The 60,948-nt window shown below is 35.0% G+C and overlaps 5 protein-coding genes across 6 annotated transcripts; 4 read left to right on the top strand and 1 right to left on the bottom strand.

Annotated features, from left to right (window-relative positions):
• Nucleotides 1-10,797: 10,797 nt before the first annotated feature.
• On the top strand, nt 10,798-11,965 carry LOC136820091 (leucine carboxyl methyltransferase 1-like). Its single transcript, XM_067076330.1, has one exon. It carries the CDS (start codon nt 10,848-10,850, stop codon nt 11,766-11,768), a length of 921 nt encoding a protein of 306 aa, XP_066932431.1. The 5' UTR covers nt 10,798-10,847; the 3' UTR covers nt 11,769-11,965.
• A 516-nt stretch (nt 11,966-12,481) lies between these two features.
• On the top strand, nt 12,482-36,796 carry LOC136820090 (apoptosis-resistant E3 ubiquitin protein ligase 1-like). The gene is made up of 18 exons (XM_067076329.1): nt 12,482-12,747; nt 13,388-13,747; nt 14,790-14,963; nt 15,279-15,526; nt 15,658-15,889; nt 16,320-16,483; nt 16,928-17,111; nt 18,431-18,636; nt 19,203-19,280; nt 20,117-20,377; nt 20,623-20,698; nt 21,317-21,429; nt 24,557-24,739; nt 26,905-27,030; nt 27,371-27,559; nt 34,351-34,422; nt 34,692-34,867; nt 36,199-36,796. The coding sequence occupies exons 1-18, from the start codon at nt 12,540-12,542 to the stop codon at nt 36,299-36,301; spliced, it is 3,153 nt and encodes a 1,050-aa protein (XP_066932430.1). The 5' UTR covers nt 12,482-12,539; the 3' UTR covers nt 36,302-36,796.
• On the bottom strand, nt 30,374-32,193 carry LOC136820059 (uncharacterized). The gene is made up of 3 exons (XM_067076292.1): nt 32,103-32,193; nt 31,012-31,419; nt 30,374-30,574 (listed from the first exon to the last, which is right to left on the bottom strand). The coding sequence occupies exons 1-3, from the start codon at nt 32,137-32,139 to the stop codon at nt 30,537-30,539; spliced, it is 483 nt and encodes a 160-aa protein (XP_066932393.1). The 5' UTR covers nt 32,140-32,193; the 3' UTR covers nt 30,374-30,536.
• A 2,353-nt stretch (nt 36,797-39,149) lies between the features above and the next one.
• On the top strand, nt 39,150-43,067 carry LOC136820032 (uncharacterized). The gene is made up of 5 exons (XM_067076269.1): nt 39,150-39,271; nt 39,900-40,184; nt 40,956-41,305; nt 41,893-42,154; nt 42,745-43,067. Exons 1-5 carry the CDS (start codon nt 39,223-39,225, stop codon nt 43,047-43,049), a joined length of 1,251 nt encoding a protein of 416 aa, XP_066932370.1. The 5' UTR covers nt 39,150-39,222; the 3' UTR covers nt 43,050-43,067.
• Nucleotides 43,068-48,526: 5,459 nt separating this feature from the next.
• Nucleotides 48,527-58,645, top strand: LOC136820089 (elongation factor 1-gamma-like). Of its 2 annotated transcripts, none has more exons than XM_067076328.1 (7): nt 48,527-48,630; nt 48,726-48,872; nt 50,822-51,172; nt 51,408-51,567; nt 51,825-51,957; nt 54,731-55,058; nt 58,357-58,645. In XM_067076328.1, exons 1-7 carry the CDS (start codon nt 48,619-48,621, stop codon nt 58,498-58,500), a joined length of 1,275 nt encoding a protein of 424 aa, XP_066932429.1. In that variant the 5' UTR covers nt 48,527-48,618; the 3' UTR covers nt 58,501-58,645. The 2 variants fall into 2 exon arrangements, with proteins under 2 accessions (XP_066932429.1, XP_066932428.1); XM_067076327.1 differs by having other exon boundaries at nt 51,822-51,957.
• The last annotated feature ends 2,303 nt before the right edge of the window (nt 58,646-60,948 follow it).

Here is a 60,948-nt window from a genome sequence, read left to right as displayed (position 1 = left end):
ATTGATAAAGTGTGACGTCATAATTACTGCTTTCAGTTTGCGTGTTTTGAAAGTTTGATGTGTGTACTCCGTCTTCGTGGAATTTCTTAATGGCATGAAAACAGAATATGCAATGTCTTTAAGAACAAATTCCTAAAAGGCTTTTGTTGTTCTGTAAATATTTCCTTTTGGATTAAGAAATTCCATCTTTTATTGTTCTAATGATTATAATATTTATTTATAAGATGCTTTGTTGTCTTTTTAATCTTTGTGTAAACTTGCATATGTTTTGCATACTTTCTAAGGGAATTTCACCACGGCAATTTGGCCACCTAAATTTTTGCATACAATTCAATATGGCGGACGCAAAGGCGAAAAGGTCTTATGGGTTGGACATATTGTCTGATCAGAATCTATTTTGGTCGGACATTTCATCGATTGGGTTGGACAATGTCTGATGTCCAGTGATGTCCGGGTGAAAACCTTTAATCTCTTTTAAATCATTTTCTCAAGCAAAGTACGTGAAGCAATTCTAGCTTTACGATAGTGCCGCAGATCATCAGTGGATAGTATTCAATTATCATTATCCCTTTATTTTCATTCCTATAACTTTTGCAAGAAAAAGGAAAAGTAAAAGAGTTGTATTTTTTACTGCTCTATTCACATACTGATTTTGAAAGATCTTCTATGTGGCGTTGTTTATGTTTTGCAAACTTCAAAATTTTTTGATTTTTGTCCTGCTTTTGTGGGACTTTAACTTAAGTGCTTGCTTGCAGCATAGGGTGCTCCAAATATGCATTTCCCGTAATTTTTGTATGAAGAGTTAGGTATATACTGTTAGTTCCACAAGTTCTTGCTGCTCCACAGATACCACCTTCTGTTCTCAACTTCAATTGAGCTACAATCTGACATTGTGTGTGTCTGTCTGTCTGTCTGTCTGTCACAAAGACTTTAGGGCAGCCTGGAGACTTCAAAATTGCTTGGATTTGGCTGAAATTTGTCGCATTTGTTCCTTGGGTGAATATCTGGGGGTCTACAATTTGGCCTATGAATAATTTGAAGCCACTGAAGTTGAGCCCAGTGCGTTGCGCACGTTCGACTATTTTCAAAGCCAAACTCAGAATTTAAATCATAATATTACTTAGGATAACAGATTACAGAGTTTCCCTGTATCCTTTCATTTCAATGCGATAACCAGGGGTAGGGTAGATTGTCAAATGGCAAAGTCAAAAAATTCAAAGTGTAATATTTTTTTGTGAAAATTTAATCTATTGTAAGACATTTTGCACAATTTTTAACCTCCTAGGTAAAAAATCCAGCATTCCCCAGGGGGGTCTTTGACTCGCACTATAGCGAAAAATGAATAAAAATGACATTGTTTGCCCATTTTAAGACTATAAAAGGCCAGGAAAGGGCCAAAATGGTTTCTAAATGGTGTCTTGTACTAATATTCAACACAAAAAGACAAAATAACCCCATTTCAAGGTACACACTTGAAATTTTCAGTAATGAAACACTTCAGAGAAAGATCCAGGAAAAATCAATCTTAAGTTTTCAAAAATTTCCTATAAAATCAATAATGGCGCCCTAGAAATTGAGTTTTCATGCTAAATGCCAATATTTCACGGTTTGTGTAAACGCAGGTTACAGGTCACAGGTTTCAGGTTACAGGTTACAGGTCAACAAAGTGCAGACCGGAAAAAAGATAATAAGATCTTAACATATGTGTCCCTGCAGGCGATTCAGAGTACATTCAAGATCGGCCAGGATCGGCCAAGTAATTCTACGGCCCAAATCGGCCTAGATCGGCCAGGTCCGGTTCGGATTGGCCAAGTCCGGTCTGGATCGGCCAATAACGGCCAGGTCCGGTTTTGTCAAGTTACAAACCTGATAAAACAAAACAATGATGTTCGGCCAATGTAAGACCGATCTAGGCTGATATGGACCGGTCCAGGCCGATACGAATCGGTCCAGAACGTTTTACGGAAGCCGAAATACTAATTATAAGCAAAATTGTTTTCAAACAGTCGTCGTTTTCGTCGTAAATGACATATTCCCCTGTATTTCATAACCTTGACTCACTCGCTCTTATAAATCCATTTTGAAAAGATTGTTAGAAATCCTCCTTAGAATAGAATTGCACTGTGTCCCTTCGTTAGTTTATTTATAGACATCCCTGTATCCTTTACATATCTCCCCTGTTAAAACTTGCCAGTCAATATTTTTCTTCGTATTTCATACACAGCTAGTAAAGTAACACCAAAACCAAAAGGAATACCAATTGTTTCGACCTTTTTACTAACGACAGCACAATCTCTGAAAAAGAAACTGTTACTTGCCTTTTCCTTTGCTGATATTCCAATAATACAGTAATCTTGATACTTTATAATCTTATCTATTATAGCTCATAAAAAATTATTCTTGTGATGGTTTTCACTCTAGTGAAAACATAAAAATGAAAATACTGCCTCCTTCCTTCTTCTGTTGTGAGTTTTTTCTTTTGCTTATGTTTTGATTTTTTAGAGTTAGAGACTTTTCAAAACATTCGGAAAACTTTCTTTATAATTTGATCGAACTATTTTCAAAACATTCGAACGTTCTGTGGAGTTCATTCGAACATTTACAAAAAGATTCGAAAGTTTTTAGGCACTCAAGATTGTAAACAAAAAAATACCGTCATACGAAGAAGAGTTGCTTGTTTGTTTTCAGACCGGACTTGGCCGAATTTGGCCGATTTGGACCGGTCTAGATCGGCCTTTGTTTAGAGAAAAGGTTTAAAAGCATGGCTCAGCTAAGATCGGCCTAGATTAGCCAAGATCGGTCAACATCGGCCAAATTCGGCCAGGAACGGTCCAGACCGGTCCATATCGGCCAAAAGTTCGGCTTTTTAAGGATCGGCCCATTTTCAATGTGCTCCAAATCGCTTGCAGGGACACATATTATACATAACATAACATCAATACATAACGCATTAAATTACAAAAAAGTAATACATGTTATTTAGATATTATAAAATGACAATTGAATAGAATAACAACGAGTGACACTTACTTACAACAATAATGACAAAATCATAAAATATGATGCCTAACAAGACAAAAGCATGAAAAATATTTATCATGCAAAATGTGATGTGGATGGTGTGAATGGATAAAAAATGGCACCAAACAGAAGCTTGCAAGGTCCCTAAGAGAGTGGTTTTAGAAGGATGGAACTAATTAATTATTCAGTTATTATTTTAATGTCTTAGTGACAATTTTTGACAAAAATATTAACAGAATCATAAAATCTAATGCAAGAAAAGACAAAAACACGAAAAATATCTATAACACAGAATGTGATGTTGATAGTGTGAATGGATATAAAACGGCACCAATCAGAAGCTTGTGAGGTCCCTAAGAGAGTGGTTTTAGAAGGATGAAACTAATTAATCATTCAATTGTTATTTTAATGACTTAATGACAATTTTTGACAAAAAATATTGACAGAATCACAAAATATCATGTCTTACAACAGAAAAACACCAAAAATATTTAGCATACCGAATGTGATGATAACAATATGGCTGGATATAAAATTACACCAATCAGAAGCTTGTGAGTTCTCTGAGAAGGTAGTTTTAGAGCGATGTGTTTTATTATATGTAACCATCATATAACATTACAAACATCAGGGGGGGGGTCTTGCAGTTACTCCTTGACACTATGTGGAGTAACTGCAATTTAGGACATTTTCGTCAGACACCACCACCCTTGCAGTTATTCCATAGTGTACTAACTGATTTTACCCTCAAAATTGGTGTATACCACCCCAAAAATGCCAAATTTGGCAATTTTTTCACTGAATTCCTCATTTTTGATACCATTTTACTGGGTACGTCTTATTAACGACCGTTCAAAAGTTAAATATCTCAACCATTTTCCAAGTTTGTTAAAATATCTTTCATGCCTTGATTGAAGAAAAAATTTTGTGATTTTTTTTGACTTTTGAAAAAAATGATTTGAATTTTTTTGCTTCCGGAATTTTTAAAAACCTAAAATTTTAAGTGAAAAATTGAAAAATGTGCTCACTTAGTACACCTCGAGTGACTTAGGGCAAGTCTCAAAAACCTAACAGTTTACCCTAAGTTTTCGCTACCAATAGCAGCCAGATTCAGAGATCCACTTAGGGCTCTAAAGTACCTCTATACCTTAAGGTTTCGGGGCCCGGTTGTTACGTAATTAAATATTAACCTGAAAATTAATTATTAAAGAAATTGTTATCATGACGTCATAATTTGATCGAATTTGGTGACGTCATGAATAGTATAATCGCTATAATATATTAAAGTACATGTCAAATCTTTCCCAAATTTGAACCAAAGATGCACCTAACTGAAATGTAACTTTTTGAAAAAAAACTTTTGGAAAAAATTGATGACGTCAGCAAAAAAATGCATTTTGCGATATTTTGCATTTTTTGCTGACGTCATCAAAATCTTCAAAAAAATTTTCATTGAAAAGTTCAGCACAATTAAGATGCGTCTTTGGTCCAAATTTGACAAAGATTTGACATGTACTTATAGAGTTAGAGCTAATTTACGATTTATGACGTCATAATTTGATGACGTCACAATTCACACTTTCTTTAATTATTAATTTTTAGGTTAATATTTAATTACGTAACACCGGGTCCTGAAACTTTAAGGAATAGGTCATCTAAAAATCCATAAGTGAATCCCTGAGAATGGGTGCTATTGGTCGTGGATTCGGGATTTGTGATTTTTAAAAATCTAGACACGCCCTAACTCACCCGAGACCATATCCTACTAAAATCAACAATTTTGGGCTTAGGCACAACCCATGTTGCAGTTAGTCCACTGGTGGAGTAACTGTTTTCCCAAATTTTGGTTTATATACCACCACGGTAATAATTGTCATAGTGTTTATATAATAACTGCATGACCCCCCCCTGCAAATTTTACAATATGTAATATATTTGTTATACGTATAATATGGTTTCAAATATTTTCTGGTCTGCGTTATACACGGCGCAAACTGCGAAAGATCGATAAAAGCACATGGTTAAATTTTTATGTTTGAAATGGTTTTATATGGATGAAATTGCTTGAGAATTATGTTTTTGATAATTCTTTGTGTTTTCCAAACATTTTCCTCTGCAATGACATTGATTAGAGTCAACCTGTCATCACTGACCTGTAACCTGTGACATGTAACCTGCGGCTAAAATCTCAAAAATGATGTCCTGTTATCTTTGGATCTTGGAAGTATTCTGAAAATACTCTAGGAGAATCAAAATGGTTTGGGTCAGAAATTTGCCCAAGTCTGCCATTATAGTATTGCATTTCCCACTAAAACGCAATATTTAGAGTTAAAGTCTAATTTTCTCAGGCAAAAATTTCAAAACTGATTTTTAATACTGTCCTGAAATTTTTTGGTGTTGAAAGTATTCTGAAAATACTCTGGGATAATCTAAATGGTTTGGGTCAGAAATTTGCCCTAGTCTGCCATTATGGCATTGCATTTCCAACAAAAACATGATATTTAGAGTTAAAGTCTAATTTTCTCAGGCTAAAATCTCAAAAATGGTTACAAATGGTGTCCTGAAATCTTTTGGTGTTGAAAGTATTCTGGATATACTCTGGGAGAACCAAAATGGTTTGGGTTAAAAATTTGAGTCCGCCATTATTGACTTGCATTTCATTCTAAAACACAATATTTTGAGTAAGCTTGAGTGTTCTTCCTAATGAAATAAAATTCATAATGGCAGACTTTGGCATATATATGTTGTGAACCACTGTGATTTTCTTTGATATTCCCAGAATACTTTCAAAAGACTTCAGGACCAAAAGATTTCAGGACACTATTTGAAACCATTTTTGAGATTTTAGCTTGAGAAAATTATCGACTTTCTAAATATTACGTTTTAGTTGGAAATGCAGTACCATATTGGCAGACTTAGGCAAATTTCTAACCCAAACCATTTTGGTTCTCCCAGAGTATATCCAGAATACTTTCAACACCAAAAAATTTCAGGACCCTATTTGAAACTATTTTTGAGATTTTAGCCTGAGAAAATCAGACTTTAACTCTAAATATTGCGTTTTAGTGGAAAATGCAATACCATAATGGCAGACTTGGGCAAATTTCAGACCCAAACCATTTTGATTTTCCCAGAGTATTTTCAGAATACTTTCAACACCAAAAGATTTCAGGACACCATTTGCAACCATTTTTGAGATTTTAATCTGAGAAAATTAGACTTTAACTCTAGATATCGAGTTTTAAGTGGAAATGCAATTCCATAATGGCGGACTTTGGCAAATTTCTAACCCAAAACATTTTGATTCTCCCAGAGTTTTTCCAGAATACTTTCAACACCCAAAGATTTCAGGACACCATTTGAAAGCATTTTTGAGATTTTAGCCTGAGAAAATCAGACTTTAACACTAAATATTGCGTTTTAGTGGGAAATACAATACCATATTGGCAGACTTTGGCAAATTTCTAACCCAAACCATTTTGGTTCTCTAAGAGTATTTCCAGAATACTTTCAACACCAAAAAATTTACAGGACACCATTTGAAACCATTTTTCAGATTTTAGCCTGAGAAAACCAAGTTTTAGCTTGAAATATTGGCATTTAGCGTGAAAACTCAATTTCTATGGCGCCATTATGGATTTATAGGAAATTTTTGAAAACTCAAGTTTGATTTTTCCTGGAGCTTTCTCTGAAGTGTTTCATTACTGAAAATTTCAAGTGTGTACCTTAATTAGTTTAAAAGTTGTGGGTCCTCAAAAATGCTGCTTTCATGCATTTTGCTACCCAGAATCGTAGAAAATCAGCCTTTTTAGCTTGAAATTGAAACATTGAGCGATTTCGCTGTGGTTATTTTGTCTTTTTATGTTGAATATTAGTACAAGACACCATTTAGAAACCATTTTTACCCTTTACTGGACTTTCATAGTCTTAAAATGGGCAAAAAATGCCATTTGCTTTAGTGCGAATCAAAGACCCCCTGGGGAATGCTGGATTTTTGACCTAGGAGGTTAAAAATTGGGCAAAATGTTATAATAGATTAAATTTTCACAAAAATGTACTACACTTTGAATTTTTTGACATCATGCTAAAAATGGTAGTTGACGATCTACCCTACCAGGGGGTTACATTGGGACATAATTTTCCACAGGTTGTGGGTGACAAATTGCAACAGATGGGCTACAGGCTTTATTCTGGAAAGATAAATATTCGGGTAAACCTTAAAGCTGGGGAGCACACTTGAAATAGTTAAGGAAGATGAGGGGATAGCTGTTTAGCCTTTAGGAGAACGTGACAGTCTATTGAATAACAAATTACTGAATGATAAATTTTGGTCCAAGAACCAACCCTCGGGGCAATGAAGAAGAATCAAACCTTACACCATAAGATATACATTGATCAAACAAAAATGGAACTATCTTGATAAAAGTCTAACGGACATACATTTCTCCTTTTGGAATGAATGAGCTTTTTCCCAATACTTTAAAAGGACCTTAAACTTTTATCAGGCTGGGAGACCTTGTTTTCAGGGGGAGGGGGGCCTAAATAGTTGTTTTGGAGAATGCGACAGCCTATTGAATAATTACTCTGCAACAGTTACCTAGAGACAAGATAATTAAATATCACATTCAGGGTCGGTCTTAGGGGTAGGCTAGGTAGGCTGAAGCCTTCTTGAAATTTCCACTAAAATAGTAAATCTCCATATGAGATGGCTTTTCTAAAATGAAAATTCCAATTTTCATTATTTCATTCAACTAAGTTTACTGGCTGAAAATCCCTTTTAAAGAAACTATGTACAGCTGACGATAGCGTTACTGCCCTTTAAACCGATTTCCTCCCGATTTCCACCCGATTTTCCCGCGATTTTTCTTGTGAACTCGCCTGCGAGTTGCTTGGGGAGGCTGGCGAGTAAAATTTCTAGGCAAATTCGAGTTGAGCCTCTCTGTCATGGTCAAAGTAGTTATTTTCGATAAAGAAAATAACACTTCTCTAGTTGCAGTTAGCGGTAAAAAAATCGCCTTTGCCCATAGAAGGAGGCTCATTGAAAATGAAAGTGAAATAAAAACAAATCCAATTTTATGAGCGTATAAGGGGGTAGAAGGGGCACGTGAATGATGTTCACTTTTTATGATAAGACAGAATTTTTATTGATGTTGGATTGAGATGGAAATGTTAGACTAGACAGTGTAAGAAATAATCAACTTGAACCTGCTTAGATTTTATATGGAATTTCATTTAGTGGATAGATGGATGCATGGGTGAGAATTATTTCACCAGCCAAACAAAATATTATAGTTACAGAGTAATTTGCCGATAGGGATGATTATGGATTTAATGGATAAGAATCTTCGTGGGTTCTATTTTACAGATGGATAAACTAGTCAGAGATTCTCACAGTTAAATGTGTTTTTCAGATTGGGAACTCAGACTTCGGTAGTTTTCAACTTAGGATGAAATCAGGGGATAGGAATAGACTTAGAATAGGCTTAGAATCACGGTCTGAACCATGTAATTAAATAAACCAGTAATGAAATATACTTTGCATAATATCTGTTCCATATTATCTCAAATGTTTTGTATTTCAAATTATTTTTTGAAGTGTAAATGGAAAAAACATGCACACATTACAAGCGTCGCTGTCTCCTTGTAACACCATGTTGTAACAAGGTGTATCCTTGTAGGTTTTGTCACAATGACTCTGAACAACATGAACTGGACCGCTCAAAGATTGATGAGCTAGTTTGTTCTCAATGCTCAACTAGACAACCTTTAGGTACGCATTGTAAAGAGTGTAATATACTTTTTGGCATGTATTCATGCTTAGAATGCCGTCTTTTTGATGACACTGATAAAAAACAATTTCATTGTGACCAATGTGGGTTTTGTCGTGTTGGTGGTAGAGAAAATTTTATTCATTGCAATAATTGTGGAATATGTATGGACAAAGCAGTTATTGGAACGCATAGTTGTCGATCAGAAAGTGGAAAAGATGTATGCCCTGTTTGTTTTGAAAGTGTTCATACATCACCTGGCTCTGTATTTGTCCCTAAATGTGGGCATCTCATACATTTTGATTGTGTTGCAATGATTAACAAATATCAGTATTATTCCAATGCCCGTTGTCCACTTTGTAGACTAGTCTATATAAATGCGATGAATGATAGTAACAATAATGTCAATAGTGTTGCTGGTGAGGGTAACGAGTCATAGATGACTTTTTTGTGGATTTTATTTATATTTTTATTTTGTTGCATGTTTTAAAAAATGTATATTGAAAAAATATTTAAAAAATATTTAAAACATATTTATATCACTTATCAGTTTGGTTACATTTTTATAATCTTTGTTATCTATTTTTGGATTTTATCTTTTTACTTTTTCCACAAAGTTATCAGTTCCTCACTGAATTTGTATTAACTTCATTGTCTCCTTTTGCTTTATTATTTATCAAATTGGTTTTCAGTGTTTAAAATCCTTTTTCATTTTAAATATGCCCTGCAACAATCCTTCAAGAAATATTTGAGACAAATGGGAAATTCCCCAGGAAGTTTTGAAACCACAATCGATTTGTAAGTGCTCTAAAGTAGGTTCGAAGGGTAGAGTTTTAACTCTGAGTTTTAACGCTAGATTTAAGACTTAGGATCTGTGGATCCAAAAGTTCAAAAATGGTCCAGTAAGGCTCCGAACATAGCCTGGAAGTCTGCCTACCTGTCTCAAATTGAAATATTCAATTAAATTAAAGAGATAGCCCAAAATCGGCTTTTTCGCCCGAACTTTAAATCTCGAAAAACGTCAAAATAACCGGAATTCTCAATATATTTCTTGAAAGATTGAAGGTCATATTATCAGTTTGGTTACATTTTTATAATCTTTGTTATCTATTTTTGGATTTTATCTTTTTACTTTTTCCACAAAGTTATCAGTTCCTCACTGAATTTGTATTAACTTCATTGTCTCCTTTTGCTTTATTATTTATCAAATTGATTTTCAGTGTTTAAAATCCTTTTTCATTTTAAATATGCCAACTTTTGAGCACTTTTAAAAGTTTCTTTTTTAAATTGGTTTTTATTATATTTGATTTTTAATGCTGATTTGTAAATTGTCTTCATAATGATTATTAAGTGTGAATATGTTCATTCATGTAAAAAAATTTTTAAGTTGTTACAAAGGGGAATATAAATGTAGTACAATGTGAGAGTTGTTATGATTTTTTTTCTATAAAATAAAGCATTAATGTGTTGGCTTGCCCTCAAACTGGGGAGGCAGATTGAAAGATTGGGCTTTTGTTGTTCCTAACAAGGAGAAAAAACAACTTGACCACTTTTCTTTTTCAAAGTAAGCCAATTACTTGTTTATATTTTCTGGTTTATGAAAAAATGTTTTCGGTCCACCAGTCAGGTGGAAAAATGTTTTCGTCGACATTCCGCCGCATTATTTTTGTCAAACTTTTTCAACTTTTCCAGTTTGCCCATTCAACAAATTCTAAACTTGAGTGAACTTAAAAATTCTTGTGCTGTGCGCACTGCTTCAATCCTAAATCTACCAATTAGGTTTCCAAACTTTTTAAATCAGAATTCATAAACATCAAAAATGGTAAACTTTCACTTTTCGAATTCAAAACAGAATTTGTACACCGGAAACAAAAGATATTTTAGGTCAGCCTTAGTCTGATATTTTCTTTATGTACCCCATGTGAAATACTCTTACTATGTTACTTTTTTAATCAACATTTTTCTAATTTTAAATGCAAATAAATTAGTTTAATGTCTAATGTCTAATTTTTGGTTTATATTTTGACAGATAATGATAAAATAAGTACACTGTGAACCATGGCAAGTGAAGGGGTAATGGCAACAAACGACGATGCGTCACTCTGTAAAAGATATGCCACCCATATGAAGTACTGGAAGGATGATTTCATTCAATATTTTGTACGGAATGTACCACCACGCAAAGCTCCTGAAATCAACCGGGGTTATTATGTTCGACATTACAGTATCACATCAGTTGTTGAACAATTTTTCTCTATGGTCAGCAAAAACTGTCAAATTGTGAACTTGGGATGTGGTTTCGATACTTTGTATTGGAACCTCCACCAAAAGGATATGTTGCCAACCAAAGGATTTTATGAAATTGATATGACACAAATAGTACAGAAGAAAATGCAATACATCAAAATGAGGCCACAACTACACCAATTATTTAAAGGTGAAATGAAGATCACTTCTGATCAACTTCATACTCAAGACTATCATTTAATGTCGTGTGATTTGAAAAACATAGAAGAGTTAAAGAGCAAGCTATATGGAAATGGTCTTGATAAAAATATTCCAACGCTATTCATAGCAGAATGTGTTTTTGTATACATTGAGAAGGATTGGGTCAGAGAGCTATCAACTTTTATCTATCAAGATTTTAAAGTATGCGTGCTTTATGATTACGATCCTGTTAATCTAAATGATCGGTTTGGTGAAGTCATGAAAGAGAATCTTAAAGGCAGAGACTGTTTGTTGCTTGGAGCACATGATGATATGAAATCAAAAATGAGAAGTTATCGTGGATTTCAAGATGTTACTACTCGACTTCTGCTCGGTATTTATAGAAATGTACCCAAGGCTGAGAGAGGCAGAATTGAGAAAATCGAGTTTCTTGATGAGGTAGACTTACTTGAGGATTTACTCAAACATTATTCTGTGGTTTTATGTAGCAATGACCCTGATAATATTGGATTGAATGGAATTATTCTATGATTTGATTCTTTGAGAATTAATGTAGTGCTTTCAAAAAATTATTTTGGTCTTGTAAATTGCTTTTTTTTCATAGAAAAGTTATAATCCAAACAGTGTTGATCTGTTGTAAAATGTTAAACATTTTTTAGTATCTTTGCTCAGGTTAAATTTACCTGAAAGTTTTTAACGATATTCAGAATATTTATGGTCGTGATTAATTGTGTCTCTTTTTTACATTTTGGAAGCAAACAGTGTTTACTTATTATGGATTTCAACATCAAACATTTCATGCTTTAACTTTAAGAATTCTACTTCCCAGAGCTTAACCTGAAGAAACAATTTTCTTACCCTTTATTACAGATACATAGGTAATTTCGATTATACTTTTTTCACATGCACGTAAAATTTTACTTTAGTCCTTACGGTAAATTGTTCATTAAACTGTCTTTTGGGAATTTCCCTGACATTATGTAGAGTTTTTGTTGATTAAGAGGGTCTTACGTGACTTTTCCTTCCGTTCAAAACTTTTTGAACGTTAGCAAACTCTACATAAGGCTTTAAAACACTACGTAAGCTTAGGGAAATTCCCCACCCTTCAAGGTCTTAAGTAAAATTTTACGTACATGCGAAAAAGCTTTAAGCTGTAAGTGTTCCTACATTGTTTTTGACTTCCTCAAAAGAATTAGTTATTAAAAAACTGATCTTACTTTACTTGTTTTTATTTATTTTATTCCAGAGAAAAATTAATTAAGAAAAAATTATCATAACCAACAAAAATGACAATCAGACCAAATGGATAGGTTGCAATTCAACAGAGAACACGTTGCACAGAACAGGAACCTTGCTGTCATTTTGCGAAATTTTTGTGTTATTGTTTGTGTGGCAGCCTTTACAATAAATTATCACACACAAAAGAAGTTGTTCAACGAGGAGCAACAAGTCAGACAATGGCTCAAACAAAATGGCCTTAAAGAACTGACTGATTCTTTCCTGGAAAATGGTATGGATATTATGTTATGAAAAACAACTACTGTTTTTGAGATTTTAGAGCATTCATTTTTATCTAGGGTTGATTGCCCGCAGGGATGTTTTTTGGGAAATAGCGCTTGAGAAGCGTTTTCCAGCAAGAGAGCAAAGTCCTGTCACAAACATGGGCAAGTACCCCGGGGGTTGGGGGTACTAGGGTTGCGAGCTGACAGGGGGGTGCTGCTCGACTTTCGAACTTTGGACCCTTACCGGGCCTAAAAAGGAAAAAAACAAAGGAACATTTTGGGAATTTTACGACCCTTAGCGGGACAATTTTGACCAATTTTGGCCAAATTTTGATCCTCCGGGGAGTAAAAAGTTGAAATTTTGCTATTTTTCCGATCTTTAGTGGGACTGAAATTTGATTTTCTGATTTTTCCAACCCTTAGCGCGACTTTGGAAGTCCAAAAAAGGTACCCTTAAGGGTGGCACATACCGTACCCTCCATTTGCCTTAGTACCCTCCCCCCGGGGCAAGTACAGAGATATACTTTAATAGCTCTACAATGTAAAAGTCATAACCATTCTGTTTAGATTTTTTTTGAACTGGGAGAATTTCAATTTTTGCCATCATGCTTTTATACTGTATTTCTCATTTTATTTGTGAATTTTCAGATATCACTTCGCTAAGGAAAGTTTCCGAGCTTTCTGAGGAGATGATCAACAAACTTGCCTATGGATCTGGTGCCATTTATGAGATTCGAGAAGCGAAGCATCAAATGGTGGAAAGCCAACGTTACAAAACATGGATTATGAATAATAATCTGGCTCACTTTGAGCATGAGTTCAGACAGATGAATATTTATACACTATCTGACGTCATTGATAACATGGCAAATTTGAAACGTATTCATTATATGGATGCGTACAGAGCTTTGTTTCAATTGGAAGCTGATCAGAATAATTTAGGACGATATGAGATTTTCTATAATCCGTATTCCATAACTCTTGCTCTATCATGGCTGTGGTCACTATGTAAGAAATTGTTTTGTTCGAGTATTTTCTTACAGTATGGTTTAAGATTATTTCAAAATATGATAGGCATACGCTTTTTGATAAGAACGATTTTATATGGACACGAGACTGAAAATAAGCCAAAACCTAAGAACAAACGAACAATCCTAAGCGGCAGATTTCAGAAATTGCTAAGAAAACCCATTTTAAGTTTTTGTTTAGTATAGAAAATAAGCGTACTAAGAACATCCTAAGAATCAGGGCCGGCGAAACCGGGGGGGCTAGGGGGGCTATAGCCCCCCCCCCCCCCACTTTTTTTCAAAAAAAAAAAAGAGTTAGAGAGAGAAAGAGAGGGTGAGTGAAAAAAAAGACTTGGCTACGTTCAACAATGAAGCCAAAACGGTTTAACAATCTTTCTTTGCTCCATATCCATAAAAATATAACGGATAAACTTGATTTAGATGAAGTTGGTAGAGAGTTTGTGTCGACTCGAGAGCATTGCTTTAATCAATTTGGACAATTTTAATTTTGATTACTGTATGCTTACTGTCTGTTAAAAGCATACTCTCAATCTACTTTAACTTGTGAATTTTGAACATGTAAAAGTCCGGTTTATTTATTATAGGTTTCATTTTGTTATTATATAGTAGTATATTCTTTGGTGATTATCAGTATAAAAAACGCCTAACTTCTTTAATTTTTTCATTCCAATAACTTCAAAAAAATTGAATTTAGACCACTTCTAAGCCAATGTAGAGTACCATAATTTCAAAAATTTCTCAGCCCGTCCGCCCCAACCATGGTGGGGCCTCCTTAGTCACTATATCATTTAGCCCCCTCACTTTTAAAACCGATTCGCCGGCCCTGAGAATATGTAAGCCTAAAAGTTTCAAATAATTAAGAACAGCCCAGCCTGAGCCAAATTTTACTGGTTCTTATAAATACGTGTAATACGTTTGCAAATAGACTTAATTTTTTTCTCTGTTTGTTATCATTTAGGGGAACTAATGTTATATTTAATTTGATTTGTTGCAACTAATTCATATTTTTCTTCTTTTTCCAGTCAAATGGGCTGCACTATTACTACTTGTTATAGTGGTAATATTTGGTTTTATTTCTCGATACTTCATGGACGTCTTTGCACAGTTTATTATTGGGGTGTTTGTAAAAGTTATTGTTGCTATTTTCACGCCAAGAAATTGGAGGCGGGGTGGAGGCGGTGGTGTCCAATTCGCAGGTTTGTTTTCAAAACATTACTTTTATTTTATAAGAAAAATGTCCTAAATTACTGAACTTTTAGCAAATTATGGGTGTACATAATCAGCAAGTTTATCAGGGTTTAATGTAATGGTTGATTATATTTAGCTTGAAAATGTAAGGTGCAACTTGAAGTTAAAATGTTTCAGCTGGTATAGGCTGGTACAGGATTTCGAAATGCCAATTTTGTGAAAAGATATCCATCAATGTCAATTTTTGCAATTTCAGTTCCTGGTAAACAATTGATGAATGAATGAATGAATAAATGAATGAACATCTCTCTTTTTTCCAATAGCACCAACGTTTCAATTGCCAAGACCTCATCGTCCTCAACAACCACCTAACCCACTCGGCAACTTAGTACGATGGTTATTCAACAATAGTCGCAGTGCCGGTCAAAGACCACCCAACAATGTACAGCCTAACACCAATACAAGTTTCTTTGACACGATGCTTCTAAGAGGATTGAACGCTAGTTCCTCAACTGTCAAGTGGGAAACTGATTCGTTTGTCGCTGGAAAAGAAATGATATTGAATGTTAAGGTATGTTTTGATATTTGTGCACCATATAAGTGTCATCATAGTTCGGACCCCATTCTGGGGGGGGGGTGACACGTGACCTCCTATAATTTAGATGTCTACTTGAAATGAACATCTATAATCCTTCACCTTAGTTTTACGCACAAAATGGCACCTCGTATCTGACGTCGAAACTAGCAAGTTTAAAGTGTGAAATCCTTTGTAATGGGTTAATGATCGAATCGGCTATCGTTCATTCAGAAACCAATAAAAATGAGGTTCATGTACATTTTACACCGATCGTTGCTAAGGAAACATATCAGATATCAATCTTAGCTGATGGACAACACGTTGGAGATTCACCCATTTCGAAAGAATTTTCACCAGGTATATTACTAAAGCTTAGTACTTCTCGCAAGGACCTTTCATTAGAGGTTGGTTTAAGCACTCTATTGGTGAATAAAAGCATCACATCAACAAAATAATTAGACTTACCTGTATTTGATCAAGTCACTTTACGGATCTGATAGCGCTCGTGAAAAGCTCCATACGAAGTGAAGTTAGAAGTGTTCACTTCTAACTTCATCCCTTGTTTGAGTGCAATCTCGTATCTATCTATTAACATCTCACGCCAATTACTTGTATTTGATAATTAAAGTGATGGAGCTTTTCACTAGCGCTATCAGATCCGTAATTCTATAATATTATGAGATGTGTTTACTAGAAGAGAAAACTTTGTCTGCTATTAACGTTTTTCGGCTGTTTGATTATAACAATGCCATAACTTGTATCAATTTCTATATCTTTTGATCAAAAGGTCCAGTTGATCCACAAAAAAGTAGTCTCGTTGTCCCATCTTCAATGTTAGTGGTTGAGCAAGGCAAACAGACTAAGCTGACGTTTGATGAACGAGACAAATATGGAAACGTGGTCATTTCAAATGACGAAGACTTGCTGAAATATAGCTTCGTGTTTCATGAGGTAAATTAATAAGAATGTCATTATTTTCTGCTTTTTTTCACCGATTTTGCCGATGTCAATTTTGAGTAATAAATGTGGTTTGTAGGCTTCTGCTCATTCTCAGACGAGTTTCTGAACTTTTATCCGACTCAAATTACTTTAATTTGACCCTTTTTACCGTGGCCCTTATTGGTAATATTCTTTCGTCGCTGGCGTAATAAGGGCAAGCGTAAGAAGATGGGAATTTGATATAAATGGTGATTGAGCTTTGGTGTAATAATAAGGGCCGGCGTAAAAAGGGTTGATAAGGTACCCGCCTTTGCGTTATTTCTTTATCGTTCGTTATCGGTTTAAAAACTGTGTTTTCCTTCCTCAACTTTTCTATTTAAAGATATTCCTTCTTCCATTCATTCATTCTTCCATTCATTCATTCATTCATTCATTCATTCATTCATTCATTCATAGTTTCGTGAAGGAGGTCAGCAATTGTTTCCAACCTTGACATTTGCACCACGTGACAATTTCATGATGACTAGTACTTCACCGAACGAAGCATGGTTGACCCTGGATTCATCCGGCGTTTATACTGTCGATGTGTTTTATGAAAATGAAGCGTTGAGTCAAGGTGTCACTCTTCTTGTGTTAACAGGTACTGAAATTTTGATGTTTCCAACAGTTTTAGTAATCGGAACTTTGATTTAAGGGCTCTGACCAGAGTCGAGAAATTGATTTTAGTATTTAAACATAAAAGTTATGTTTTAGGTTCTTTACCACTTTTAACAATTTTAACAATAATTTAACACTTTTAACAGAATTGCCTTTATAAATTGCTTTTTAATCAAATCCCTTAAGAGTTATTAAAGGAAATTAAATACAATTTGACACTATGGACCTTAAAAAGACGTTAATAATATGTTGCATTACCTTCTTTTACAAAAAGTGCTAAGTTTTAATGGGTAATTAACCTTTTTGTTTTGAAGTTTTTTGGAACTGTCCGCAAAGAATTTGACTCTTTTAAACTTTTCGGAAAAATTTTCTAAATTAATGCATCAAAAGTTCTGGCTGTTTTTCTATGAAAAATTGGGATGAAAAATTGGTCAAAAAGCACTATTTTCAAGATTTCGAGACAAAATATAAGCTTTTAAAAAGATTTTCCGAAAATCTATTTTTAATTCGGTAAAAAATACACCATCTACCGCAAAATAATTTTCAAAATGTTTTTTCTTCGCCGAAAAGAAACTCTTCAAAGTTGAAATACGTTTCTTCGCAAAAGTCTTCATTTTCTTCTTCATCAAATTTTTTCATTGCGATTCTTAAACTTTCAGACTCACCTGCCACAGTTTTGTGTGGCAATGTATTGTTTTAGCTTTTTGTTCAATTTTCTTTTGTTACAAACAAAAGACAAGTTCCGTTTTGCATATTTTTTATCACGTTACCAAAATCTCCCCTTGGGATTAGTCTATTTTCTAATCACATGATCAAAAAGTTTGCAAAGTAAATCGATTTTGGTACGTAAGATCCATCTTTTAACAATAAAAAGAGATAAAAGCCTTCCAGACCAGTGTTTTTATAATGACTATGGCTGTACCAGCGCGGATGCGGTTTTTCTCGACACTGTTCCGATTTTAACTTTCTACAAATATTCCACTAAGGAAGATTGACGTCATATCAGTGTAAAGTACATAAAACATAGTAGCCCAGAGTAGTCACAAATAAAATGTTAAAAATCGGAATGTAGGAATAGGCTTAGTCAACGTGAGTATTTTTTATGGGTTACTAGTCTAGGTATAAACACTTTCTTTCTTTTTGAAATTCAAAATTAATTTGTTGGCGGAAGAGTTTTCGCCAACAAAATTAAAAAAAAAAGTGTTTATATTATAATTGTCGGACAGACAGTTTACAAAACTGTATGTTATCTTCTGAGCTTTCGTGAAACCTTTCAAAGGAATTTTCTCTATACTATCATAGAACAGGAGATGAATGAAGTCAACAAAAACATTACGTCATCTCTTTACAACTTATACTACGAAGCCTACACTTTCTCTTCCAACCTCACTGAGAACGTATCTATACAAGACGAATCCTTCCCTGGTGAATATCAACGCTTCATAACATCCATCAAACCTGAAGATGGTACCAAGAAGAAAAAAGTTTATTGTTATATCAGCTCAAAGGTATACATAACTCATAGAATGCACCCCCCCTGGGCTCAGGGGGGCTGTATTTTTTAAAATAAAAATGATAAAACTGGGGGGCAGAGCTTATAGGTTGCAAATATTTCAAATTATGTTAAAATCTATGCTGTGGGAAAGGTTTTGACCCCTCATAAAACATTTTGAAGGTGGGGGCTAGTTTTTTTAAATTTAGCCGGGGGCTATTTTCCTTAGCCCCCCTCCCCTGAAAAATGCTGGCGGCTGGACCCCTCTACTTATAATTTTTGCCGTTCTTTTCTTTGTTTGTTGTTGGAACCAAAGTTTCTATACAGCTTTTCCCACTGGGTGTCCAATGAAAAGAAGTCCGTCGCAAAATTACCTGTTGACAAAAAATAAGAAGACGTTTTCATGTTTCATAGCTTAATTTTCACCCTACTGCAAATAAAAGAACAGATTTTTAATTGTCTGGATTTATTTTTTGCAACAGAGAAATTCGCAAAAAAACTAATTTATTCTTTCTAATGGACACCCAGCTTTCCACAATCAAAATTACCTTAGGTACTTGAAATTTCACTGTTTTGCTTTAGTTTTTCACTGTGAAAGAATTTTACATGAAGATCTTCGAAAAACGAAAACAAGTTGTTCGCATAAAACCATCAGTCAAGGTTTGTAATGTAATTTCACGAAATTAATTATTAGATGTGAATCTTATAAAATCCATAATTAATTACGAATTTTCACCCATTCTTGTGCTTCTTATTTTACGTCGATAATGTTCTCTTTATTTTCCTCGCTGATCTCTAACTACTTGACTGGATCGGGCTTCTTGTATGGCAGAAAGCGTGTCAAGTTTTAGACCTGACTAGTCCGCCATCGTGTATTCAATTCCGATCGTCAACAGTGCCAGTCGAATGTTTTGATATTCGAACGTTCGAAAATCTAAGGTAAATTAGAAAACAACATGACGGACTAGTCAACTTAAAAACTGGACATACTTCCACTGGAAATCGAGCAGTTAGCCTTTTTAGTTTGTGAAAGAATACGATACACGATATCTGTGAATTTCCCTTACTGTTTTCAAACAAACGAAGTGACGTAACTCAACGTCTTCAAATTATTCCAAAAAAAAAATTCTTTTTCAACGAAATCACCGTTACTATAATAGGGTCCTTGCGAGTCCTGTTTTAAATAAAAACGTCATTATACGCCAATCTCAAAACGTCTGGTCTGTGTCATGTCAGTCGACGTCAGTTAGCTCTTGTTTAGATGGCTTACTGTGAATTACTTGTGAATCAAAGTGAGCAGAAAGTTGGCTAAAGTCATTGTGTTGCCTTCTTTTGATGTTAAGACAAAAACTTCTTTCAATCTTTATTAAGCAAAGATTTCAACTGCCAACTTTCTGCCAACTTTCTGCCAACTTTTAGCTAACTCTAACAATTATAATAGGCAGGGCAGAAAATCGGCCATATAAACTAGAGCTTAGAAGACGATTTTCTTTTAGATTGTGCTACATTGCAATGACCCAGAGAATGGTGTTGGGCCTGGTTTCACAGTCCACGCCCCTTTCGAGACTCCAATAACAGTATACTGTGCTCGGCGTAACGTTCTTGTCGGGACGTTCATCAAACTTCTACTAAGGAACGTCGGTGGATCAGAGAAATTTGAAGATAAAAAACGTCATTTCCAATCTGTTCTGGAAAGTAACGCCCCTTCACATTCTACTATCACGCTGAAAGTCAAACGAGACCAACTCTTAAAAGATGTACGTATTTTATGTTCTCCTTTTCATGAAATTACTCTATCTTTATCAAGTAATATTAAAATGATTATCTAAAATCTTTTTTGATTTTCATAATGGGATAAAAATTTTGCGGTGGGAATAAGATTTGGTCGATCTTGTCGGGGTTGAGTTTCAACTGTGAAATTTAGTCACCCAAAAACATGATCCTTTTAGACTAGATTTGAATGGGTTGTTGACGAACTTTTAAAATATTATTCTCCTTATAGTCGATGCAAGCAACGAAGAATTTCAATAAAAACGATTGGTCCAAGAAATTCCTCATCAAGTTTGACGGAGAAGAAGGTAAATAAAAAATGTTTTCTTCTCAGATTGTTTTTATTTTAGTCTGCAGAGTAGAATTTCTAGTTTTTAACTTCTAGGATTATTTGCCAGACTATTAATCCATATTTCTCTCATAGTCCGTTCGAGCTTGATGAAAACGATGAATAGTACTTTATTCGGATTCATTTTTTGCGATGTTTTATTTGTTCGAAAATAATGAAAATTCGTGAAAGGGTTAGTCTTAATCGTAAACTATTCTAGGTACCTAGTACCCACAACGCCACTGCTAGGTACTATATGAGGAGCACGAATCCGTTAGAGCATACCAATACCAGCAGCCTACGAAAGCTCGAAATTGAATTTCCAAAATTTATCCTGTTAAAGGAATCGATAATGCTTCCTGCATAAAAGATCGATTCTATTAAATGCAGCGGAGTCTATCTCTTTAAACTTTAATATGAACCTTTATAATTTGAATGTATCCTTTTAACCCTTTAACGTCCGAGTCTTTTTATTTGAGATACCTCGTCATCGGTCGTTAAAGGGTTAGGTTGAAACAAATTTTATGATACCTATGGTTCGAGTTATAAAGACTCCACCGTACTCTAGTGATGTTCCCAACATGTTTCTGGTTGACAGGATTGGATTACGGTGGTTTGTCACGTGAATGGTTCACCCTGGTGCTTGACCAGTTATTCAACAATAGAGGTGGATTATTCCAACGTTTCAACAAAGAAAACCCTCAAGCTCTGGTAAGTAAGAGAGATGACAAGGCTCATTCAATCTACCTTATTACACGAAAATAAGTAGACACATAATTAACGGCCTTGAAATTAACACGCAAAAAATCAACACGAATTTTATTTGCTTTTGCAAGGACACCACGGCTGGTTTTAATTAAAAAGGTTTTAATGAACACGAAATTTCTTAATTTGTGTTGATTATATGTCTACTTATTTTCGTGTAATTCTCTATTTGATGCTCAAAAACTAAAGAGGAGAGCAAGGGTACATACAGAAAAAGAGAGGTGGTCCCACGCTGCTTGGTCATCTAACCCCTGAAAAATTACAACTAAAATCAAACTCTTGAAAATACAAAAGTTATTAAACATGTAATTTCTTCTTTGGCGACCCCCTTCCTGGAAACGTTCGTCCCTCCTCGTGTATGGATATAAAATGGAATGGCCCATAAACCTTTTCGACCGTAGTCGCGTGGGCAATATTTTTTCTGCTTTATCCCATTAAAACCGTCCCAATCCTTTTTTGACGCATTTTTCTATTGTCTTTTGGTGCGAAAAAAGGACTGGGACAGTTTTAGTGGGATAAAACGGACAAAAAAATGTCTGCATGGCAAATGGTGACTACGGTCGAAAAGGTGTATTAGACTCTTCACATTTACATTATTGAAATCTTTGAACTTGACTTGGTCCCTTTTTTATGTTAGACCATAAACTTATTTACATTTTTGTGTAAATGAAATTATATACTATATTATACATTCACTCGCCATCTGGATAAGTCTATCACTGTATCTCGCTAACATTCTGCCGATTGGTAGTGCGAACAAGGTTTCGATCGCAGACTTTAACTGCAATAAACCAGCCGAGGCTGGAAGGTCAGCCAATAGAGCTTAGCTAGATAGCTTTAATAAGTGGGTTAACAGATGTAAGAGATGTACTGAAACAGAGTAGACTAATAATGTTGAATAATGTACAAAATGTGAAACATTTGATAACTTGATTTAAAATTATTTAAAACAAGCCTGAGAGCTCCTCCAACCCCCCCCCCCCCATCCGCCACGAGAAGCTCAAAGTATACTTCTCTTTATAGCATTGTAGCACTGTTTCTATGACATCAAACAATTAAGCTATATAGTTCATTACTGTAAAATAAAAGAGAAACATAGTGTTATTTTGAACTTTTTGTTAATTTCATTCTAGTCAGTTATGATACATTTTTTCTGTTGGATGTAGACTATATCCATATCTGACCAAAGTGTTATGCTAGAAATAAATAAGAAAATTGCCAAAACGTCAGAACCAAATAAAGATATCTACTTTGCCCTTGAAGCAAAATCACAAAATCTTGAAAAACACAATTTGCATCCAGTCTGCGTAAATAAATTTTGTAGTTTAGTACCGTCAAGTTACACAACATGCACACAACCATCTTGAAGACTTTGCTGGTCGCAAATGATAATGGAAAGCAAAACTTAAAATTCATAACTTTGCGGGGAAGCTTATTTTCCCCCGTTTTGCTTTAAACTCGCTTTTAATTGGTCTATGAATTTGGGCGATCGCTTTACTGCCTTGGCGGAATAAACACACAAGCATAATAAATAAATTCAACAGGGCAGCAGAGTAGCAATTAATTTCAACTAGGAGTCCTCTCTTCTGTGCCAAGCACTGCCAGTGTTTTTTAAACTTTAAAACAATGTTAAATGAAGACCAGATGGATCTGTTGTTGTGTAACTTGGCGATATAATTCATTAAATTCTAGAAACCATTTTTCATAACTTTCTGCAGTCCGCTTTCTGCAAGTCTGATAAGAGATATGTATAAACTGTTATCGCCATTCATTCCATTCCATTATTCGGTCAAAACGTGCGCCAAGGTTAGGAAAGGTTAGAAAAACACAATCTGCGTCCGGAACTGCGTGAAAAATGGTTTGATCAATTTCAACAAGAACTGCATATATTAATATTAATATAATTGATCAAATTCCAAAGACCATTTGTCATAATTTTGCAAGTCCAATAATAGGAGATGTGATGTCATCATTTGGTTCCCGTCATCTGACCGACCCTGATTTACGGTCAGCAGGTAGAGTTGGAGAGTCCGAAAGCTTTTCCGCTGCTTTGCTGGATTTCCACTGTCGACCTCTGCACGCTCTGTGTTTACAAGTTTTCAAATCGAAGTAGCGAGCCACATGCTAATGGAGAGTAAACCGAAAACCAGTTTATCCACGGTTTCTCAATTTCTTAATTCGGATCAGTCACCACAACGGATTCCCTTTCAACAAGATGTAGCTGCTTCTTAAAAGAAAAATATTTTCAACCGAATGAACGAACGACCCCCACTTTTTAAAGTAGAAATGACGGGAACCAAACAATTTTTTGCGATTCGCTTTAGTCCAAAAAAGCACAATTGCATCCAGTCTTTATCAAATTTAGACAGTAGCTGTACTTTTGTAAACTTTATCAAATTCCAATAACATTATAACACCACCAATCCCACCTAGAGGCAAACAAGAAAAATATGTTTTTATTGCAAAAACTAATAAAAAGCAGCATAAAAAGTATCAGAAAATTTCAACATAAACAAAAACTTGAGCAAACGGCTTTAAACCTTCAAAAGATGTAGAAAAAGAATCCCCTTGATGAAAAATCATGTGTTTGATTTGCCGAGTTAAAAAAATAAATGACAGAAATTGAAACTTGCAACAGATTTACACTGGAAATACTTTGGTACAACACTGACTTATCACATCTGACTTATCGCTTGAGCCGCCATCTTGAAACACCACATTATGATCTGTAAAAACAACGCACGCTAAAAGTACCCAAAAAGTTAACCCGATCGGAAGAAAGTTTAGAAATCAAAGTAACACCACATTATGATCTGTAAAAACAACGCACGCTAAAAGTACCCAAAAAGTTAACCCGATCGGAAGAAAGTTTAGAAATCAAAGTGAGATCGGGAAATCGGATTTTTTTTTTGCCGTCTTATGGAAGAAGAAGAAATGAATTTTACCTATTTGAATGCTCAGCTTAGGCTGACCAATAAACTGTATTCGAATCCCAAGCTCTTCCAGGCAGGGTGTTAGGGAAATATGGAGATAGACTCACTACCTTCACTCACATACATTTTTATCTGTTTAGATACACCCCAACCCACAGCGGACAGAGAACTATCAAAAGTTGAAACTATACGAGTTTGCTGGACAAATGGTTGGCAAATGTCTCGTAGAATGTGCTTGCGGTCGCTCAAGACAACAATATGTTAAGGCTCGTTTTACACGGTCTTTCCTGGCTCAAATTCTTGGATTAAGAGTATCTTGGAAGGTAAATAGCTTGCGTTCGTTTTCTTATAAATCGAGACTAAATAAGCCTTTTGAGTACAACGACTGTCTCGTTTTCAAACTATTACCAATATTATTACATCTTATTAAAAAGATTGAACTTCTTACGATATCCTCTGAGAATCAGTTACCATGTAAATATTTTGAAAATGAGGTAATCGTTGTCTTTGCATTTATATTAAGTCGAATTTGATAGAAAATTGTATCCTATTACAGAGCAGATTAGAGTCTACTTCTGGTAACGTAATTTTCTTACGCGCACGGTAAATCTCTGAAGGCGCTTGAAAATTAAACATCTGAGGAAAATAGTCCTCATGCGGAAAATTCTACAAGTTGTTGCGCGCCCGAAAGTCAAAAACTAAATTTTCCTGATACGGCGCCCTATTCACAAACACATTCACGCACCTTTGTTGTCATACCCAGTCCCTTTAGACGAACGCGGTCCTTGCGATTTTGAGATAGCATATTCGTCAGACTGTTATGTTTTCACCCATCCCTTTAGAGCTTCAGCGTGGTGGGCAGAAAACAATGATCCTGATCTCAGGTTAACTTCTGGCTGAACCTTGCTTTTTGGTAATTTCCAATGACGCTATAGTCCAGTGAGTAGACTTGGAGTGCTTTGAGCTCACCATTTTGGAAGAAAAGCAAATAGCAAATCCAAATCCAAATCCAATTCCAAATAACAGAAAAACTACTTAGAGTTAAAAATTTAAACTTTTGAGGACGGTAAAGTGGCTAAAGCAATTAAAAATAACCCGCAGTTCTGACCCGCAAAATCGAGGACGGCAAAAGTGCTGATTTACCGTCGTCCTTAGTTGGTCAGGATCTATCCAAATTAAAACATTACCGTCTCCGTCGCCGAAAAACACACACATACTTAAACTCAGCATTATCGCTTTGCACGTGTGAGTTGATACCTCAGTCCTGTCGAACACACACGCAAATCATATTATTCTGCGTATGTTTTTCTCCTTCCCAAATCTCTACAGTCTGGCAATCAGGGGTGTCTTTTCAATGATCACCACCATCCGTGTACATCTGCTCAATCATTTTTACAGAGATTTTAGCGTATATATACGCATATAATTGAGATATATCTCAAACCAATGTATTTCTGTATTGAAGGCTTTAGAGTACCGCTCAAATGCTTATCTTTTTTTTCTCCACGACGATATTCAGCCAGGCTGGCTGTTAATGTAGTTAAAGACTAGCCAAATAGAGAAATGTGTGTATTCACAGAATATCAACAAAGAAGTTTTTAGTCTTTTTGTATCATAAACAGAAAGTTTTTCTCTAGCAAGAATATTGCGCGAAAGGAAGGCAAATTTAGGTCGTGCGGCCATGATGATGCGTATTCACGGAATATCAACAAAGAAGCTTCTAGTCTTTTTGTATCATAAACGGAAAGTTCTTTTCTAGGAAGAGCATTGTGCGAAAGGAAAGCAAATTTAGGTCGTGCGGCCATGATGACTTGGCTGCTTCTTCCTGACATTTATCCACTTCTGCTTTTGTGACTTCCTTTATGCAGTTTCCCCAAAACCTGAACAAAGACTGATACTCGCGATTGATCAAATCTGTTTCCAAATTAATTGTCCTTTGATCGACATTTCATTTCATCTCATCCAACCGGTTGTTCATTTCATCTGTTAATTTAGCAATAGCCTCATTGACAATAATCTTTCAATCTCCCAAGTTTTGACCGGGGTAGAGTATATCAATTGATTTTTACCGGGTTCAGTTAAAATCTGCCCATTTTTAGTAACTTTTCGACAGGGTAGCGACCGTAGTGCAGTGGTAGAGTATCCGGCTACGGTGCACAAGGTTGTGGGTTCAACCCCCAGCCGGGTCATACCGAAGATTCCCAAAATGGTGCACAATGCCTCTCTGCTTGATGCTCAGCAATTAAGAGAAGGATCAAGGGTAAATGGAGCAATGGAGAAAGAGTGGCGCCCTCCCCTATCTTTGGGTAGATAGCTATCGAAAGAGGAGTCTTCGGGTCGCCTCCGACTGCGGTCGCAGACTTACTTACTTGCTTCAACAGGGTTACTCAACGGAGATTATCTGATCCCGACCGGGCTGCTGATAAGGGGTGTTTTCAATATTAAAAGAGTATGATTCCTCTTTAATAATTTCGTGTCTTTTTTTCAGCATTTTGAGACAGATGACAAACCCTTGTACATTGGGAAGATCAAATATATTCTGGAGAACGATCCAGAAGGGCTGGACATCTTCTTTTCAGAGGACGTTTATGACAGCGAAGACAGACTGATTAAGGTATTCATTTGTACATAATACTTCAACTTAGGTAGCTGCAAATGGAATATCCTATCAAGTTGAAAGATCTTTAAAATCTGCTTTTTATTTTGGTTTCGAACTCAGGTTGTTATACGAAATAACTTTTACCATATAAAATCTTCTTCATCGTGACTTTAAGAAGTAAAAGGCGAAGTTGAACTAGCCACACATTCTCTTGCTTTCTCTTGTTTTGTCCGGGAAAAAGACAAGAACTTCATAGTTGATACTGAAACTACAAACATTTTCTCGTCACTAAAGGAGAGTTTGATACAGGCTACCGCAGCTGGAACTATAGACATTTTCGTGTCACTTTTTATAGACGGTCGATTTGAAATCAAATGGGTCACAAATGGAAGTCAGTGAATCTAACAAAATGGAGTATATTCAACTGGTGGCTGAATATCGTCTACAAGAAAGTGTGAAGCAAGAAATAACTGGCTTCATCAAAGGACTACACTCTATCATTGATGACGGACTCCTCTCCATATTCGACGAAAATGAACTCGAGGTTTGATTTTTTTGGACCTACCTCCGGGTGCCCCGGTGGAGGTCCTATGAATTAACCTATGTTTGTTCGTCCGTTCGTCCGTTCGTCCGTCCGTTTGTCTGTTACCAACTTTTCTCAGGATTGAATCATAGGAATCTTTTGATTTTTGGTATAAAGGTGCAAAATGGTGGTGGCCAAAATGTGACGGAGCCCGATTTTCGAAAAACAATTTTTTGGGGCAAATTTGATCCAAAAAACGGCTAAAAAACGGGTTTTTTGGACTTTGTGAAAAATTGGATCATTAATTTTTTCTAATTTTTTGCTTGAAAGTAGGGTACCATCATAGGTAAAAGATGGCTCAAACAGATTTTTGCAAAAAAAATTTGTTGGCTCAAAAAACGCATGTTTATCTATAAGAATCACTATTAATAAGCATACATCAATGTTTTCTTATTCAAATTACTCAATTTTTTTATGAGATAGATGTTTTTTTTGCTCACGAGGGCTTACTTTTGAAAAATATGTGTGTTTAAACATGCAATTTTGGCTGCTTGGCGTGTTTTTATAGAAAAACCGGCCAAATTCGATATTTTTTATAAGCACATTATCAATTACTTAGGTATTAGCTTTTCTCGAGATTAGCTCTTTCATTCTTTATGATTTTTTGCACAAAGATGCATAACTATAAACCCTTGAATGTGTCGAAGCCCGATTTTCGGAGAAAAAAAATTTTGGTAAAATTTGAGCCAAAAAACGGCTAAAAAACGTGTTTTTTGGACTTTGTGAAATATTGGTTCATTGTTTTTTTCTGAATTTTTGCATGAAAGTAGGTAAAAGATGGCTCAAGCAGATTTTGTAAAAAAAGAATTTTTAGCTCAAAAACGCAGTTATCTATAAGAATTCGCTATTTATAAGGATACATCAATGTTCTTAGCCAAAGCAATTACCAATTTTTTTTGATGAATAGATCACGAAGTCTTGAATATGAAAGAATATTTCAAGGGCATGAAATTTTGGTTTCTAAACGTTTTTTTATAAGAAACAAACGACTAATTTTAATAGATCGTCACTATTTGTGTTCTGAATGATTGTTTAACGGTCATGCTCACGTAGATATCAATTATATGTGTTAAATGCATAACCAGGTAGGTCCATAAAAGTATCACTTGTTGTGTTTTAAAATTACATTCATGATCATTACCACCAATCGCAAACAGTTTTCAGTTTTATATGCACTATAATTAAAGTCCAGATCCCAATAAACTTTCTTTTAGGTTTTCTGGGAGTACAAATACTAACCCTACAATTAGCTCCCTATTAAGATTTCAACCTCCCTCCCCGTTTAGAGTAGGTGATTTTCTTGTGCCATCAGCTTTATTGTAAAAACCTTTTAGTTTATATGCATTATCCACCGCAATTTAGACTCAAAAGTTGATTCGTTGGAGGCTTGTAGAGTGATGTGAAATTAAAAACTATCGTCGAAAAATTTTCAAAAATAGTCTTAATAGTCTTAAAATACAAAAAGTAGAAAAGCAACTCCAAAAATATGCATCTTGTTATGCTTGAAATTCAAAACATGAACAAGAATGACACAAGCGATGTAAAAACGTCAATTTTTCGATTCTTTGCTAAATCATCATCAGGACAAATGAAAAAGAATTTTCCAATCTAAAAACAAGCATTTATAAGATAAAATTGGAGCTATTCCCCAAGGGTTTAAAAATTGCGAAACAATTGGATAAAACAATAAAATTGATTATAATTAAAACAGTTTGAAATCTCTTGAGTCTTTTATACCGTTGTTTAGAGAAGGATTTTTCTCTTTGATGTGAAAAGCTTCTTTGATAGAAGCACCTTCCAATTATTGCTTTGGTCTGTTATCGAAGTATTGTCACGAACAAGGTTCAATTTAAAGTCGTCAATATCAACATCGTTTTCAAATGTGTTGAATAAGTTAAAAATGTGAAATAAAATACACTTAAATACACTCTTTTTTATTAGCCCAAGTAAATTTTTCTTGAGGTTCGGTAGACTAAAATTGTTCTTATCCTGCTCTTATTCATACGAAAAAATTTAGGCATTATAAGGCCCTTTTTTCACTACTTCGAATTTCAATTTGCCTAAAATTCAGTCATTCTAGTATCAGTATTAATCTTAAGTTCTTCTTGTATTTTTAAACCTCATTGTTCTTATGAAATACACGTTTTTTTTTATAAGGAACCTTAACTTTGCTCTGAGCCTGGAGTTCCTTATTTTTACAGAGAATTTCAGCCTCAAAGTTCCTTATCGAGTTCCTTATTTACATAGCTGCTAAGTTTGGATTCGCAAAAATTGGATTCCTTAAAACTTGCTTTCTTATTCTCAGCCTGAGCAGTTCCTTAACAATTCCTTATTTTTTGGACCATTTTCAGCCTCGAGTTCCTTATAAACGTGTTCCTTATTAAAAAAAACGTGTAGTTTTCATTAAAAAAGAGTGTAGATAAGGATTGGGAAATAGAACGATATTTTTTCGACCAATAAAAATCTTTGTGTGGATCAGGGTGATTACAAAAATCAGGGTGATTATGTAATATTAGGGTGATAATGTAATGTAAAAATATTTTGACTTTTGGAGCATCTACCTTTTTTTAAATGTGTTTTATCAATTCGTTTAAAATAACAAACATTTGACAATAATTATCCATGGAAGGACACTAAAACAAATGAGGAATCAATTTCGTGTTTCCTCGAGGCCCGGAAAACCCGAGTTAGAAAAACTCGAGTTACGAAAACCCGAGTTACGACAAATGTGACGACATAAGTCTTAAATTATGACGTCATAAGTAGACTTCGTAACTTATTTACTGTTCGATATATAACTCGAATTATTTTTTTTTGATTTTGTTTTCGAGTTACGTAAATTTTCCGGGTCTCTCTTTCCTCACTCAATAAAGCACAAGTTAAGAGGGTAAAAGATATTTACATAAAAAAAACCTTTACATATCTTCTCAAAATATTTTTATGCTTGTTTGACTTCTGGTTCCTCCTTCGGACATTCTAGAAGAAAAAAAAGTGAATTATTAAAAATTCTTAAAGTTGACATGGTAGATATACATTTTATTCAGGATTCAGGGACACGTGCCTCTAACTGAGTTGACGATAATACCTAAATTCTAGAGTTTAAGAAAAGAGTTTTTATAAAAGTCCGCCTGTCACTGTCTGCTATTTCAAAATAGGATAAAATGTCAGCCCTTTAATTAGTACCATGAGTATTGATAGCAAATCCCGGTTATATTTATGAAAGTAGCAAAAATATCCATGAAAAATGAAAAACGTCAAAAGAATAAAAAAGTAAAAACATATCCTTGATATTTAGGTTCGGTTTTAACACTTTCTTGAAGACTAAAGTAAAAGTTTTACCTAATAAAGCATATATTTATGTTAATTAAAATCAAGACAAGTTGAGTGACAGAAAGAAAAAAGAGGATGCTTACTTAGATGTCTTGGAAGATCAGCAAAGGGGATGTTTTCGGCGACACCTTGACATCTTGCTATATAGACATCGCAACGTCTTTCGTATGTTTTACCAGTTTGATCACAAACTTGTTTCGTTCCTCTTCTTGCTTTCTTCTTTTTACAAAGTATTATCTCTTCATCGCATTGGCCACACCGTCTAGGGTGGACTAGCTTTAGATCTTTGTTGCAAAACAAGACGTCTTTCTTAAGACATTCTTTAGTGTTCTCCACATCTACATATCTTGCTCCGTCGAATGCGCAGAGCACTAACTTGTCCTCCCCTTCTTTTAAAGATGTCGCACACCTTTTGGTCGCAAACTCGCATCTTTGCCGTAACAGACTCTTCCTTTTCCCCTGACCTTTGTGAGATTCAGATAATGCCAATCCTAGAAATCAAGACAGAGATTAATCAACAGAAGATTAAACGAATTCACATTGCAACACATCCTTGTAATACATCCCTAGGTCTACACGCTTTTTTTTTAAAGAGCGGTGTTTTTTTATTTCATCACCGATATTCTTAACTTTTTTGGGAAAATCATCCTAAAATATTCTTAGGATATTTTCTTAGGTTAGGGTTGAAATTCAACCAAAATTTAACAAAAAATACACACCTAAAGCAAAAAATGGCATTTTTGTGAGAACTTCGAGCCTTACTGAAGGAAAACTGGTAATTTACAGTTAAAATTGCTCTGTAAATGACATTATTAGATTTTGTTGCCTAATTCCATGATGGTGATATTTTAACGATAATCTTAATTTTTTGGCTATTTTCATCATGATGGACATTCTTATAAAGTGTATTCTTGTAAAGAAAAAGCGTGTATTTGGTTACGCAAAAACACTGAAACGTAAAGACAGACGCGTGTTGTATAGCCCTAAAATGCACGCTTTTCATAAGAAAAAACGATATAAGAACATAAGGGTTCGATGGTCAAAATGTTACAAACAAGTTATGAATATTTTAAGGCTTTTCGAACCCTAAACATCCATTTTCTCAAGAAAATAGACAAAATACCCTCAAATCTGAAAAGGCTCCCAATCTGAAAGGAAGTCTAAATTTGCTTACCAACTAAAACGAGGAAGAAAGCGAATTGAACCTTCATCTTTTTTACTGATGGTAAACTGTTCACCTTTTAATTAGACTCTTTCTCTATACCAAATTGTACTCGTGTGCTAGACTGTTTTGGATTCGAGCTTTATACGATCAAATCTTGTCGATAACCCTTAAAATCTGATGGTTCTTTTGTTTATTGTGATTGTATGGTAATGAATTGTTTATTTTGGAGTGTGTCGAATAACATTATCTATGTTATGTCTGTCGACATCAATGAAATTGGTCAGCTAGCATCTCCAAAGGAGCTGATTGGCTGATTCAATTCAGCTAAATTGGCCTAAAGTTATCAGACGTTGAACGTCCAAAGAATGTCCGGGTGACGCTCTTTTATTTTTAATGAAGTGTGAGTTTGCGACCGCCGTTGGGGATGTCCCTCTTTCGATAGCTATCTTTATCTGGATTGCTCCACTTTCCCTTTATCCTTCTCTGTAATTGCTGGAATCATTCAGTCATACAAAAGAAATTACTTCACCAAACCTTAAGTTTGACGAAATAAGTTTTTACTTTTGTATTTTACTGTGGCAAGAGTTGTGGAACATCAACAGGTCACTTTCTCGGTCTTTCGTCTACTTTTTTATGTTTTTTTTTTGTGATTGGCTTTGATTTCTTGCTTATTCTTCTTCACGCTCACATAAGTTTGACCCCCGTATGCAGAATTATTCAAAAGGCTTAAGTTTGGTCAAGTCGCCCCATAACCTGGGCGATCTTTCCTCCAGATTTTGCAATTATTAGGAGATTATTTCCAAGGAAAAAAAAGAAAACGTTCTCCTGTATGTCACTGTTAGCATCATTGTACTTTTTCAAATCCGGACATAAAAATTACTTACTTCAGACCATTTTTGTTTGATGAAGGAAGTATTTTTTCAAAGAATAAGAAATTTGTTTGGTTCCAAATTACAGGATATTGTTGGCGGTTATTTCTGTCAGAAAAGGACCAAAAAAATCTGGCTTCTTTTGACAAGATGTCACATGAACGTGATGAAAGATGAACTGAAAATGACGTCATCATCGATGCCGAGATTTTCACAAAAGATGGCAAATCTTACTTAGTTCGCACTCGGAAAATTTCACTCTAGGGCGGGGAGGGGGGAAGATGCATAAAGGGTTAATTTAATATTAAATATCCAATTCATGATATGCACCATTGCAATGTCTTCTGACATTACATCACAGACCCAACAGTTAATTGGTTGTAAGTGACTTAAAATCAGTCAATACGTCACATTCAACCAAGGATTTATTATACACTGGATATACAAGTAACAGATTTTTGCCGATTTCTCGTGTACTAGCTATGTCCGCAGTAATGATATTATTGTTCGCTCTCCTTCCCTCATTAAATGATTTTTCGAAGCATTTTTATTGCATTTCTTATCGAAAATCACTCATCCAATTCCCAAAGGAGACTTCAAACTTTCTTATGAGAGTCAGATTCTTCCACTTAATTGCTAATTATAAGTCGTTATGACGTTTCAAGCTGTGAGAAAGATACAAAAGACGTGTTGTGTATAAGAATTTTAATGTTGACACCGGAAATTTTCAAATTTCAACCTCAAAAAAACCACCTTGCCACCACGTGCCTCCAAAGGATTTTCATACCACAGTGGAGCCAAGACACTCAAGTCTTATGTATGTTAATTTCAGCTCTTCTGGGGACAGTCTTGGAAAGATATTTCCAATTGAAAATTCCGTGTCACTATAAGCATTTTGTCTGAATTTCTTGTCTAATGATGTTTTTCTCAAATTAGATTTCACAAATGTATCCAGCTTGGAATGCTAGCCTTACTTTCAAACTTTTTTTTCTGCAAATGTACAAAAAGAAAGAGCTAGAGAACTTTTTAAAAATAAGTCTGATAAACATTTTAAAAAATCAGACATCTTCGAGCTGCCATGACAGTTGTCCTTTGCGGACAAAGCTAGAACATCAATTGTTTTCAGAAACAATGAAAATACAATGATCGCTCTCCATCGTTTTATGAGTCGTTTATCCAGTGTATAATAAATCTTTGATTCAACCAATCAGCTGTTGGGTCCGTTGAAGACATTGAAATGGTGTATATCATGAATATCCTATCCCAAATTACCCTACAAACCATCTTACTATTAGTGTAATAATTACTGTTAACATGGACTTTGGGCAACTTGAGGGTGATCCAAACTAAGACCTCTGGTTATGTGTTTTCTGTCCTTTACTTTGTAGTTATTGATGTGCGGAATGGATAATATTAGCGTGTCCGATATGAAACAACACTGTGATGCACCCAATAATAACGTAAGAGTGTTTTTACATGTCTGACCAGCCTCGCTACTCTCAACTATAGTTGAAAAGCTAGAATCTGACATGTCTGTATCCCTGTCGTAAAACTTTAAGACTTTTGAAACTTCATACTGGGATATTCTTTTTACATTTTTGGTGAATTTTCATCTAAACTAGACTCGTTGGCTATTTATACCATTTTACCGTATGAATTCTTGACTTCTTTTGTGATTAACGGTTCGTGACTGTGAAGATGAACATCTATGTTGTTATTCTCTTACCAGTTAATGAATCAATTTTGGAGCATTTTATCGGGGTTCAGCCAAGAAGAATTATCACGACTTTTGCAATTCATTACTGGCAGTGCTCAACTTCCACCAGAAGGTTTTGCAGGTCTTCTTCCGAAGTTGCGCATCACATTTACGTACACGAGAGATCAATTACCTTCCTCGCACACTTGGTATGACATACTGATCTGCATTTATTTGACTAGATTAGACCTCGCTCATCAATCCTTTTTTCAGCTCAAATGAACATTCTAATTCATGATATTCATTACGTAATGTTTTCTACGGAAATACCCCGGTTTTAGCCAGTAGTGGCAATTTTAAACTAGACAAAGTTGTATAAAATTTACCACTACTGGCAAAAACCGGGGTCTTTCCGTAGAAAACATTACGTCATGAATATCATGAATACTTGAAGTTGCTCTTAGCTCTGATATTTTGCACATTATTATCATTTGAAATTTAGAAACTTGTGGTCGAGAGAGGCAAAATTAGCCCCTGATTATCCCTAACAACGGAAATAACGGTATTTTGAGTTTCCATAGCAACGCATTTTTTTTCTTCAAAAAAATGAAATTTGTTCATGCCAATTGAAAGAAACTTTTGATCATTTTTGGTATATTAAACATTATTCAGTCACTTTTCTATCAGAAGTTATTATGACTATTTGTCATTGAGGTGATCGTCAGTAGTTCACTGTATTTCCAAGCATGCTTTAAAATGCCATAGCTTTTGAATTTTTCAATTAAAAGTTCTCAAAGTTTGCAAAAGTGCTTGCTTATTGACGAATTTAAAAACCTTTGGCCAAAAGAGGCAACATTTTAAACCCTTGGTTACCAATAGCAACGGTATTGGTACAGGTAATTTTCTAACAATTCGACAACGATGGTTGCCATAGTAACTTGGATTTTTTTTTGAGAACGAAAATGTTGATACTAGTGATAAAGAGCTCGAAATTTTGATGAATTTTTGTATATTAAATATATCTTGATAATGATCGTCAAGCCCTTCCAAGGTAAAGCTAAGAAATGGTATAACTGTTGATTGGTATTTTAAGGATGATGTGATTTATCTAATATGTTTGAATTTTGGTAATGATTTACGTCAAAACCTTTAAAAGCATGGGGACACGGGAAGTTTTTTTCGCGTTGGTGCAATGCAACATGCTCTATCCAACCAATACAAGAAGAAAGTGCGTGTCTCATGGTTTCTGTTTTTGTTTCATGGGACAAAAAGTGATGGAAATACCCAAAAGACACGGTAATTTCGTCCCTGGGACAAAAGTGCGAGAAGCACAAATGTTATTAAATGAAAAATGGGGTGAAGACACGAGAAAGTGTTTCAGGTTGGTGGGGTGGAGCATGTTGCATTGCACCAACGCGAAAAAGAAACTTCTCGTGCCCCCAAACCTTAAGAGCACAATTGTTTAATTTTGCGCTATAATTCGTAGTTGTTTGTAAGGGTTTTGGTTTTTTGGACTCATATTTGACATTTTCCTTTTCAGCTCCAATCACTTGGTTCTCTCATCATATAACAACATGGATGAATTTCGACGTAAATTGGTGTATGCGATTACTGAAGGTTGTGAAGGCTTTGGTATGATCTAAAAAAATTTGTGGGGTATTGTGGGTAATTTCATGATAGGTTAAAGAATGCATCATAAATTTCACTGAAAAGGCAAGGTTTAATTTAAGACGATGGTTGTCTTTCTAATACCAAACCGTTTACTTCTTCAGTAAGAATTTCCGTGGGAACTCGAAATACAATCTTGAACAATGTTTGAAATCAAATTGAAAGCTTTTTACTCAACTACTTTAAGCAAGATTAAGTTTGACACATTTCTTCTGTTAATTTCAGCACATTTGACTATTTTTGGAAAATTTTAAAGATTTTTATTATGTAATTGAAAACCAGAGGTATATATTTTCATATTGACTGTTGTTTTAGGCTTTAGTCATTATAAATATTGTAAAAAAAATTGGAGGAGTATATTTAAAAATTGCAATTTTATAAATCGAAAACCTTAATATTTTTTATAAATTGATACAATAGCTTTTTGAATAAAATAAGAAATAAGACATACAACAAGAGGGTTTATGTATAAAATATTGTAGTTTTTCAGTCCCTTTCTGTTTTGTGAGACTGATGGTATGGGCGGGCAAAAAATTGGCTTTTAAAATTGCACCCTTGCAGTACAGCAAAAATCAGTGAAAATCATACCCTTAGAGTGCATTTTCCCCCAAATTTTCGATCCCTTTTGTGCAAAAAATGGTCAAAATTCTAGCATTTTTGGTCACAATATCTAGATTTTTCAAGAATTTTCTGAACTTAGCCTCCGTCTCAGAACGCGGTCAGAAAATTTTGCGGATAATTTCACAGCGAAAATGCATCCAGTGAAATGTGAGTAATGTATCATGATTCAAGTAGACTGACATAATTATACACATAATACATGTTACAAGTTCTGCCTACAGATTCTCAAGCTCGGCTATAATAAAACTATTACATGCTAGTAGCAGACCCGACTGACCAATGTTATGTAGCAGGTTGAAACATGAGGTTCTGCTGGAAAGATGCAGTTTGTTTTCAAGTTAAATCTTCAAAATAAAACAACTGTGGGGTTCTTTACTTCCAAACAACCTACCAATAGTTTTGGAACACTCCATAATAAAGGAAGATGGCTCTTCTTGTGGATTGGCTTTCTGATACCCCATATAAACACGATGTGACATGAAAGTGAAGAGACATGATTTGTTGGTTTTTGTTTGATTTGTTGACTCATATATCTCATGGCAAATGGGATAGCAAATGACTTTTCATGTATTGCTTGGCTCTACATATGATACCTCTTACTTTGAACACCTCCAGAATGTTGAAAAAAGCATTTTACGAGATAAGTTTCAATTATAATTTTCATGGAAATTTTTAATCGACAGATTTGGCTTGGCGTCAGTTTTGTTTGGTTGATGTTTGGTATCGTGATCATTAAAAGCAATGAAATGCCACACAGTCACTCTACACATGATGCCTCCAGCCATGATTGGTATCAGAATGTTGGAAAAAAAACATTTTACGAGAAATTGTTGATAGAAATTATATTGACTTATTTTTACAATTTTGGCGTTGTGGGTTTAGTTGGTTGATAATGTTTACACTGTGGGATGGTTTTCAAAAAACTGTTACATTGATTGTTGTTTGTTGGAATTGATTACCAAAAAAAGAGAGAACTTTTTGTGATTAATACTTTATTTTTTTCATGAATCGAAAAAACCGTGTGGATAGTATGTCTTGTAGTAACCAATGCAGTGTCTGTTTTCAAATTTTGAAAGCTCTATACCTACTGAAATGAAGCTCTGACTAGCTCTGTTTTTTAAACTTTGAACCATGTTTTTTTCTTTGTTGCTATTAAAGATAGATTTTTAAGTAAATTTATGGTAAAGTTTTAGTTTTTGAGTTTAGTTCGGTGTACATACAGTAGTATTTTTTCAGTAATCCTTCCTTGTAAATATAGTTCCATTTAACCAGACTCATTGCCCTCATTATATTCGAATTTGTATTTTTTTAGGACTGATAAGTACATATTTTTAAACACCAAAACAAACAACATGCCAGTTCTTTCTGGACAAATATATGTATACTTTATTGTTGTGTGCTTTGAGTTCTATTTTAATTAACCCTCTCAACTGCTGATCTTTCAACTATCATTTAGGAGTATAGAATGGGCTTCCATAGTACCATTTTCTCTAAGTATTTTGTGCAAATTTTCAACAAAGTAGACTTCTTGACTGTCCTTGTCCCTTATGTTAAAGTTGTTCTGATGGAGGACATTACTATTTTTGGTAGCCTTCACATATCAATAAGGAGCTTTGGTGTAAATGTTTTTTCTGATGAAATCATACTAATCTGAAACTATTAGGCCTATATGAACTTTCTAGAACAATAATCTTGCTCCAATCTTGAGAAACACTGGAAAAATAGGTTAGCATTCCCTGCCATAATTTCACAGATTTCCTCTGCTTTCTGCTTGAAAACGCTGTCGTATAGCCGAAAACGAAAGTGAAACTGTGAAAACGTCCGCAAATTCGAGCCCAGTCCTCTTCCGAGACGGAGGCTAAAGATTGGTCAGAAAAAGGAAAATAAAAATATTTTTTGCTTATATCAGCATAATATAACAATAGGCAGACACTGTCCTGATATGAAATATGTGTCTGATACGAAACGGGAACACTTATATAAAAATAAAACCTTTAACCAAGGAACTTCTATAAAAATAGATGTTCCTTGCTTTAACTGGTTGAAGTTTGCTCTGATATTATTATAACGGATTGGGACACGAGGATGAACTCAGTTAAAGACCGGATCTTGTGTAACAGTGATTCATGTTTTCCTTTGAATGTTTTGATATCAATCAACAGTCTAGAATAACTTTATTAAAATTAACAATTTTCAAAGTTATCTTGTTTTAGGTAAACAGATTCAAAAGATTTCATAGATTTTCATTGGTTGGATATACAAGTTTCTTGAAGAAATGTGGTGTTGTGCTATCTTGGCATTGGTGTCTACTGTTTTGATAAAAGGTGAGATAATACTGTAATCATTGACCTTTATAGGTCAGAGGACTGGATTGGGCAAAGTTTCTCGATCCCGGCTAAGAAAAATCTTTGATCGGAGTTTTTTTGAAAGAAGTATCCTTTAGGTATACTACCCATAATGGGTGAAATAATTTATGAACGGAAAATTTGATTGAATTATGAATTGACCCACGTCGAATAGTTCTACCAATAGGGTACCAATTAAAAAAAACTATGATCAAGGATATAGCTTGGTCTAAGGTAGTGAATAATAATGTCACACGGTAAGGTTTGTTTCATTCTTAATATCAAACTATGAGCTATTCTATTGGTTCAGACTGACGTTTGTATAAAAATGAGTCAAAACTTGTGCTCGTTAAATGTGAAAATGTGCTCAAAGTGTTCTTCCAAATCAATGGAGTTTTGACATTCTCAGATTCTGTTGCCAGATTCCACGATGGTGATATTCTGAGCATAGTCTTAATTTTTTAGACAGATTCATCATGAATGTTCTTTTAGAGTGTATTATTGTAATAAAAAGGCGTGTATCGAATTATCTGCAAAAAAGGCTTGAATGACATTAGGGAAAGAACTAACGAGGAAAAAATATAAAGATAACACCACCTTTTTCCAGGTAATGATGGAATTCAACCTACTTATCTATCGCTATCTATCAACAATCATCTCGATCGAAGTATCACCATCAAAGCCAAATATGGTGAAATAAAACCAAAAACTATCCAGCCTTCTGACAAACAGACTCTTGTTGATTATAAAGACATCAAAATACGCGAAATCGCCTTCGAAGCTTTTGATATGATGACTGGAGTTCCATTAGCCTTGAATGGGGACCGCATACTGAAATTGAAAACAAGCTTTGAACGTTACAAGGTGCATATCGTCGATGTCAAACCTTTAGGTAAACTACGCAACCTCTTTTACGCTCCTATCAAAACACTGGAGCTTCGGATTTTTCTATTTTTCCCTAAACAGAAACAAGGTTCAATTGAAACTTTCCAACTTGAAAACATTGGAAGCATGGATTGGTATCATTTAAATTGTTGTTAAAAGAAACAACTGATCTTCTTCTCGTCATACATATTAGTTAGGAAACAAAGAGAATCTGATCAAAATGTTAGAACATTGAATATAATGAATCAACGGATCCTGCACTAATGTACTTCCCAGTTTTCTCACCGGCAAGCGAGAGGTCGTGGGTTCAATTCCCACTCGATTCTTTGAGAAAACTGTGAAGTACATTAGTGCAGGATCCGTTGATTCATTACCTATAAGTAATACGCACTTGATTTCACATATTGAATATAATATTGTGTTAAACCTTTTTAAAGGTTTTATTTTTACATAAGTGTTTCCGTTTCATATCAGACACATATTTTCATATCAGGACAGTGTCTACCTATTGTTATATGATGCTGATATATAAGCAAAAAATTGTTTTCTGTTTCCTCTTTCTGACCAGTCTTGCTCCATATATGTGTCGATCCAATGCGAAAAAGCTTGTGAATTTAAATTGATGAGCAAGGAAACGATATCACTCTTATTTAAAAACAAAACCTTTAAATCCTGTACTTGTTTAATTTTACAAGTGATAAATTAATGCGTTATCTGTTCAACACTTTGGCCAAACAAAAATATCCTCTAGATTTCACCAATATGTTTTCTTTTTCAGCCTTGGATTACATGCCATCCTATCTATACACCTTCAAAAACAATGAATTGACTGGTTACCCGTTTTTAAATCCGGTCGGGAACACCACTCCCACAATCGGTAATTTAGGAATCGATTTATCAAAAACGGAATTAGTTGGTGAAATAAGAGGTTGTTTTTTGAAGCCAGACGATTGTACAAATGGAACGACCATTGGTGTCAAACTGAAATTCGAAAACATATCAACTGATAACTCACAGAGACCAAAAATTCAATATATTTTACGTTCTCATGGGATTGAACTTATCAAAGATCAGTATAAAAGGCTTTGTGGGTTGGTTCGATCACATTATCCGAGCAGGGAATGGAAGGTAAGCTTTAAAGAGAGAGGGCACCAATCAACACTACCGTAAGTTGGTCTAATGTCGACACCCCTCTTCTAATTTCGACACCTTTCTTTGGAAATAGGAATAATGGGAAGGTCGGAATAACTGATTGAAACTATTTTTCTTTGGTTAGCGATTAGAAGAGAGGAACAAATCTTTAGTCTATCAGTAGTTGTGACCTTCCTATCTTTAAAGAAGGGTGTCGAAATTAGAAAAAGGGTGTCAATATTAGACCAACTTACGATATATGCCTAAAAGTGATTAGGTCTAGTTTTCCAGAGTGGAATGACGTCCAGAAATAGATAAACCTAAAAAGGATTAATCCCAGGAAGGAACGAAGTCAAAACAAAGTTTTGTAAAGACATTGTATGGGCTAGTTCGATCACATGATCAAGTTCTCCATCAAAAGCCAAAGTGTTTTCTGTAACTTTTTTGTAAGAGAATGGATGGGTAGTGACTACTTTAAACTTTTTGTACATTATTCTTTCACATTCTGTCCAACCACTTTTTCATAGAGTTCATCCAATATCGTTTTTCCCACAAGCCTAAAATTATACATTCTTTCCTTCAAGGTTTGTTTCAGAGGCGTCCCTACGTCCATTTGGATTTATCTTACACTAGCCTGGCACCCTAGACGTGGCATCAAAATGTACATCAATTCGAGGCTTGTCAAAACTAATAGATATGGTCGAACAATCAATCAAAGATTATCCATTCAAAAAACATTAAGACTAGGTGATGGTCATCCTGATTGCAGATTAGCCTCACTGTCACTGGTAAACAAACAGTTAGATGAATCACAGGCTGGTCTTTTGATGTTATTCTTCTGGAAAGGTAAATTCCCTTTAGCAATTTAGTCTCGCGGGTTACATTTATTCGACCACCCACACAATTCAAAATTGATTAGTTTCGTTATTTCGTTTAAATTTAAAGTGACTTTGCTTTATGTTCTCTCGTACCCTTTCTCTTAGTCTGCTTTTTTATGATTTTCATTGCTTACGAAAGGCATTATCATGTTCATTATCAAAATCAAAAAGTGTGTCAGCTGCTATGGGTACAATGGGCTTTTCCAGAAAAAATTTTACCCCCACTGTTGAGGATATTGATTTTTGGAAGTATCGAACTCCCTAGATATCCTACTTCCTGGATATGAGTTATAAAGATGCTTACCCCTGGATATCATATTTTTTACTTGAAAAGACACTTTACCCCCTGGATATCCACTCCCTTGTAGCTATTTAACCCCCTGGTTATTCACTTTTGAACAAAAATCGTTAATCCCCTGGATATCCGATATCCTCAACAGGGGGGCACTGACTATTTCTGGAAAAGCCCAATATTACTACTTCTTTCTTCATACAAAGGTTACAAAAACGATGCCTCGTATTTTTACTGATTTTTTGTGCTTTATTTCATTATTTCAGGTGATCATCAACTCTTTTGGACACATGTTGAATTTTACAACTTTGCTTTACTCAATGCTGATGTCAGTATGAATGGAAAACATAAATATCGAATGCGACCGAACACTTTCGTAACCATTACCTCAAAAAACCTGATCGAAGATGGACACTCGACTGCTATTGTTGTCCGCGCGATTGTAGCAAATGGAAAACAACTCTATGTAAACAGGAGATTGAATTCATTGAAATTTATAATGAAAGACTCAGTGTTAAATCATCATCAAATACTGATAACTCATAAACTTTATAAAGTAATCAACCTATGAAAGATCGTTACTAAAAGGAATATTTCACTCTTTTATCGCATGAGTCAGTTCGGCGAAATCTTACCTATTTTGAATCTTTGCCAAGACTTTTGGTTATAAGTCTTTGATCTTTGGAAGTCCTAAAATCATAAGAGAACCACTAGCCTACCAAAAGGTGCCTCCTAAAGAATATTCGTTTGTGTTGATTTGTTGAATGTTGGAATTTCCCAACAGTCGACTCTTGTTTATACTAACTTCTATTATTCGAATCATTCTATAATTCGAACTTATTCTGAGTTCTGGTCATAGGGAAATCCTCTTACAGTGCTCTATATAGTTCGAATGAATCTCTCTGTTATTCGAACAAATAAGATTCCCTGTCCGAGTTCGAATTAGCGAGAGTTAACTGTATGCCTGTTTTCGAAGGAATGGTAGAAGAACTCTGTAAACACAGACTCTATCCGCCGCGCAACATATTACGTTAGCAGTTTTCATCCAGTAAAAAGGAGAAATAGCCAGATTTTTCGTGCCTGCTTCGTTAACGTAGTAGCTGTAAACTTATTCTTTTTAAAGCATGTGAAAAACGCTCAAGATTTCGCTTCACTTTAAGCTGTACGCATTTGATAAATTTTGATAATGACTGATGTGATATGATTTCTCCTTCGTTTTTCAAGTAAAGACGCGCAGAAAACATAAACCGTTCACTCAGCCTGTTCGATAACAACCCGGGGGGGGTTACTCATATGATCTGGCCTACGTCATGTGCCGCGCTTAAGGATGGGTTTTTTTCTGCATCCCAAAATGCACTGTAAGAGTGTGATTCTGTGAGATTGCACTGCAAGGGTCGAATTTTAAAACAAATTCAAAATATTTGTTAAAAAGAAAGGTTTTTACTTCTCGTTTGTTTGGAAAAGTTTCTATTGTCTGATAATTACAGCTGACAAGAATAATTTTCTCAGTTTTTATTTGAAACAGAAAATTTCCCAAGCTTCTTCTCTTCACGCAGATTTATAGCTGAGAAATATAGTGCACTATAATAAGGGTTGGGTAAATCAAGAGAAAATGCACTGAAAGGGTACCTTTTCAGCCATATTCATTGGGTACGATTTTGAAAAGCATATTTTGCGCGGCACATACCGTCGTTTCAAAATCGAGTGCCCCCCCCCCCCGGATAACAAAGACGCGGGGTAACTCTGACGGGAACTTTATACACGATACGCATAAATAGGGAATGCGCACAGCCTACAATCAAGGTCATAATATTTGAGAGAAAAGGGAAATTCCCAAGCAAGTTTTGTAAGCACGATCGATTTGTAAGTGCTCTAAAGTAGGTAGTCTACACAATAGACAGCTCCAGGCTTTTAGGCCTTACCCTTACGAAGAGGAGGAGTTTTACGCTCGGAGCGAAGGCAGATATGACGTAGCCTATAAAGTAGGTAACACTCTGCTATGAGTTCTAACTCTTGAGTTTTAACGCCAGACGACTTAAGACTAGTCCTATAAGGCTCAGAATATAGCCTGGAAGTCTACCAACCCATCCCAAATTGAAATGAAATATTCGACTAACTAAACAAGAAGCCGAAGCGGCATGAAGGCCCAGCTGACGTGGCAATAACCAAATGTCGTTTGTATTGCGTATATACCTTAAGAGAACCAATGTTTGCGGAATCGTATTTTTGCAATTTTAGGAAAGAAAACATCGAATCTTAGAATCCTAATGCACACATTTTCGGCAGAGATTGAAATACAGATCATTCAAAAAGTTAAAAAGGTTCGAAAATTGGCTGAATGAAAAAAAAAAAAAAACAGCTGCCCTGGAAGGTCAGTAATGATGATAAATGATACGCAATATATGTATATAATAGATTTACTTTATGTTTTTGTTACTAGTATGAAAGAAAAAATCGGTTTAAATAAATTCACAAACTTCAAATGTCAAATGTTGACCGCCAAAGTTCAGAAATATCAGTTTTACGCGTAGCATCATGAAAAACATTCCAAACTTATTCAAATTTACACTCACATGAGCTGCATTTTAGTATCCTTTAATGAGTTACAGCATAATTAAGTTTACTTGGGAAAATTCTCTGTCAGGTTTGAAAAATCCAACCAGCGTCCGTTTAGAGCGATAAATCCAAAATTAACCATTTTCACGGCGTAGCATCATGAAAAACATTCCAAACTTATTCAAATTTACACATGAGCTGCATTTTAGTATCCTTTAATGAGTTACAGCATAAGTTTACTTGAAAAAATTCTCTGTCAGGTTTGAAAAATCCAACCACCGACCGTTGCGTTTAGAGCGATAGATCCAAAATTGACCATTTTCACGGGTTGCATCATGAAAAACATTCTAAACTTATTCAAATTTACACATGAACTGCATTTTAGTATCCTTTAATAACTTACAACATAAGTTTACGTGGAAAAATTTTCTGTCAGGTTTGAAAAATCCAGCCACCAACCGTTTTTAGAGCGATAAATCCAAAATTGACCATCTTCACGGGTAGCATCATGAAAAACATTCCAAACTTATTCAAATTTACACATGAGCTGCATTTTAGTATCCTTTAATAACTTACAACATAAGTTTACGTGGAAAAATTCTCTGTCAGGTTTGAAAAATCCAGCCACCGACCGTTTAGAGCGATAAATCCAAAATTGACCATCTTCACGGGTAGCATCATGTCATGAAAAACATTCCAAACTTATTCAAATTTACACATGAGCTGCATTTTAGTATCCTTAAATGACTTACAACATAAGTTTACTTGAAAAAATTCTCTGTCAGGTTTGAAAAATCCAACCACCGACCGTTGCGTTTAGAGCGATAGATCCAAAATTGACCATTTTCACGGGTTGCATCATGAAAAACATTCTAAACTTATTCAAATTTACACATGAGCTGCATTTTCTGTCAGGTTTGAAAAATCCAGCCACCAACCGTTTTTAGAGCGATAAATCCAAAATTGACCATCTTCACGGGTAGCATCATGAAAAACATTCCAAACTTATTCAAATTTACACATGAGCTGCATTTTAGTATCCTTTAATAACTTACAACATAAGTTTACGTGGAAAAATTCTCTGTCAGGTTTGAAAAATCCAGCCACCGACCGTTTAGAGCGATAAATCCAAAATTGACCATCTTCACGGGTAGCATCATGTCATGAAAAACATTCCAAACTTATTCAAATTTACACATGAGCTGCATTTTAGTATCCTTAAATGACTTACAACATAAGTTTACTTGAAAAAATTCTCTGTCAGGTTTGAAAAATCCAACCACCGACCGTTGCGTTTAGAGCGATAGATCCAAAATTGACCATTTTCACGGGTTGCATCATGAAAAACATTCCAAACTTATTCAAATTTACACATGAGCTGCATTTTAGTATCCTTTAATAACTTACAACATAAGTTTACGTGGAAAAATTCTCTGTCAGGTTTGAAAAATCCAGCCACCGACCGTTTAGAGCGATAAATCCAAAATTGACCATCTTCACGGGTAGCATCATGTCATGAAAAACATTCCAAACTTATTCAAATTTACACATGAGCTGCATTTTAGTATCCTTAAATGACTTACAACATAAGTTTACTTGAAAAAAGTCTCTGTCAAGCTGGAAATATAAAACTCCAATATCCAAATGCTCCCCCTGCCTGACCTGACTGCCTGACCTGACTCCATCCATCTTGAAAACATTAAAAAATACTTTGCTATAAAGAGAATGAAATTTGACTTTACTACCAATTCAATCCAATATAAGAGTAGGTCAAACATCGTGCGGGTAGGCGAGGCAAAAATTCTAAATCGGTCGCTGGTTTAGCCTGGACTACTGGACTTGTTAATTTATTGCGCGCACAGGCTCCGACAAAGCCAAAATCTTTTCGGTCAGTTGCTTTTTAAAGGCCCACTTGCGCTGCGCGGCTGGGCCAATTAAAAAAGATAGCCCAAAATCGACTTTCTCGCCGAAAATTTAAATCTTGAAAAACGTTAAAATGGGACTTTGAAAGTCCAAAAAGGTACCTGTGTAACCACCCCTACACCTTCACCATTTGCTTAAGTAAGTCCCATGAAAGCGGGCGGGGTGCGTGTTAAAAACGCGAAAAATTGGGTTTTTCCCTATTACCACCCTGTTGCCGGAACCGATTTTTCTCACACCGGGTGAAAACCATTGAGTTTCAAGCCGAAGGCTAGAGGTCAATCTCTAACCTTTCTCAGGCAAGAAAAATTGAAGCCTTAAAATATGCGCCGTATTTTTGATGACGGATTGAATCTAGCAATTCCTTTGTTTTCGAGTGATATATTTTTCAAAATGAAGCGGTAAATTTTAGTTTCAATCTGTCATTTGTGTAAAAACCAGGCGGGTCGCTCAAGGCCGCGCAACTTTGGTAGGATTTGTTGGCTTCAAATCCTACCAAGGAGATTGACCTCTAGCCTTCGGCTTGAAACTCAATGGTGAAAACCACAGATATCTAAGCCCGAAGGGCTAGATTTGCAACTTTAAGCTTTCTCCAGCAAAAAAAAGTGAAGCAAAAATTTGACTTTTTAAATTTCGTGCCGATGGATAGGATCTAGCATTTTAATTGTTTTCGGAGCGCGAGATCAAAAAACGTAGGCGACAAACGCTATTTCACATCTCTCAAACCGGTGAAATTGCATATTTTAGTCACGTGACTCTGGTAGGAAATCCTTCCAAAGATGAGCTTCACTTTTTGATAAAAGCCGCAAATCTAGCCCTTCGGGCTTTACCAGGGGGGGGGGCAAGCAGTTAGTACAGAACACTATGCCACTATGTGTACTAACTGATTTTTGGAAAAATCTGTACCCCACCACCACCCCCTGTCACTTAGTACACCGTGTACTAACTGTCTTTGACCTTGCTTAATATATATACCACCCCCCAAAATAAGGATCCGTCTCTCTACGGTGCATTCCAGGTGAATTTCACACCCCAGGGAGGTTTTATGAGGTGTATTTTTACGTTTTTACCTGTCTTTACCAGGTTTTTACCACTAACTACTTTCAAACAAATAAAAATAAAACAAATTATGTAGTAGGTCAACCGCAGTGGGGGGAAAAATTCTCGTTTTGAAAACAGTTAATTCCTCTGAGTTAATACACCTTCTTCTTCCAAAATTCTGTATACACCACCCCTTTCGGCAGTTAGTACACAGGTGTACTAACTGTATTTTGCAAATTTGAAAATATACACCACCCCTTTTAACAAATTATGGAGTAGGTCAACCGCAGTGGGGGGAAATGTTCTCGTTTTGAAAACAGTTAATACACCTTTTTTCTTCCAAAATTCTATATACACCACCCCTTTTGGCAGTTAGTACACTGGTGTACTAACTGCATTTTGAAAACTTGAAAAATTGACCCACCACGGTACTAAGTGTCATGGGTGTCGTGTACTAACTGCTTGCCCCCCCTGGCTTTACAGATATCTGTGGTGAAAACTATGTCACCTAATCTTCTCGGCTACCGTCAGATTACAAGGTAAAGCAAAACAACAATAATGGTAGCATTTTAAATTCCATCGAGATATCATCAAGAACCTTTCGTGTCGATAGATCCATCAAGATGGCGTCTGGTGTAAGTAATGAATCTTCTTATATCCTCGTGATCTCTAGTTTAACAGGTCTAATTAAACGTTTGAAATATTCAAGGATGTCCATTTTTTCTCATAGACCCTATATACCTATTCTGGAAGCTTCAGAGCTAACAAGATTTTGGTCGCTGCTGCATATAGTGGTGCTAATGTCACAGTTGCAGATTTTGAATATGGCAAAACCAACACATCTGCAGATTTCCTCAAGAAATTCCCGCTTGGAAGAGTGAGTTGATATTGTTTTCTCGGTTTTTCCCGGTTCTTGAGTGTTTGGTGGGGATCTTGCAGATAACTTAGTCTAAACTTTGCAGATTAACCTATATAGGGGAGCCATTCACCCAGACGGTGTCAATCAAACGCCGAATCAATTGAACGCAATTGAATAATTGCAATTCGATTGTCGAACGCAATCGAATCGCAATCGAATATTACCCAGGATTTGCTGTTCGATTACTTCGATTACGTTCGATTGTATTCGACTACGCTCGATTGATTCAATTATATTATATTTTATTCGCTTTGTGGTACGGTACTAAAACATTCGGCAGCCCGCTAAAAAGCCCTAAAACGAAGTGATCCAATTTCATTTAATTAAACTCATCAAACATAATCCTAATTGAACGAAATCGTCGAATGCAAATGACAATCGAACATAGTTCAACTATCAATCGAACCAATCAAACCTTTCAAACGCAATCGAACACAATCGAATATTACCCAGGAATCAGCCGTTCGATTGAGATTCGATTACGTTTGACAATCGAATCGCAATTATTCAATCGCGTTTGAATAAGGAACTCGATAAGGAACTTTGAGGCTGAAATTCTCTGTAAAAATAAGGAACTCCAGGCTCAGAGAAAGGTTAAGGTTCCTTTTTAAATAAAAACGTGTAAAGGAAAACTTGAAGCGAATGGTGATTTAGAAAAGGGCTTGGCTAACGTAAAAATTTCCGACATTATGTTTTGAAGGTGAATTGATCGGGCAACGCAAACAGAACATATTATTGATGGTCGCCATAAATTTCTGGAATTATCTCGGCTCTATAATATATATTATTATTATATTTTACTTTGATGGATCTGGATTAATCTTATACTTCCATTTCTTTAAAAGCCTGATAGCCTTTTTGTGGATATTTATTCTAGATATTTGTGATTTGTCTTGTCCTTTTGTTTGGTGGGTTATGTTATCTGTGTTTCAATTTGAAGAGTTGATGGTTTCATACGTCTAGACTATTACAGCGTCAGATAATAAAATCAGAGCTGTCTGCCAAAGACTTGTGCCTGTGTGGGCAGTCAAGCAAAGAGAACTTCAGAAAAAAAAAACGGAAGGTTTATTTTGGTTTTGGCCATTCCAGAACATTTTTGTTACCCTCGTCAGACAACATACATTTCATAGAAATCCAGCAACCTAATCAGATTTTATGGTAGTTTGTTTTTGACGGGTCAGATCTGACCCATCACGGATCCAAAGGGTTAAATAAGCAAAAATTATCTTTCTATCAAGCAAAGTGGCAAATTTATTTCAATTTAAGAATCTTATCTTAGTCTAGGAATAGGTTTTTGAGTATCAATACCTGTCAATATACACATTTCAAATTAAATTTTCCCGTAGCTTTTGCTTTGATCCCATGTAATTTGCAAGAAAAATTAAGTAAACAAAACCATTCTTCCATTTTGGCATACTCCATGGGTCACTATAACAAAACATGAAAATGATCGACAATTAAATAATCTTATTTCTTTTATTGAATTTATAAATAAAAAAACATTTATCTGTCAACATTTTATAAGGCATTCAAGGCTTGTGTTTACTTGATTTTTTTTCACTGTGTATTGATCATCGTTCAACTTGTATTGAATTGTATAGAATGGGAGAGTGTGGCTTAGTGACATAAGGGTCAACCCTCCTCCTGACGGGCAAATGCTGTGAAAAAATATGAAATCATATCAAAGGTCCCTTACACATACACAAAGTAACCCTGATTGATAGTTTTTGTCCATACCTGTTTGAGACAGCTTTTTAACATGAACTTAAATGTATTTCAAACTGCTACCTTGAAGATAAAGCCTACCACTCGTATGGCACAGCAGATAAGGTGAAGCAAACAAATATTTGATTTCAGCCTTACTGCGGTAAATTTGGAGATTTTGAAATTCAATGCATACTTTTTAGGTCCCAGCTTATGAATCCAATGGTTTATGTTTGAGTGAATCTGATGCCATTGCTCAATATGTCTCAAATGATGCACTACTTGGTGGAAAGGACAGTGCAAACCAAGCTTCTGTTCGTGAATACATCTCTTTTGCTGAAAACGAGATTGTTCCTTCTGCTTGTGCTTGGGTTTACCCAACACTTGGACTTCGACAATACAACAAACAAGAAACAGACAATGCAATGGCCCACTTGAAAAAGTGTCTTACCAAATTGAATAATGACTTACTGACAAGAACTTTCTTGGTAGGAGAGCGCGTTACCCTTGCAGACATTACATTATGTACAAGTCTTGTTATGTTATATGTTCAGGTAAGATATGTATCTTGGGTAATCATTTCAAGGTCCAATAGATTGAAAAGCTAAATTGAATATTTGAAAATTCAGGAAAGAATTAGTACCAAGCTTTCTTTTATATAATTGCCCTATCCTTCAGCACAATCCTCCATGTCAGGACAAGAAATTTTAATATTTGTGTGAATGGTTTTTGAAGATTTTGATTTATTGCTGATTCTATTTACTTTCTATTACTTCTCTTTTACTGTAGGTTATGGATAGTAAATTTAGAGAAGCTTTTGGAAATTTAAACAGGTGGTTCACAACTTGTGTAAACCAACCTAATTTCAAAAAAGTTCTTGGCGATATCAAATTGTGTGAAAAAATGGCCACATTTGACAATAAAAGATATCAGGAATTACACCCTAAAGGTATGAATTTTATCACATTTCTTTGAGGATAGATAAGTAATCATCATAAATATGGTCAAATCAAAGATGATAAAGAAAAAAATACTCTTTTACCGGAAAGACAGCAAATAATTTATTTAGTTTTAAGTTAATTCTCTTTCAACAAGGGTGTAGAGTAAAATCTAAAGAAGAAAAGGCAATTTTTAATTTTGAGTTGATTTTGTGAATTTCAGCATGTTTATATCTTGTTGCAACATACTTATTTGCCTTTTCAGCAGGTGGAAAAGGAAAGAAAACTGAAGAAAAAGCCAAAAAGACAAAGGAAGCAAAACCAAAACCACAAGAGCAGCCAATTGAAGAAGCAGCAAAAGAACCCAAAAAAGTAGACCACTTCAAAGACTGGAAAAAGAGGTATAATTTATTACACAAACTTAACCCTATAATCATTACTAGGCTTTGAGAGGCTGTTCAAAACTAGTGAGACTTTTCCTGTACTGTTTAAACTTTTGATGTAATTACTCTTCCTGGAATTCCTAGAGAATTTTCACATGAAAAAATGGCTTAGAGGGACAAATACTTCTTGGATTGGCTTGAAACATTTTTCCTTTGACTTATTAGTCATTTAACAGGCTAAAAGGTGCCATAAAAGTTACATTTTATTCAAAGTTTGAAGTTTTAAAGATTTCCTATTTTGTCAATAATTTTTCGTGAGCATAAACTTCGCCCTTGCTAAAATTTTAAAAGACATTTACGTTTGCAAAAAGGGCCAAATTTCTGCTCGTGAAAGTTTTTACGCCTAAATACTTAAAATGCTTTGCAAACGTGGAGAAATTTAGTCTGTGGTGCTCATTTTTTACCTTGCTTCGCTCAAAAAGTAATAGCGAAGCTCCTTAAATTTATAATTCAAACCCTGATTTGAGATGAAAAATTGCACTGGAAATTTGTCAATTTGAATGACACCTTACTGTCAAAATTGTCATCATGTTCAAGGAGTGAGAACTTTTAGGTGTCAAAAGTTATTTTATTGTGAAGCTAAATAAAATGTAGGGGTTAACAAAATATTAATGTCAAAAGATCTATTATGAGTTAATAACAAAAGTTTCACCCTCTGAATTTCTGTTGTTCTATCTCTTTCGTATTTGACGACTATTTGTTGATCAAGAAATCAATAATGTAGCATCGTTGATGGTAAATTGTATTAGTTTGTTGTTAATACTTACTTCTCAGTGCGTTTTAGGCATTAATGATATGCCCTTGATAATACACTTGTATTATAAAATCATTGTAAAGGAAAAATCAACACTAAGAAATTCAAACAAGCACAAAATGGCTGGGCTGAAAGAACTCAAAAATTAATGAGGTGCCTCGAAATGCCTTCACAATATTTCATTGAAATCCTTTTAGAAATCAATGAAAAAGTACATCAAGATAATTCTGTGAAAATTTCAAGCCAGCGCTTTCCTGTAGAACAATAAAAGAAAATCCATCTTGTAAGAAAAAAAAATTAAGAAAATGATTTTGCTAAACAGCTCAAAATGGAAAGTTGTTTGGTTTATTTGAAAGGACCATGAACATATAAACGACTCTACATCTTTTCAACAAAAGCCTCTGTTCTTTTACTCTTATCAGTAGTGTGTCACATTCAAACGAGGCAGGGTATTTTTCGAGTTCAGAAATTGCAAATTGATAGCCTAAAAGATTCGTAGAGATAGCTCATAGAACTAGAAAAAATAACGACACTTACTTTTGTCATTTATCATTGGAATTGACACTTTTTAATAAAGATTTTGAAACTATAAAATATAATGGTTCTTAAGTCACTTCAATCAAGAATCACATTTATACTCAATGTGATGCTGGAAATATAAATGGATACGAATTGACAGTAGAAAATAGCTTTTGATACTCTCAGCGCACTCTAATATTACATTTACATTCAAAATCGTACTTTTGATGTATGTTTATTATTTTCTGGTAGCCGGTAACTTTTCAACTTCCCAACTGAAACTAGTAACTTCCCAACTCGAAAGTAGCAACTAGCAACTTGACTAGAATTGTTCCCTAACTCCAGTCAAACTTTGGCATACTATTTTTCGAGTTGTGAAATAATCATTGGGGTGACAAAAGTGATTCAAAAGTATACAAGCAGTTGGAATTCTGCATTTCAGCATTGAAAAATGTTGATAAAATATATTGCAAATTTAGGAAAAAATTAGAGAAAAATTCTTTTGTGAATTAAGAGTAATGCTCAAGCTGTTAATCAGCAATCAAGCTGATAAGCTAAGTAATTCAAGGAAATAAAATTGTGATGGAATATTGCTGATTTTTTATACAAAATTTCAACAGGCTGCAACGAAGCTCGCTTCAAAGAGACAATGGAAGATAGGCGCCTGGTAGTTTATATGTTCATGAGAGGAGTAACTAGTGAACAAAAATATTGATAGTCTTAATACTTCAGATGAGTTGGGCAGAAAGATTTTCTACGTTTTGGGACGGTTGACTATTTAACTTTCTCTAAAAAGTAAGAAAGAACAATTTCTTTAGAACCAGGGGGGTACAGAGACAGGGTACTAACCCATAGGGTACTAACTTGATTTTTTACTAAAATTTTGTTTAGTACCACCCACCCATATTTAGTACCGGGTACTACTTCATTTTTGCTGTAAAAAATAGGGACACCACCCCTAAAATCTTACATTTTACAGATTAGACCAAGAGAGGGGTACTATTGTTAGTTTTTCAGACTGAAAATTGACAGATAATTCAAGCAAACTATCAATGATGGAGTCAGAAGCTTTTGTCCTTTGATTTTCATCACACACTTCTTGACTATTTTGGAAGTTTTGTCTTCTAAAAAATCTAAAAAATTTCTCAAAAGAGTAAAAAAAATTTGTCGATTAAAAAAGTTTCAAATCAAAAAAATTAATATTTGAAAAAAGTCAAAATATTACAACTAACTACTTTTTTATTGAAAAACAGCAAAATTCTGTGAAAAAGGACCCAAATAGTATCCTTGAAGAGTACTTGCTTGAAGAGTGAAAAATACACACCCCCACCCCAAAGTAGTACCGGGTACTAACTTTGCTATGGGTCAGTACCCTGTGTCTGTACCCCCCCCCCTGTTAGAACAGTTTCTTTGCACTTGAGTTACAAATTCTTGTAATTTTCAATTCATTTCTTTTAGTGATAAATTCAATATGGATGCCTGGAAAACTGAATACGCTAATGAAGAGTTGTCTGACTCACTTAAATGGTTTGACGAGCACTGGGACCCTGAAGCATTCGCAGTTTATCATGCACAATACAGATTTGAAAAAGACTCTGACTATGAGACATACAACTTAGAATTCCTTGCAACAAATTTGGTTAGAGGCTTCTATCAACGTATCGAGGGACTCCGCAAACACTGTCACATTGTGTTTTTATTTCATGAGAAAAAGTCACCTAAAGGCGCAAAATACTATGACATGACAGGTTGTATCATTCAAAAAGCACAACCTCTCTGCTTTTCAGTAAGTTTCCTTTTCATTATGTACTCCATCTTTATTATCATTATTACAACAAATACAAAGTTCAGGCATGCTGTGGTCCTCTAGAATTGGTCTTCGTTTATTTATATATAATAAATAGCCTAGTTCATGATTTGCCTTTGTCTTGTTTGAATTTTCCTTGAACGTTTTTATTGATGATGCTTCTGCCATCTTGAGATCGTTCTGTTGGCTTTGGTCACCGTGTACTCCGTCATCTGGGAAATTCGTCTGAAGCTTGGTTATATGCTTTCTACATGGTCACGTTCTTTTAATAAAATTTTGGACCTACCTGGAGGTCCTATAAATTAACCCATGCCCATGCATTTGTTCATTTTTTCCTACTATTCCTTTGTGTTTTTTTTTCACACAAAAACATTGATAACAATGCCCATCATCAAGCATGATTCAACTTTCTAAAAATCACTGGAACAGCCGAAAATCGCTGAAAAACGGTTCCTCTTGAATTTTTCGAGCTGTACATATTTTTTTCTGGGAATTTTGCACACTGATGCAAAATAGCAATACCCAAAATGTAACGGAGCCTGACACAGTTTTTACTACCGGGTGACCCACGAAAAAGTTCGGACGTTTCTCGGCGTCTTGAGGCCGAACAAATGTCCCAAAGTGCTTGGAGTTTTATTATTTAGAAAGTAGATATCCTAACTTAAAATCCGAGCCATTACTTTTTAAATTTGACGCACAAGTTCCCTAGTTATGAGCTTTTAAACTCAAAATTCACTTTTCGGAAAGTGTAAAAAACAGGTAAAAAAGGGGTATCAAATTAGGTATTTTTAGACGTTTTTGATATACAGTTTTTGAGAAAATTCCTTGAAAGTGCCAATTTTGATAAGAACTAGTCTTGGTTTAAACAAAAACGACTTTAAAAGGTGTTTTTAATAATTATTAATGTCATAAAACTCGTTAAATAAGTCGATTTATAAGAGATTTTCTAATTGATTGCATTAATTTAATACCTCTTTTTTACGTGTTTTTTACACTTTCCGAAAAGTGAATTTTGAGTTTAAAAGGTTATAAGTAGAGAACTAGTTGGTCAAATTTAAAAAGTGATAGCTCAAATTTTAAGTTAGGATATCTACTTTTTAAATACCAAAATTCCGAGCACTTTGGGACATTTGTTCGGCCTCAAGACGCCGAGAAAGGTCCGAACTTTTTCGTGGGTCACCCGGTATTTTCTCAATTTTCCATCATCAGCTTTTTCTAATATGTGTTACAATGTTATGTATTCATGCAATTTTAATTATCAGGTAGGGCTCCCTTACATTTTAGGTGTTGCCATTTTCCAGTCAGCGTTCTGACTTGTTTGGTGTTGTTTCACTATCATAGATGTTGATATGCTTATATACCTGGACCATGTCACGGAAAAAAGTTTTTGCAACTCAAGGGATGCCAAGCGTCTTGTCTTTCTGCATAACCGTGAGATTGGTTTTACTAGTTTTGTCGCACGTCTTTGGACACCCTCAATCAGGTTGATAGATCGACGTAATCTTGGTGGCAATACTGATTGAGCGTACTCTAAATGTTGTCGTACAAAGGTGGTATACAGTGTCTGGAAAATGTGAGGTCTTGAAATCGCCTTTGGATCAATCCCAACATGGAATTAGCTTTGTTTATTTTTTTTTAGCGATGTGTTCTTCAAATGAAAGCTCCGAGTCTATCAAAACACAAATTGACCTATCGATAAAATGTGACATTTGTCTGGGTAGAATTTCGACAGCCACTCACGGGACTACTCTCAAGTGCTTCAATGTCGTATTGTACTGTTAGGGAGTCAAGAATGGAATTGATTTCCTTCTTAATCTTTGTGTCGTTTGCAACCAAGAAAATGTTTGATAGAACATGTTCTGGTAGTTCATTAATATAAATAACAAAGAGCAGAGGACTGAGCACGCTTCCTTGAGGAATATCACTGGATCTAGAGATGATTTTACCCCATTAACACTCGCTAATTGCTTGCGGTTCGATTGAAAAGATTGGTTGCAATTCAAAGTTGATTCGTTAATCACGTAGCGTTATAGTTTCATCATAAGTCTTCGATGGGGTACCGTGTCAAATGCTTTGGCAAAGTCGAAGTATATGCAGCCGACCACATCCACTTTTTGCAGTTGATTTGAACACATCTATAAAGGAGATGAGTTGTTCGACTGTTGACCTTTTTCTGATGAAACTGTATTGCTTGTTCGATAGAAGTTCTTCGCTGAAAAGGTGTCCCATGATATGTTTTCGTATTATTGTTTCCGTCAACTTACAGACTACTGAAGTCAGACTTACTGGACGATAGTTAAAAGCAAGGTTGTGTGCTCTTTTGTTTTTATGGATCGGTGTCACAAATGCTAATTCCCAGTCACAAAAAGAGTTAAATTCATTAATAGTGGTTCTGTAATGTGATCACAAAGTTCAATAAACATCGAGGCATGAATTTATTGATTTATTCGCAATGAGCTTCCTGATTTGTTTTGTTATCATTTCCTTTGTAATGTTTAGTGGTTAAAGTATTTTATCAAAATCAGGTAGATCACCTTCCGGTTCTTCAGTAAAGGCACTACGGAATAGTTGCTGCAGAATGTTGACCTTTTCTTGGTCCTCATGCTTTACGGATGTCTTGTCATCGGACGTTTCAAAAAGAGGAGAACTCCACTTTTGGGACCTACCTGGAGGTCCTATAAACTAACTTGTGTTCGTCTGTCCGTCCGTTCGTCTGTTACCAACTTTTCTCATGATTGAATCATAGAAAACATTTGATTTTTGGTATAAAGGTGCAAAATGCTAGTGGACAAAATATGACGGAGTCTGATTTTGGAAAAAAAATCTTTTGACTTTTGAAAAATTGGATCATTAAATTTTTTTCTTTCTTGTATGAAAGAAGGGTACCATCATAGGTTAGAGTTAGCCAATGTTCTAAGCTAATAGTATAAATTTTTTTTGACTTTTATAACGATGTAAACTATTAGCTTAGTTGCAAACAAACTCGGTAAAAACAAGCTTGCCTTTGCCGAAGACTTATTGTATTCTCAAGACCAATTAAAAATGACAAACTTTTTTGCTTTTGCACCGCGTTATTTTACCAAAACAATCAGAAACAACAAATTTTTGTTTTGATTGCGAGAGAAAATACTAGAATCTGATTGGATGCGATAAAACGAACCGCAGCGAGAGTTGTTTCTCGAAAGAATTTCTGGTGTCACGATTTAAATCTTACTGCTTACCCAAACTTTCAGATTCATTTGCTGATTCATTCACAATTTTTTTTTATTTTTTTTAGTACGATGAAATATGGAATGAATTTTCTCAATCATTCACGTGGACCAAACTTGGAGGAGCTGATGTGAACAAATATGTCAAAGCTTATTTTAGTGGAGAACATCCCGATGGTACTGACGTAGTGAACTTTGACGAATTCAGATAAATAACACGCGTCACCTTATCGTCTCTTTGATTGGTGTTGGTATTTGTCACCTTGGCTCACGTGTTCCGTTATCTATCGAAATGGACAAATCTAAATTAAATTAACTACCTGAAATATAAATGAATTTCTGTTAATAGAACCAAAACGTCTGTTTCTTTATTTTTCTGTTGCCTTAAACATATTTTGATCTTGAGTGAAAGCGGCAGTGTTGGATCATAACAAAGCCCTTACACGGGTTTCTTTTATGGGTCCTCGGGTATAACTGTTGGTCAGCAACACATGCAATAGCGAGTTTATGTATTTGCACTTTTGAGGACGGTAAAGTGACTGAAGCGATTTGGAAACCCGCAGCTCTGACCCGCAAAACCGAGGACGGTAAAAGTGCTGATTTACCGTCGTCCTCAGTTAATCAGGATCTAGTCAAATTAGAACCTTACCGTCTCCATCGCTGAAAAACACACATAAACTCGGTAATATGGGTTCAAACATATCTATATTTTGAGAATCTGATTCTGACTAGCTAACCAGGGGGCGATAACTTTTCAATTTCAGAGGGGGTGTTTCGAGGGTACTTGACAATCGTTTTTGGAACCGATTTGCCTGAGTTAGGGTACTGCACTGCATTTCAAGATATCTCATGAGCTACATATCAAAACCTACTAAAACTTTGTAGAATTTGTAAGATCGCCCGACTTTTTTTAGTGAAAGCACTTGCATAGTGGCCAGTGACCCTTGAAACACCCTTGAAAATTTCCTTGAAACCCTTAAAAATATTAAGATTTTCTGAAGACCCTTGAGCTATGGAATTTACACCCTTGAAACCCTTGAATTCAGAAATCTGGAAGGGATTTTGTTCATTAAGAACTTGTAAAATGCAAAATTTTCCCCATTTCGTGGGGATAAAAGTGAATGACCTAATGATTGATTTTCTTTATCTAGATCATTGCACATTCTAAGGTGTTCCTTCCATTATTTTAATTTGATGAATTTACTGTACTAGCATTTTAATTTTGGAGTTACCTTAAGGGAAGAGATTTTCGCGGAATTTAATTTCGCGAATCAGAGTTTCAAAATGGCAAATTTCGCGGAATTTACGCGGAATTTAATTTCGCGAATGAGCCGATTTTAAAAGTTTTACGGAATTTAATTTCGCGATTGAGAAGAATTTATCAACTCAGATTAACTTTTAAGCATCACGGAGTTGTTTATATTTGTTTATATTTGATAAAAAATACACGTTATAATGGTTATAAGTCAATTGTGTCCATCTTTTTTGGTAATACCTGGTCAAAAACAACAAAATGAAAGAAGAAGAAAAAAAAATCGAATTTCGCGGAATTTAATTTCGCGATTTAACAATTTTGGTGTGTTTCGCGGAATTTAATTTCGCAAATTACGCCCAAATTCGTGAAAATTTCTTCCCTTAAGGTATACTATATTCTCGTTATCTAATATTAGGGTTACATCTACAGAAAGTCATCTTTCTTATTTTTTTGTATTTTTCAATCAACTCGGAAATCTTAGTAGAAAACTTAGTCGTTCACTTATTGCCCAAAGAATGATGTATGACCACGTTACTTCCTTCATCCGGGTCGTCAGAGCATGATTTTGTCATTGATCCTGAGCTGAGAGTTAGCTGTCTAAACGCCCATTCAAAATACAAAGAGAATTTAAAGAAAAACAAAATTGAGAAACAGAAAACTCGCGAGGATGAAAAGGTTGAGGAGCTACTTTCAGAAATGCAAACCCTCAATCGCAAACTACTAACCATCAGTCAAACGATTGCAACCTTACAGAAAGATGCCAATGATTGTTATGATAAGGCTGAAAGAATAATGATGATCTCCAAAAAATACAAAATGAAGTTTCAAAAGGAAATAACTTAAGACAAACTATTGGGCAAAAGTGAAAACTAGAAAAAAAAATACCAGAAAGACGTTAAAAGTTTACATGAACAGATTGAAGCTATAAAGAAAGCTAGAAATGAACTATAACTATCGTTTTAAAGAAGTTAAAAAAGCTAAGAGCTAAAAGCTAAGTTGAAATTTGTTGAACATTTCTAATGAGAAAATAGCTAAGTCGATTGAATGGTGCCGTGAAAAGTATTTAAGTGCATGGTCAAATTTTTTGAAGTTTTTTTTTGAGCCATTTATGCATTATATTTGCAACGTCATACTTTTAGATTTGAAACTTTTTGTTTTGAATTTTCATACCTAATTTTTTTTGTTTATAGGAAATTTTTCCTAGAGTTTCACTGTCGTTTAAATTTGTAGTACGTTGAGTTGAAATTTTTCAGTAAGTCTAGTATTTTACAGTTTTTGTAGCTTTAAGGACACTCTTTAAAAAACTAACTTTTTGCAAATTATAACCTTTTAAATGTTTGACTTATATTCTGTTCATACATATAAAGCAGTTCTTTCATCACATGCAAATATAACTGGGCTTTTT

The sequence above is a fragment of the Clytia hemisphaerica genome, unplaced genomic scaffold (assembly GCF_902728285.1).
Source record: "Clytia hemisphaerica strain Z4C2 unplaced genomic scaffold, Clytia hemisphaerica genome assembly, whole genome shotgun sequence".
Lineage (NCBI taxonomy): Eukaryota > Metazoa > Cnidaria > Hydrozoa > Leptothecata > Clytiidae > Clytia > Clytia hemisphaerica.
The sequence above is the reverse complement of the archived record's forward strand: the minus strand, read 5'-3'. Positions and strand labels throughout refer to the sequence as shown.

Bases quoted from the DNA above. Each gene is read 5' to 3' on its own strand.
- LOC136820091 (XM_067076330.1), top strand. From the start codon at position 10,848: ATGGCAAGTGAAGGGGTAATGGCAACAAACGACGATGCGTCACTCTGT.
- LOC136820090 (XM_067076329.1), top strand. From the start codon at position 12,540: ATGGATAGGTTGCAATTCAACAGAGAACACGTTGCACAGAACAGGAAC. The intron at 15,527-15,657 runs GTATGTTTTGAT...CCTTCACCTTAG, and splicing joins AAATGATATTGAATGTTAAG to TTTTACGCACAAAATGGCAC. The intron at 34,423-34,691 runs GTAAGAGTGTTT...TTCTCTTACCAG, and splicing joins GTGATGCACCCAATAATAAC to TTAATGAATCAATTTTGGAG.
- LOC136820059 (XM_067076292.1), bottom strand. From the start codon at position 32,139: ATGAAGGTTCAATTCGCTTTCTTCCTCGTTTTAGTTG. The intron at 31,420-32,102 runs GTAAGCAAATTT...CTTGATTTCTAG, and splicing joins TTTCTTCCTCGTTTTAGTTG to GATTGGCATTATCTGAATCT. The intron at 30,575-31,011 runs GTAAGCATCCTC...TTTTTCTTCTAG, and splicing joins TGATCTTCCAAGACATCTAA to AATGTCCGAAGGAGGAACCA.
- LOC136820032 (XM_067076269.1), top strand. From the start codon at position 39,223: ATGTGGTGTTGTGCTATCTTGGCATTGGTGTCTACTGTTTTGATAAAA. The intron at 40,185-40,955 runs GTAAACTACGCA...TTTCTTTTTCAG, and splicing joins CGTCGATGTCAAACCTTTAG to CCTTGGATTACATGCCATCC. The intron at 42,155-42,744 runs GTAAATTCCCTT...TCATTATTTCAG, and splicing joins GATGTTATTCTTCTGGAAAG to GTGATCATCAACTCTTTTGG.
- LOC136820089 (XM_067076327.1), top strand. The intron at 48,873-50,821 runs GTGAGTTGATAT...CATACTTTTTAG, and splicing joins AGAAATTCCCGCTTGGAAGA to GTCCCAGCTTATGAATCCAA. The intron at 51,958-54,730 runs GTATAATTTATT...CATTTCTTTTAG, and splicing joins TTCAAAGACTGGAAAAAGAG to TGATAAATTCAATATGGATG.